The sequence below is a fragment of the Gastrolobium bilobum genome, unplaced genomic scaffold (genome assembly GCF_033153095.1).
Source record: "Gastrolobium bilobum isolate Gb01-03AN ecotype WA unplaced genomic scaffold, APGP_CSIRO_Gbil_v1 utg31211, whole genome shotgun sequence".
Classification (NCBI taxonomy): domain Eukaryota; kingdom Viridiplantae; phylum Streptophyta; class Magnoliopsida; order Fabales; family Fabaceae; genus Gastrolobium; species Gastrolobium bilobum.
Window position 1 is genome coordinate 134,457 of NW_026897142.1, and position 72,089 is coordinate 206,545.

Genomic DNA, 72,089 nt, shown 5'->3' on the forward strand with positions numbered 1-72,089 from the left:
TTTATGAGGGACCACGGTTTCAACTAAATAGATTCATTTTAAATTTTTTAGGGACACGATGGACCTTTTTATTTGCTAGGGACTAAAACAGACATCGTAAAATTTGCTGAGGACCAAAAATGATATTTACTCTATAATAAAATAGTTAATAAAACCTCATCCTATGAAATCACACATGAAGATACCTATTCCGGTAAAAAATAACGGACACAGACAATGACTCTCAAGCTAAAATTATTAAGAGGTTGAGATAAAATACGTAAATTGAAAAAAAAAAACATATTGACTTAAACATTATATTTATAAGAGAAGTATCGCTGACATAATATTAGGGCATGAAGCATGCCATAAAACACGAGCATGGTAGTCAAGTGTCGAATTGTAAAACACTAAATAACCACTAGCGTGGGCATACTAATTATTTTAATGGAGATATTTGCTGATAAGTAGTCAAGTGTCGAATTGTAAAACACCAAGGTGGTGTTTGATTGGGAGCTTTTCAGCGGATATCTATATTTCTCAAGTATGTCTTTTAGAAACACCATGTTTGTTTCAACGTATTTTCACCAAAAACCCATCTATCCAATTTGTATGGATTTATGAGAAACATAGATATCCGCACTGTTTAGAAACCCAATTTGAAGGTGAGATTTTTCGGAAAATCGGTTATCTGGCTTTTAATACACTGTTGATTTCATAAAGTTACCTAATTTTCTCAGTAAAATTTTTCCCCACCAAACAACTTTTTTTTTATATTTTTTTACCTATCTTTCCAATCATTTCTCTATTTATTACATTTTCATACTATTCCAAAAAAATTTCGTCAAACAAACGCCCCTAAATAACAACTAGCGTGGGCATACTAATTAATTTAATGGAGATATTTGCTGATAAGTACCCAACAATCAATCAGGTAATAAGAAGGTTTGATTAGCAAAATATGTGTCTGGTAGAATAGAAAAAAGGGAAGACACATTAACAAAAAGGGGTTGAAGTGGGGGCCATATTGCTCTCAAAAGGAAGATACCAATTGCGTAAACAATGGGCGCCGCGCATGCTCATTCATTCATTCCCCACAAACACAAACCCTATCTCCGTTACATTGAGTTACAATTCAACTCATAACAACTGTTACAAATCCATGTCAACACCTTCGACCTTATCCAAAGTCCTTGGGAACTTCACTCTCCACGCGCTCTTCTTATGAGTTATGTCCCCTTCCCTCCCACAATTGTTCTTTTATTTAATATAAATTATCCAATTTGCTATTTTACTTGTTCAAACTTATCAAATTATATAATTTGATAAGATAAGAATGTTAAAACTAATTCTAACATTTTAATCCTTTTCTGTCTTGTTCTTGACTGAGATATTAGGCCTCATACATTACCCAAATTTTTAGGTATCATCTTAAGATTATTATGCATTAAATTAAATTTTCTAGAAGATGTCCATTACTTTCGGATTATAACAACGATAATTTTCCTTAATTTGTTATAATTATACGATATTCACTCTCAGATTCGAATCTAATTAAATATAATCAAATTTCAATTATGTTGTTTTAGGTATGAGAACATTTATATATACACACACTTAATATCGTCATTAATCATCAAATAAGTAAATCGTCAACATAACAGATTATTGGATATCTATACCAAACATGTTAATAATTATTTTCCCATAATTTTGCTGCTTTTAGTTTTCTACAAGAACTTTATTAAATCATTTTATTTCAATGGATTTGTACAAACTATTAGAGAAAAGGTAAATTTTCCAAAACTAAAAAATATTCTATAGTGAAGAATTTTCAAATTAAATTTATGATTTTGATATGAATGCTGATAAGTCACGCGTTAAAGAGACGCGTTGAGTTTTGCATACATAATATAAGGCATAAAGGGAGTGCCATATTTAGCTAGGTAGAAGGATGATAGGGTGGGTGTCGAGGGGGACACGCGAGATCGTATTCGGATAAAGCCGAATCTTACTATTTCTTTCCAAAGAAGAATATTAACAATAAACTATAGGATAAAAGTGAATGCAAAAAAATAAAAAAAATAAAAAAACATTAATCTTATCCACCATCCTATACATTTTCTTATAAATAATCTAATATCTTCCATATCTTCCATTCCATTTGTGGTTCTTAGAAAAAGGTTATTGCTCATAGTTGTCAAAGTGCTAGCCAGGTATAAATTGTTGTATGGTGGTTGCTCCATTGAGAAGGGTAAAGGGTTGAGGAAATAAAACACGTAAAAGGGTATCTGAAAAACAAATTAGAAATGGAGCAGCTTATGAACAAAGCCATGATTGATGCTCATAAGATAGGAACAGTTCATGAGTTTGATATTGTTGGTTCTTTTTCTTCTTCTTCATCTTCTTCTGTTTCTGGAATTTCAAGTGGGTCATCATTGGAATCTGATTCTTTTGAAGAAGTAACATCCCCAGCTTCTTCTTCTTCTTCTTCCTCATCAGATCATCAGCTTTCAGCTGATCCATTGAGTGACATGTCTTCTCTCTTTGAACAACTTCCCATAAAGTAAGCATCTTTATTTATCTCTCTTTATGTGTTTTGATTTTCTCTTCTTTTTTTGTGAGATTTGTGTTTCTGGGGTGTTTGTTTTTCCTTTCTGAATTTGCTAAAGTTTGTTTCTTTTGATAATGATAAAGGAGGGGGCTTTCGAAGCACTACCAGGGAAAGTCACAATCTTTCACTTCATTAGCAAATGTGAAGAGCTTGGAGGATCTTGCAAAGGCAGAGAACCCTTACAATAAGAGGTTGAAATCTTGTAAAAGTTATGGAGGAAGGTTGGCTGAGAGCCACAAAACAAAGTGCACTCATAGTAATACTATGTCAAGACATGGTTCTAAGAGAGGATTGCATTCAGCATGTTCAAGGGGTTCAAGGGGTAGTGCTAACTTCATGAGGCCACCAATACCCACTCATAGATCTACAAGTACCACCAACATCACTAATCAAACAGCCTTGTTTGCTTGAAAGGGGATTATGTGATGTTTTTGTTGAATTGAGTTTTTTCTTTTTTTGTTGTGATTTGCGGAGGATCATTTGATGTATATGAATTAGTTTCATTCAATGAAAACTTTTTGAGAGAAAAAAGAAAGAAAAGAGTACCATCCATACACCTAATATTGATTATTTTTTTAAGAAAATTTGCAATTGTTATTCACATGTGCAATTTCAACGCAATTGGTTTCTTTTTTTTCCCCTTTTATCAGAGTTCCACCAAAAATGTTATTTAGAGGTTGAACACATGTCAAAATGAACTCGGCCTCATAAACCAAAAGGGAAAAATGAACTAATGTATGACCGGAAGAGTCGGGTCGGGCTAAACCGAATTTTTGTCGGGACATTGACCAGTGTCACCTTTTTAACTTTCAAAAAGTAACAATACGGTCATTGTCCCATATTTGTCTTCCTACTTAAATATGAAATCAATTCGGGCCCAAGTTCACAGGCCCGATTATATATCCCGGATCTACTTTTCTTTTTCCTCGCTTCCAATGTCATTTTTTTGTTGGTGATAATTTTACTTCTTATATATAAAAAGGAAAATCAAATCATACGCTTATGTTGCTTAAGATAGATCTCTCATCTCACTTTTTCTTTGAAAAATGTGCTTTTTTTTTTAAAAAAAAAAGTTAATAGAATTCATTTTATTTATCTCTTAACATGAGACAACTTCTCTCATATTACATTAGAGAAATAATCCCCATATAAAAGTAGGGATTTAGTTTTTTTGTGTGAAAATTGGTAAGTGAATTTTCCTACATACCTAAATATTAGTGAACCCCATTACTTTATAAAATAGTAAAAAAAAGGAAAAAAAACTCAATTTTTAATGTTTTAGCAGGAAATACTATTCATTAGGAATGTTCATCAACCGAACCAAACCGATTCAAACCGCAATAACCGAACCCAAAAACCGATAACCGAATAACTCGAAAACCGAAAAATCGAAAACCGAAAAATCGAAAACTGAAAAAAAACCGCAAATTTTAATTGAATTAGATCGGTTTTCGGATTGAGTGATGAAAACCGATCCAATCCAAACCGATCCAATATATTAATTCTTCTCTACCTACTTGGGTCTTTCCCCAATCATATCCCACAAATTTTTAAACTTAAGACCCATTAACCCATCAACTAAATCTAAGAAAAAATCTAGTCACATCTTATCAACAAAGTTTTATCTGTGTAGAGCTTCATATCTCATTGCCGAAAAAATTATATATATATTATTGTTTACTAATGTTTTTGTATTTCAAAAGAAAAAAATTTACAAAGTCAATATATACAAAAGATGTTATTTGCACAATAATTATGAAACAAATTTAGGAATTTCAAAAAACCGAAAACCGATCCAATCCAAACCGAAAAAAATTGGATTGGATCGGATTTGATTTGAAAAAAAATCCAAACCGAATGGATGATTACATGATCAAACCGAAGGGATTGGATCGGATGATTTTTGCTCCCAAAATCGATCCAATCCAGACCGCAAACACCTCTACTATTCATTCTTTCTGTGCAAGAAGAATAGTATTTTCTATAAAAATATGTAAGGTTACGTGAGAAAAAATATGATTTATACGTGTTTAGAAAATAAAATTAGTTTTTAAGAAATATTAAAGGTTTAATATTTTTATTTTTGTTGCAGAAATTTTTTTTTATCATATTTATAAAAGTTAATGAATTTTATTATAAAAAAAAAAAGAAATTAATGGGAACCAATGACTTTTATATTAGTTGAAAAAAAAAACAATTCGGCAGAAATATTTTTTCCAAATACTAATTACTTATTAATATGTGATTGAAATAACATATGTCCATATAACTGTATATGTCAACCACAAGCCCCGCGGTGGCCACGCACTGTATAAGGGAGGAAGTGGATAAATAAACTACACGAAACTTCCGAGACACAACTGGTCCGGATTTTGATAAGATAAATGATGGTTGTTATTATTGGTGTTGATCGATTGGTGTTGATCGATTAATACATACCATTTCAAACTGTGAGGATAGAATAAAAAATTGATAATCGAATTATTTAAAAAATAAAAAATTGAAAAAAATCACAAATTTTAATTGAATTAGATGAATTTTTTATTTGCTTGATCAAAATCGATCTAATATATTAATTTTTTCTATTTACTTGACTTATTCCTCAACCGTAGTCTAAAAAATTTCAAACCCAAGACTCATTAATCCATTAGCTAAATCCAAAAAAATTTATTGGTTCATTCTAGTAAGTTTTCTTTACTATTTATCATTGTGATTTCAACCTTTGGATATGATACCACAAAAGTATGAAATTTTTGCTACATAAATATAGAATTTAAATTGAGATAAGGATTTATTTTTATTTGTTTTATAATTTTCACGTTAATGTGCTACTACTATAAAACTTACATGTTAAAATCTGAAATAAAAAATTGTTTTAAGATTTCTCTATATTAGTAATTGAGGGAGTAATTTTTCTTACTTTGTTATTATCTAATTTTCCTTCTTATTCAAGAGGTGATAGATGCTTAAAATCGAGTTTACCCAGTTTTAACTTTTTGTTGTACTATATTGAAAATTAGATTATCCTTTACTGATACTTCTAGATTGCACAGTAATTAATTATACAAATTTTACAAAATAAATACATACAAAAAATATGTTATTTGCACAATAATCGTCACACAAATTTTAGCCTTTCGAAAAATCAAAAATCGATATAATTCAAACCAAATAAAATTGGATTGAATCGGATCAATCTTGAAAAAACAAAATCCAAACCAAATGAAAGATAATTACATGATCTAATCGAAGGGATTGAATCAGATGATTTTTACTTTCAAAATCGATCCAATCCAGACCTCGAACTCCACTAGTTTTTATAAAAGTACAAGATCGAAATATTAATAAATAAAAATGATTTTTCTTACCAATTTTTTTTATATAATATACTTATATATGATTTTGTAAAATCAATTATTAATTTTTTTACATATTAATATATTATTTTTTATTTCAAATTATAAAAAGAATCTAAAAGTCATAAAAATATATTACATTTCGTAAATTACTTATAAAATTTTTCAAAATAAAAAATTATATCATTATTAAAAAGATTAAAAAAATTAATTTAATTTTCAATATGTATATATGTAACACAGTAAAAAAGATTTAACTAATATCAATATAAAAAAATCATTTCACATTCACATGCAATACAAAATCGCTCACATCCATAAGAGTTTCAATGATTTTAAAGAGAATTGGGGAAATGATGGATATGAGTGATTTGAGAAGGAGGGAAATAAGAGGTGTTAGTGAGTGATGATTAGAATGAGGGGTATTTATAGGCATAACAGCGCCTATAAGACACAGTATAAAAGGTGCTACAAGAGGAGAAGGGATAAAAGAAAAAGTGAAAATGTGCGAAGGGAATGGTGTTAATATATTGACCACCTCTCAAAACTCAATTACGTCCATCATTGACCTAAACTCATTTATTGGGTGAAATAACACTAGTTGGGTCAAACAACCCTTTAAGTTAGTTTATTTAGTGAATGAAATAATTGTCAACTATGTCATGCACATTGTGCACAATATTTGGATATAGTTTGAGATTTGTTGCTTATGGAAAGTTAATAAGAAAAATTTAAATACAGATTTCACATAGGTGATGGTTAGCCGGTGACGATGGTAATGGAGGCTAGTGCTAGCAACGATAATGGGGGCCAATAATGATGTGCTAGTTCGTACTGTGAAGGGTCCAGTCCTTGGTCGATTGTGGGACCACATTGAACTTTATTCGGTGGGTGAGCAGCTTGCACTCAGGTTGAGCTTTCCACGAAGGAAAAGGAGGTTGGAGGTGGGGTCGTTGGCTTTTAATCGGTGGGTTGACTCCTCCTTTTGGTTATCCATCTGCCACGTCCAACATCTCCTAACTTGGTAATAAATCTGCTGGTGGGGTTACTTATTTCTTACTTCGAACATTTACTTCGGTTGGTGACTATTTATTGCATCCTTGGTGGTCTGTATTTATTTGTTCTTTTGTTCTCCCTGAAATGGGGAAGAACAAAAAGAAAAAGCTAAGTCCCATTGTGCAGGGTGTCGTTACAGCTGCTGAGGATGTGGTGGTTAGCCCCACATTACAGGTACCAAGCTCTTCGAATGTCTTGCCAGTTGCAGCCCAAGTGTTCGATGAAAGTCCCAAGCTAGAAGACTGTTTTAAATCTGATGCTTCTTCAAAGGATTTGAACTCCAATGATGTGAGTCCTAGCCCCCAACAAGCAGTAGCTTCTGAGCCTTCTGTGACGCTAGGAGTGGAGGATTCCATTACTGAAGAAATGGAGGGCAACTTTAATGGAACTGGTGAATCCGAAATTCAGCAACCAGTTCTACCAGCAGCTCCATGGGCCAATCTGTTCAAAGATAATAGATCAGAGGAGAAAGGCCACCAGTGGAGCGATGACATTGGACCTTCAACTGCAGATGACAAGGTCATACTCGAATTTGGAGATGTCCAGGCCATTGATGTACCATCGGCTTCTGTTTGATTGGATATATAGCTGGAAAATTTCCAGGCCTTAAAGCGTTGCTCAATGTCTGTAGGAGATGGGGAGTCAAGTATTCTTATTCTCCTCACTCTAGTGGCTGGTTAATATTCAGATTTACAACCGAAGAGGATTTGAACAAGGTTCTTCAAGCTGGGCCTTATTTTGTGTTTAAGAGCCCTTTACTACTTAAATCAATGCCCCCTTTCTTCCATTTTGGTGATGAGGAGCTTAGTAGAATTCCCATTTGGATCAAGCTTAGGAACCTACCTTTGGAGCTTTGGAGCAAAAAGGCGCTTGGCAAGATCCTTTGCAAGATAGGGAAGCCCTTGAGAACTGACCATCTCACTGCCACTAGAGGTTCAATTTCTTTTGCTCGTGCCTTAGTGGAGGTTGATGCTTCCAAAGATTTAACTCATGTGGTGCTAATCCAACTGCCAGATGGTAATGAGCTTAAACAACCGGTGGAGTTTTGAGAATGAACCAACTTTCTGTTCCTACTGCAAGACTATATGACATGAAGTGGGTTCTTGTACTTATGCACCCAAAACAAAAAATTCGGTGGAGGCACCTATTGAAACATAACACGCAGTAGCTTCTCAGTTAGATGTCTAGCAACCTGAAGGCATTTTGGACCATTCAAAATCAGATGCTCTGAAGGTGGGGGATGGCTTTACTGTAGTCTCTTCTAAATCAAAAAGGAAGAAGCTAAGAACCAACCTGAGGAAGCTGTACACATCCAAGCTATCGGGTAGGCCCTTCAAGACAACTAAAAAGGTGATGCAGGTCCTCTCTTTGCCTAGTACTACTGACATTCCCTCTGCTACGCTTACTGGTACATCTGGGAATTTGAAATCATCAATAGCACCTTCGAACATTGCTGATTGATCATCTAGCAGAAATATGGCAGCAGCTCCTAATGACTCCGTTTCCAAGTCAAAGCTGTCTGGGAGTATTGCGCTTACTGAGAAGTTAAAGCTACCTGTATCTCTTGCGAAGAGTGCTACCACCTCCCCTCATGCTAATAAAACCCACCATTTGGGTGCAGCTCTTGACAGTGGACATGCTGTAAAGGCGCATGCTTCTAAGGTGAAGAAGCTTAAGCCAAAGATTTTTGGCAGCAACAAGGATAGCAACAGCAGCTCTCATGCCTTCATGATAGTGAACAGAGGACCTAAAACCAATACTTTTTCTGGTGTGGGGGATCCGTTCCCTTCTCCATCTTTATGATCATCTCTTCTTGGAACATTAGGGGCTTCAATATGCCCCTAAAGCATCGTATGATGCAGAATTTTATTACTTCCAAAGGGATAGATATCATGGCCATCTTGGAATCTAAGCTTGATATTGCTGCTGTAAATAACATTATGCATAGGAAATTCGAAGATTGGAAATTTGCTCATAATCTGGGTTCCCACAATGCTGGCAGAATTGTTTTACTATGGAATGCTAACAAGTCCAAGTTAGTTGTGTTATCTTGTACAGCACATACCATCCATTGCTCTTGTGTATGCAATGATTCCAACATAGAGTTTCTTGTCACCTTTACATACGGTCTTCATTCAATCTCTGCCCGTAAAGCTATGTGGGCTACATTGGTGAGTCTAGCTCCTTCAAGTGACATCCCGTGGCTAATAATGGGGGACTTCAACAACATCACCTCTCCTCTTGATCGGATTCATGGTGCGGATGTGTCGGCCTATGAGATTAAGGATTTTAATGATTGCTGTACTGAGCTGGCCTTGTCCAACCTCAATGCTCATGGATCATTTTTCACTTGGTCTAATGGGAGGATTTGGAGCAAAATAGACATAGCTGTGTGCAATCTTAGCTGGAACGCTAATTTCATCAACTCTACCTGTGAGATTACGGGGTTCCAATCCGTGTCTGACCATGCGGCCTTGATCATTAATACCAATGCTAATTGTGGGAAAGCCAAGCAGCCCTTCCGTTTCAACAATGCCATTGCGGCACTCCCCCAATTTTTGGAGGTTGTTTCATCAGGTTGGGACAAGCAATTCAGGGGCTGTAAAATGTGGATGGTGTGTAAGAAGCTTAAAGAGCTTAAGGGTCCTATTAAGTCTCTTGCAAACTTGGAGATTAAAGGGTTGTCTTTAAGGATTGACAAAGCTGAGTTGGAGTATAATAATGTTCTCCTTGCTCTCCAACAGGTCCCCAATGACCCGAACCTATTATGCTTGGCAGATACAAGCAGGCATCAGATCATGAATTTGCGCAAGGCTGAGCATTTCCAAACTGCTCAAATTATGAAAAATAGGTATCTTATCCAGGCTGACCGTTGCACAGCCTTCTTCCATGCGTACATTAAGAGGACTAGCCATGCTCGGTTCATTGCAGCCATTACTCTTCAGAATGGCCAGTCCACGTCTTCTCAGCCTCAAATAGTCGAGGCTTTTGTTAGCTACTTCAGTGAGTTGTTCCATGTTATTGATACTGATTGTCTCCTTTTTCAGCCATTTGTGAAGCAGGTCCAAAGGTTCCAAGCTCTTGTTATAACAGCCTACTAGCTCCGGTTTCTAAAGTGGATGTGTGGAATATTTTATCTTCTATGGATGATAATAAGTCTCCTGGTCCAGATGGCTACAGCTCCAGGTTCTTCAAAAAAGCTTGAAGCATTGTGGGGGATGATATTTATGATGTTGTGAATGAATTCTTTGTGTCTGGGAAGTTACTCAAGCAAATTAACCATGCTTTCATTGTTCTCATTCCCAAGACTGACCAGGCTAGTCAGGTGAAGCATTTTAGGCCGATATCTTGCTGCAATATCTTGTATAAGATTATTTCCAAGATTCTTGCCTCCCGTATTGCTCCTGTTCTAGGATTGATTATTGGCCCTTTTCAGTCTGCTTTTTTGAAGAACAGGAACATGATTGATAATATCTTCCTCATCCAGGAGCTGTTGAGAAAGTATTCCAGGAAAAGGATTTCTCCCTGTTGCCTTCTGAAAGTTGATCTCCATAAAGCATATGACTTCGTTTCTTGGAAATTCCTCAATTGGATGCTCATATCAATTGGGTTTCCTCCTAGATTCAGCGATTGGATAATAGAGTGTGTAACTACTACTTCGTTCAGTGTGGTAGTTAACGGGGCAATCCATGGTCACTTTAAAGGTGGTAGGGGGCTGAGACAGGGTGATCCCCTCTCACCTTATCTGTTTGTTCTTTGTCTGGAGTACTTATCTAGAGATCTCAGTGGCCTTAGAGATAATATAATCTTTCAGTTTCATCCTGCCTGTTGTGATCTGAATATTTCCCACTTAGCTTTTGCGGATGATATTATGCTATTATCCAGGGGAGATGTGCCTTCTATTACCACTTTATACTCTAGGCTTTCTCACTTTTGTGCTGTATCGGGTCTTTCTATCAGTTCTGATAAGTCAGCTATTTACTCTGCCGGCATGGATCTTGATTCTTTATCGGAGGTGCAGCGTCTCACTGGGTTTGAGTTGGGAGCTTTCCCGTTCAGGTATCTTGGCGTGCCTCTGCTCTCTTCTAGATTAAATGTCATTCACTATGATCCACTTTTATCTCGGATTTTGGGCCTTGTGCAAAGTTGGAATAGGAAGACTCTGTCTTATGCTGGGAAGCTTGAGCTCATCAGAGCCGTCATCCAGGGCATTACTAATTTTTGGATGGGTATTTTTCCTCTCCCAGTCTCTGTTATAAATCGGATCAATGCTATCTGCCGGAATTTCTTGTGGGGAAAACCGAACAATTGTATGTCTAAGCTGCTGGTTGCCTGGGTGGATATTTGTTCTCCTAAGCATGGAGGAGGCCTTGGTCTCTTCAGCCTTAAGGAGTGGAATCTTGCATTGCTTACTAGGACTTTATGGGACATCCATACCCAAAAAAGATTCTTTATGGATTAAATGGGTACACAACCAGTATCTTCAGGGGGGAAATATCTGGGACCACGCTCCATCTTCTGCGGATTCACCTTTGTTCAAGAAAATAATTCTGATTAGGAATATTATCTTGGACCGTGAGCAACATAAGGATGGGGCGCTGCATGTTCTCGGGTCCTGGGCGCATAACAGTACCATTGATGCTAGTAAAGCTTATGCATATTTCAGATTGCCTAAGCCGAATGTTTATTGGCATAAGGTAGTTTGGAACACAGCTCTCCCCCCCAAAGCTGCGTTCATCTTTTGGTTAGCCATGAAGGGCAAGCTACTTACTTTGGACATAGCTCCTTTCTTGGAGATGGATCCGGTTTGCCCCCTGTGCAGCACGGTTGAGGAATCACATGCTCACTTGTTTTTTCTTTGCCCCACAGTCATCCGCGTTTGGAAGGAGGTGCGCGATTGGTCTCCTATTACGCGGAGCTTTGTCTCTCTTCAGGGGAGTGTCAGCCATCTTGTTCGCGCGAGAGCTCTCTCTGGCACCTTGGGGAAGACTCGTTGCCTTGTGATAGCACTGACAGTTTATTGTGTCTGGTTGGCTAGAAATAAGCTAATTTTTGATTATGTTCCCTTTTTGGTTGATGATGTTACTAACAAGATTAAATTTCTTGTTTATAGACACGCTCATCTTTCTCATTTGTATTAGGCACATGCTCATAGTGGACTAGCTTTGGCTCTTGCACTGAGTGCATATGTCTTATTTTGATTTTGAGGGGTATGCCCCGTCTATTTTGTATATCTCTTTGGGTTAATATATATTTACATTTTTCCCAAAAAAAATAATGATGTGCTAGTTGGTGGTGGTTGTTGGGTGGCGGCTAGTGGCAATAGTGAGGTTAACTCTCACATTCTGAGGGCTTTAAGATGCAAATGACTATGTCTAGGAGAAGAGTTTCTTATCATATCCATTTGAATCCTAACCTAAGGTTCTCCTATTATAGTTTATCAAGCAACATGTAGGAAAAATGAATCAACAAATTAAGTTTGTCATATCTTGTTGGATAACCATATAATGAAAATAGGAGTTGAACATAGATCACATAATATGAAATAAGAGACAACAACCACTACATCAATGACCCATTTGAGATACTTTTTTTTGGTATATTGGTCAGGGTAAAAACCCCAGCAGGCTAAGGAGAAGAAAAACAACGAGTGTTACCAACACCACCTATATCAGCTAAGTACAATAATAAAATACCCGAGGGGATGGGGGAGACAGAAAAGAGCAGAAGTCTTCATGTGCCAGATTAACCAAAGGTAAATTTGATAGCCAATCCGCACAGCAGTTTCCTTCTCTATACATATGCTTTATCTTCACTGACCACTTCCTGTTTATCCATGCCCATATGCGAGTAACAAAATTGTTGGGAACTTGGTTCCCTTAAACTCGGCTAAGAAGCCTTTGTAAAAGTCAAACGTCGAGCTAGGAGCTCGGCTCTTCAATTAGGCGTCAGCTTGAATCACCAGGGTGGCCAATGCAGCGAGAAAATGAAAAAACACATAGGAGAGAGAAAGAGAAGAACACAACAAAATTTAACGTTGAAAAACCTTCTCCACTGAGAAGAAGTGAAAACTCACGGGACACTAGTCCATAATCAAACTTCCACTATGAAAATAATGAGTTAAAAAAAAATCAAGCATCATCAACAATGGTGGTAGACTCAAACTTCACCTACAATGGTGTTTTTTCTCAAACTTCCCTAAGGAGTTATAACACTCAAGCTTCTCCCTCGAGGTGCTCTCAAAATCAAATCTTTGAGTTTTTCACTCAAAACCCTCAAATCTCACAAGTTAACCTTTTTCTTTCTTTTTGTCTAACCTACCTCCATTCCAAAACTAATGTATTTATAGGGAAATAAAAAGGTTTAGGATTTTAGGATTTCTTAGATCCTCATGGGCTTTGAGCTTAGCATTAAGGAGGAAGCCCAAGAAAAATGATACTCACAGGATAGCTCGCCCCTTTTGGGGAGCCATGTGACTGCCGTTGTCGAGTCACTTTCTATAATCACCTTCCTCCAACCTTCTTCTCGAGCCAATTGAATTTCCTGTAATATACCACACAATTCCCTTTAAAATACCTTTTAAATAATTTTTTATTCATTTATTTTAATCCTTATTGAAGGTGCATTGCACTTGAAATCTTTGATTAAAAAAATATTTTTTATTATTTCAACCAATAATTACGGTTTCATTTGAATAATCTCAAATGAATTATAATTTATAAATTTTAATATATTGTAGGTTGCAAAATAGGTCTAATATGTCGGTTTGGCCTGTTTAACCCGTCATTTATCCCTTAACTCACTTTAACCCACCTTGCTTAAGTACGGGTCAAAATAGATACAACCCGCGACAGGTAATGGTGTAAATAGGTTAGGTCGGCCTTCAGCCTAACCTATATTAGGTCAGACTTGGCCTATTACAAATAATCAAATAGAATAGGTCAAGACTTTTAAAAAAACTTATTTAGAAAGCAGGTCATAGACCTTTTTGTACATCTTGGGCTTATAAGCCTAATGACTGACCTATATCATATTATTTGTTTGAAATAAAAAAAAATATTATTTTTATAATTTTGAATAGTTAAGTAATATTATTTTAGTTTATTTTTTAATTATTGAATGTTTATTAGGCTTAAACAAGCTGACAAGCCTAGGCTAAGACTTTTATTTTTTAAATATAGGCCAGACTTGTAATTTGAGCCTATATAGGCTAACCAGTCAAGACAGGTCTAAGGTTTTTTACACAAATTTGACCTATTTAAGTCAAAGTCTAACTTAGCCTAACCTATTTACATCCCTAGCGGTAGGACAAGTTAACCACCCAAGTTGATTTTTTTTTTTTTAAATATTAATTAATATTTTTTTTATATATTTTTTATCTTCATTTGATACCTTTTACATGTATCAGAAGTATGACTTTTGAAAAAAAATTCACTTTATTATTATGTTGGCGGGGTGGGATGGGGTAGGTTGAAAATTTTAACCCACTTTTAAAAGCAGGACGGGTCGGGTCGTGTTTCCCGCTTTGCCACCTCTATGTAAAGTAATGTATAAAAATTCTATAATATTTAAAATTAACTTTCAATTATAAAATTCTTTTTCCCCTTAATCTTTAAACCTACTTTAGAAAAAATGGTTTATATTATTATATAGGACTTAATATTTCTCCCGTTATTGAAAATAACTTATCTTTAGTGAATATAAATTGATGTCGTTTTAAGATTTAAAAAAGATAATTTTATAATTCTAATTCATTATGGTGTTATATTAGTCTTTATTATTAATTTTTTTATTTTAAGTTCATAAAAAATATTAAACCCTATTTTATATATGAGGTCGCATTTTCTCCTACTATAGAAATGGAAAATTTTCTACGAATGATACAACCAAGTGGGATCCATTGAATAAAGTGGTTGGCAGGTATTTCGATCTTTATAGAGGAGAAAATTTGGTTTTCCTATAATACCAGACTTATGTGTATTTGTGACATATATATTAGATGAAAAGTTAGATAAATTTTTGAGTTATTACGTTTAATATTCTAACAAACACTTTTATAGTTGAATTTGAATGTGGCAATATCAAAAGACCATTCATTAGCTTAATAGTATAAATATAAATAATTATTCACAAAATTAACACACACACATATATAAACATATATTTAATGCATCGTATTTTTTTTTTTTGTAATAATGCATCGTATTTAATCTCAATAATACTATAACTATACCAACAATAATTTGGTAAAGAATACGAAAAGCCAACTACTCACTGGGTTGGAAACAACTAATCATAAACAACACTAAAATGATGATATATTGCGAAATATTGAATGATTATTTCTTTTAATAGAATAATTAATAAGAATAAAGATTTTTTTTTTTTTGGTAAATAATAAAGAATTTTTTTTAGTTCAATCGAAACTCTACTTCAGATATAAAGTTTTGTACGTGTGGGCGTAGTGAGTACTTGACTGTCCTAAAAGTAAATATAAGAAGATGAGTTTGTTATATAAAGACGAGTTTGTTAGATAGTAAATATAAGAAGAAAAAAGTTTAATATAAAAATTAAAATTGAAAGTGATTAAAATTTATTTATTTTTTAAATAAAAAAAGAGGTGCTAATTAACGGTGAAATATTTTGTATTAACGAAAAAGAAATACAATAAAAAATCGTGGCTAGCCAAATTAGCCACGTTCACACTATAATTAATCATAGCATTGCAATAACTTGGCCACGTTAATTATCTCATTTGGCTACTGCTTTCATGAACGTCGAAATTTTTTTTCAGCCACAATATATCCTTATTTAGAAACTAAAATGACGTCGCTATTTGTGTGTATTATATTTGAAAAGAATAAAAGAATATGCCTACTAAAATTCATATATGAGAACATTGGGTTCCTTCTGATAACCGTAGTGACTTTTTCTCTATGGATCTTCACCTATGAATTCAGACAAATCTAGGATTAAAAGGTCCGTTTCAAACTGATCGAACTTGGCCTTTGTATTTTGGGGTGATAGCTTGGTGTTTGTGAGGAGAAAGAAATAAGGCGATCTTTGATCAAACTAGTACCTCAAAGTATGGTCTCATTAGGCGCATTACCTACACTTGTGATAATATTCAATTGGCTAATGAAACCCTTATTAAGATTGGTCATCAGGAACTTAGAAGAGAGGAACGTCTTATTACTGGAATTTCCCCTTTTGAGGGTTATGTTAAACTTAATATGGATGGTTCCAGCATAGACAACGGGCAAATGACTCCATGTGGTGGAGTCATAAGGGATGCTGCTGGGAACTGGTTAACTGGTTTTACAAAATTCCTTGGGAGTGGTACTTCTACTTTAGCGGAAATTTGGGGGTTCTTGACAGGTATGGATCTGGCTTGGCATAAGGGATTTAGGAGAGTCTTTGTGGAGGGTGACTCCAAAGTGGCTTTGTAATTTATAAGAAAAGGGTGTGACGTAAGTCATCCTCTTTCTGCTTTAATCATCCGAGCTCGTAGCATGCTTCAAAGAGACTGGATTATTCAGCTTAGTCATACTTATACAGAAGACAATTTTGTTGCTGATTGGCTTGCTACTCATGCACCTCATCAGGATGGACAGCTGATTGTGTTGGATGTCCCTCCAACGGTTTGTTTGGAATTGCTTCGTAATGACTTGAGAGGAGTTAGTCTCCCAAGATTGTGCTCAATATAGGGCTTTTTTTTATGTTGTTTTAGTTTTCATTGTATTTCCAAAAAAAAATCATATATGATAATATGAATTATTAGGATATTATATTTGTTCTAATAAATTTTTGAAAAATGTTGACATGATCACTTAACTTGAATGATCCAATTATAATTGAACTGGATATGTTAAGATTTGATTTACCCGACACAACATAACCTAATTCAATTTCTAATTTTATCCAAAGCTAGCCGAACCTAATCCTTGTGAGTTGTGACCCCTAAATAGGTTTAGTGGTTCTTTAGGTTTTATTTAGCGAGATGTCTTGACTTATTTAATTGTAAAGATAAGCACAAGAACGTAAGGAACTTACTTTTGTACACAACAAAACATTCCTTTTAAATTTTAAAAGATGAAAAAATCTTTAATAAATTTTAAAATTAGATTGATAATGTGCTAATAACATGGGACCTAACAAATACTTTTTTTTTTTTTTTTTAATAAGGAACAATTTGAGCAATAACAAACTCTATATCAATTGTTCCCCAAAGAAGCTGGTTATCGGTCAACTATAGTTGACAAGATTTTCATTGGACGATACGTAAATTCAGATTTTGAATTTGACAATGTTTTCCTTAAAATTGGTCACCTCTTATTTTAGTATTATTATTATTATTTTTGATACAATATTATTCGGTCTTATAGTTCTTCAATTCTTAACAATAGAAACTAGTTGGGGATGATTGATTACAAAGGAACACAAAATTAAAAGAAAGAAAGGATAGAATAATTGGACTTGTGAGCATTTATATATGCAAATATCACAAGCACAACTTGTTAATTGGTCAAAGACAGATGCACGAATAAACGAATATGAGAAATTGTACCAAAAAGAGACAAAGCAAAATCAAAAGCAGCCTCAAGCTGGACCAGCTGTGGCGGTGGTGGGGTCAGCACTACACACAAAGAACACAGAATACTTATCTGTACCACTCACTACACACAAAGAAGAAAGAACACAGAATACTTATCTGTACTAGCCATGTGCAAGGGTTTAGCACACAGGTTGTACTAAAAAAAAGACATCACAAAAACCTAACACTACAAAGGGAAACTGGGTCCCAAAGCATGTTCCTACAATTATTTTTTTATGGTTAATATTATCCTTGTTTAGTTTGGTTAGGTCGGCTAATTGTTCTTGCTAAATTGATATAGTTGGTGGCAAGGAAAAAGATATAAAATGGGAAGTTGCTGACAATATCTTAGTTGGGAATTCATATATATATATATATATATATTTTTTTTTTTTTTGTAAATTGGGAATTCATATTTTAGGTGGTAAAGAAAAGTCGTGTTTTTATTCTTAGAATTGGTTTAATTTATAGGAACCCAAATGATTTTTTTCATGTGAGGTTTAAGTTCTATTTTTGTTAGAAACAATTTCCTTTAAAAATTGTTGATATAACGTCAATGATTGAAGGCGTCTTTTTTTTTTCTTTTTTCTTGTTGGTAGAAGGCGTCTTTTAAATTAAAATAATTGAAGGCGTCTTCAACTGGTGTTTCCATTATTCAGGCAACTGAAATTTAATTAGTTTGATTGAGTTGGTTTATTTTTATTTTAGTGTAAATTAATTGAATTAATAATGTTTTTTTATTAATTTATACATTTTATATTATATATTGGGGTAGTAAAGTAAAATAATTAATTCTAAGTAAAGTTAAAACTCCTATAATGTATTATGTTAAAAACCAATTTAATCAATAATAAATTGACAATATCATATATTATTTAAAGAGCATTAAACCAAGCTATTTGACAGATTAATTTCCTTTTATAATATACTAAAATAACAATATCAAACTGTCAATATATTCGAATTCAACTTAATATGACAAAAAGTAAAAAATTATCACGAAAAATTTATATAGTACAAAACAAAGGGAGTGGATTCACTTACTACCAAAAAAGTTTACAATTTTTACAACCAATTTAATCATCGTTAATTTTCATTTATTTAACGGTTATAATTTATTGGAAATTAATAAATGTGACACAATAAATGTTATTAATTTATAATCGTTAGATTGACAGAAATCAACGGTAATTAAATTGACTGTAAGAGTTGTAAACTTTTTCGGTGATAAGTGGATCTGTTCCCCAAAAGAGAAAACAAAGATAAAATTATTATTATTCACACTTTTTTTTAGTACATTATTATTAACACTTAGCATATAAAGAACCAATGAAACAAAAAGAGGAATATCCCTTTTCTAAATTCCGAAACTGTTCCTACAACGTGCAAGGCAACTGAAAAGAGAAAAAGCCAGTTTTGTTACGTTACTGTCTCTATCATAAATGACGAAATCCTCCTCTAAAATTAATTTCATGAAATTAACTTACATCAATATAACTCTAATAAGTAATAATCATATCTATTATTACTTTTTGTAATTAATTTTAAATTATTAAATAGAAGTTAATCAATGATAAATAATGAATATAACATTAAAAATTAATCATTTTCCTTGAGATATTAGTATCCAATATTCACTATTTAATAACATACTTAAAATACAAATATGAAAAATTTGATATTAGGTGAAACTGTGAAAGTAAAATAGGTGGTGAATAAATATAAAGAAATAATGTTTGTCATTTTATATTACGTGAGACTCATATTTTTTTCTTACTATTTTATTCATATAGTTCCATACATTTTTGTATGTGGAGAAAATATGAGAAATATCAATCCCTACCCTAAATATAAATGAGTAAAGTTTATGTCTTTTGCTTATAAAAAAAAAAGTCTGCGTCTTTTAAAAAAGATGATGATTTTAAAAAAGAGAAAAGATATTATTCTCTTTTCTTATAATTTATCTCTTTCTCTTATTTAAAATATAATTTTATATTTTTAAACTTTTTTTAATATAAGGAAAAAAATATTTCTACAATCACTTTAGATAAGGTTATCTACAACTATCTCAAAAACTACGTCGTTTTGATTAATGAAGGGTGTTTCTATAATTTTAGATGAGTTAATGAAGGGTGTTTCGATAAAATGCATATAATAAAAAAATAAATAAAATTACAAAAATATCCTTCATTAATTCATCTAAAATTACAAAAACACCGTTCATTAATCAAAATGACGTAATAGCTTTAGATAATTTTATTGGCGATAGAAATATTTATCCTATAATTTATCTCTTTTCTCTTATTTAAAATACAATTTTATATTTTTAAACTTTCCCCAATATAAATATCTAAACGAAGAATCTCCGTGAACTTGAAGTATAAATAGAGTGTTCTGCGTGTATTTCGCATCTATTCTCAAATCAAAGTGGCGGTGGAGAAATAAGAGAGAGAAAGCGTGCGTCAGTTGTGTGTGTGATAGCGAGAGAGAGAGAGAGAAAGAGAGAGAGAGTGCATTACCGATTAGCCGTCGATCTTATGCAAGAATCGTCGTGTTTCCGGCGATATTTGGTGGAAAGTGTTTGATATTTTTGGTTTTGATTGAAAGAACGAAGAACATAACCTTATGATCTGTTTTGAGAAGCTGCGTTTCTCTTCCTATCTGAGCCGCTTCATTGCCGGCATTCTTCTCTTGATCTTTTGCAATTCATTCCAATTAATCTCCAATTTCCCCAATCCTATACACCCTTAAACAATTCGTTACCATTCAATTCCTCTTTGTTTCTATATCTCTCTCTCTGTCTCTCTCATTCCATTGGTTCCTCTCGAGTCTTCACATTTGAATTGCCTCTTTATGGATCCTAAACACTTATTCTCCACCGCTTTGCTTGATGGTTAGTGTTTTCAACTTTTTTTCATTTCTTTCATTTTTTACACGTTTATGCGGGAATGGATCCGTGAAAATTTTATGTATATCTCTCTATTATACATTGAATAGCGAGATTGTATTAAAATTCATGACGTTTTGTTAAAATTCATAAATATTTATGAAAAGAGATACGAGAGGATCTATTCCCGTCTTTATTTGCTTTATTGGTTTTATTAGCTCTCCGTTTGCTTGTTTTACGTTTTTCTTATTTTTATTGAATGTTTATATTTTGGTTGAAAAATTTTGGAATTTTTTTTCTTTCTCATTTTCTTTGTTGATGTTCAGGAATTTGCTAGTTTGTTTGTGTGTTAATATGACTGTAATGTTGTGTATGAATAATAGCCTTTCTTAATAATGGTTGTGATGTTTGGGTGGCGATATGACCTGTCTACAAAATGGTTTTGGAATAATTAAGATCGTAATCATGCTACTAATAGATGGTTACTGCATAAAGAATCCATTTGTAATTTAATTGCACTTGGTTGTGTAGGGTTTGCTGTGGCTTTTCAATAATTTTCATGGCATAAATACCTTTGACTAGTGTATATTTCATAGATTGAATGAAAATTATTGAAAAAGCAGGAGAGAGTTTTTCATTATATGGTTTATCTAGTTCATTCTCATTATGTACTAGGATTTTGCCCCTTCTGATTTTTGTGTTCGATGACCAGACACTCTTTCCTCACACTTTGAGAGGCAACAACACAGAACTCTCCCGTCAGTTATTGTAATCGGTGCTGGAATATCAGGGATTGCTGCAGCACGTAGTCTCTATGACGCATCTTTTAAGGTTCATATCGTTATGATCAGACTTCCACTTTATTTGTTCTTTCTATTTTCCTTAATTAGGACGAAAGATTTTTTCTTGCTTTTCTGCTATGGCTTATTTTCATCATTTGGTTAGGTGACTGTACTGGAGTCACGGGATAGGCTTGGTGGTCGCATTCATACTGACTACTCATTTGGTTGTCCAGTTGACATGGGAGCCTCATGGTAAGTTCAACATGTTCCACTTAAATTGTTTTTGTTGTTCACACTGTTACGGTTTTATTTATGTTATTTGATTATTTTCTGAATTATTGGGTTGTTTAAGTAGTGGTAGTTATTTTTCTTGTTTTGTTATTAGTGGAGTCTATTTGATGTTAGTAGGTAGTTACTTTTATGGTTGACTCATATTCCTCACTAAAGCCATTTGAGGACAGACTTCCTCAATAAAGCCACATTCCCATTTTTATTTATTTTTGTACGTAACAATTGGTATCAGATCAGAGCTCATGTATGGAAAGAGCTCAGGTATGGAAAGACGCGGTCTAGTCTTTGTCGATGAGGCCCAACACCCTCTCATCTGCAATTGGGCTGGCAAAACTATATGAGGCCTGCAATTAGAAGATATCTTTCCTGCTTAGAATGTGTGATGGACCATAAACAATCAGCAACACCAAGGGTTCATCTTTATCCACTCCCACCAGCGGTGCTGCATCTTCCGGCAGTAGCGCATCCTCCACCGGTTCAACTCTCGTTCGTTGTTTGACCTTCGAAGAGATATCTGAGCGTCACTCCAGGCCATCACTGCAAACAATTGTTGACCATCCAAGTAGTGACAAAAGAAAGCGACTACGAGGCGGTGATGGACGAAAGTGAAGGAGAAGCGGATATTGAAGATGATTCAATTACTTGATATTGAACTTACTCTTGAGGACAAGAGTAATTTTAGGGAGAGGGAATGTTACAGTTTTATTTATGTTATTTGATTATTTTCTGAATTATTGGGTTGTTTAAGTAGCGGGTAGTTATTTTTCTTGTTTTGTTATTAGTGGAGACTATTTTATGTTAGTGGGTAGTTACTTTTATGGTTGACTCATATTCCTCATTAAAGCCATTTGAGGCCAGACTTCCTCAATAAAGTCACATTCCCATTTTTATTTATTTTTGTACGTAACAATTGGTATCAGATCAGAGCTCAGGTATGGAAAGACGCGGTCTAGTCTTTGTCGCAGCAATTCAAGGAGATGTTCACCCAATTCTCTAACCAGTTGGACGTCTTGGTGGCTAATAGGCCCAACAGTGGCGCCTCCTCCACCGGTTCGACTCTCGTTCGCTGTTTGACCTTCGAAGAGATATCTGAGCGGCGACAGAAGGGGCTTTCGCTGTAATGACGCATTCACTCCAGGCCATCACTGCAAACAATTGTTCACCATCCAAGTAGTGACAAAAGAGAGCGACGACGAGGCGGTGATGGACGAAAGTGAAGGAGAAGCGGATATTGAAGATGATTCATTTACTTGATATCGAACTTACTCTTTAGGACAAGAGTAATTTTAGGGAGAGGGAATGTTACGGTTTTATTTATGTTATTTGATTATTTTATGAATTATAGGGTTGTTTAAGTAACGGGTAGTTATTTTTCTTGTTTTGTTATTAGTGGAGTCTATTTGATGTTAGTGGGTAGTTACTTTTATGGTTGACTCATATTATCTATTTAAACCTTGAAATATTGAAATAAAAATTATCATATCAGACTAGAAAAGTTATCCAAAAGACAATAAAGTTATCCCAAGACACTGTGTGCAAGGGGTCAGGCTTCCTCAGTAAAGCCATTTGAGGTCAGGCTTCCTCAATAAAGTCACATTCCCATTTTTATTTATTTTTGTACGTAAACACACGCACACACACATTCCTGTTTTGTAGATGAAAGATGAACAGAAATTTTACATTGTATTCATTAAAACAGAAATTGTACATTGTATTCATTAACTTCTAAATTGTCTTTAATATGGTGTGCATCGTGCTGTGTTTTCTAAAAAAATTAATCTTACCATGGTATATTGTTAGTTGGTAGCTTGCCTATTCTTCTTTCCTTACTTCTGGGTTAGGTAATGTTTAAAACAGGGATGTGCCCACGACACTTAGAGCACAATGTATTTGAATTTGTTAAATATAGACTTTTAAGCAAAATTTAAACCTTTCTCACACCATAAAGCTGTGCTTACATATTTGCTGTCACACTTAAGCTGCCATTGGATCCCCCATGACAATAGCTCCCTTCCAAGTCTTGAATCAGATCATCATATATGGCATTGCCCAGATTGACCAAAAAAGAGACGTCAAAATCTCTTAGGGACTTTATTAAACCAAAGAGTACAGGTCCCCAAAGATGGCTCTCTTTATGTCCCTGGCCCTGTTTATTAACATCAATGATATCCTTTTTTTATTTGTTTTATTTTTTATGTTTGGTTCATGTTTTTCGTTTTTGTCAAACTATTGCCAATGCTTTCTACCTTTTTAAGCTAATTGTCGTCTCCAGTTTTGGCTGGTGACTTAAATTGCAGTTTTAGATTGATTGGCGTGGTCCATAAAGCCTAATATCCCTTTGATTTTCTTCCCACACTCATAAGGCTTAAAATTCAGTACAATGAGAGAAACTTAAAACGGTCATCACCTCTTTCATTTATTGACTTTTTTGTTTAAATATTTCTTTTCAACTTTTAATGTTTCTTCTACGAAGCTAGCTGTCTTTTATATGCTGAGTTAGGCCACTGAAGTTCGTTTATCAGTGTAAAAAAGCCAAAAGAGTTAGTTGTAGAGAAGGCCACATGGCAAGCAGTGAATGGAGGGGGTGAGTTGGGAGATAGTGGGACAAACAAGAAGTTGGTTATAGGAGAAGAAGAGAGAAGGGGGATGGGGGGAGGTCATGCTAGACTTGAGTAAGGCAAGGAAGGTTGAGGGAACTCTGGGAGTGGAATATCTGCACCTAGAGGGAGCTTGGAGGTTCTCGGTTGGCTGCTATGCTGTTCTTCTGTGACCTGTGTTTTTTGCCGTATCAATAGTCTGAGAGTGTCTCTGTTTTTCTTCTCTCTGTTTTAATTTCTACTCTTCTTGTAAATTGTAGTGTGAGAAGTCTGTAAGGAGCTAGACTCCATATGTTTTTGGTTTAATTGAATTGCTGGTACCGACATGCTGAAAGAGACTTTTTTAGCACATAATACATATTCTGGAAGATATTCCTTAGAAGTATGATGTTTGAGATTGTAGCAAGATACATTGTTTTTGGATAAGTAAGATGCGCCCCTTCTAGTTATTTGTACTCATCATGCTCTATTCTTTAAATGTAAAGAACCGTGAATGGAATGAGTAAGAAATTGATGAATTTTTAATATTATTAGTTCTTTCTTGATAATTTTCTAGGCTGCATGGAGTCTGTAATGAGAATCCCTTGGCTCCATTGATAAGAGGCCTGGGGCTTACGTTATATCGTACCAGTGGTGACAACTCTGTCTTATATGACCATGATTTGGAAAGGTAAATAATCTGCCATGTTTGTGCTATTCTGTTAAGGTTGATGCATTTGAAGGTTTATGATGTAATTTTTAGAATTAGGAGAAGTAGTATTTCAACTGACCTACATGGTTAGATGCAAATTTACCAATTTGGTAACTCTTTGTGACCCATAACCTTTCCTTTATGCACGGAGTGCTCATGAATAACATTGTCTCGTGAAAATGAAGCATACGTATATGATTTACTAATATTTAAAACAATAAAACATCTGGATCTTTTGCAAGTCTACTAGTAGTGTTTGATAATAACCGTAGTTTGTCTTTCCAGTTGTATGCTTTTTAACATAGACGGTCATCAAGTTCCACAACAGATGGTCATTGAAGTTGGAGACACTTTTAAGAGAATTCTGGAAGAGGTAAGATCTTTTTACTTTGCAGCATATCGCTTGTTGTGTTTTTCAAACATCAACACGATTATGATTATCTTAATCTTGAATCTAACGGCCACTTGGTGACTACAGACAGAAAAGGTGAGGGATGAGCATCCTGAGGACATTTCAGTTTCCCAAGCGATTTCAATTGTGCTAGATAGGAATCCAGAACTAAGGTACTTGATTGAATTTGAGGACAAGCATTAAGACTTGAAGTTCCAATCTATCTATCAGTGTAATTGACTAAGTTTTCTGCAGGCAACAAGGACTTGCCCATGAAGTGCTGCAATGGTATATATGCAGAATGGAAGCTTGGTTTGCTGCTGACGCAGATATGATTTCACTGAAAACCTGGGATCAGGCAAGTGCCATTGTATTAGTTGAAGGATATAAAATATCCTTTTGCCTCTAACCTTCAACATATCGTTTTTCTGTGTTTTATTCATGATTTCATTCATAAACCTTAATTTGCCACCATATTCTTAGGTTAAATTATTGTTGATATAAAGGATGAAATTATGTGAAGTGGAGTATAATCAGCAAAAATCTATAAGTTACTCATTTTTATGAAACGGACAAAGTATTTTTCCTTTCTAATTATTATATAATTTGAATGTTGAGAACTTCATGAAAAAAATGGATATAATGTAGGAGATAAATAATTAATGATCATTAATTAATCAACTAAAAAAATTGTGTTTTGTCTCGTTAGAGTTAAGTTACTTTTGACATTTTTAATTTGACATATAAGCTTCCCATGATAACTTTTTTGACTTATGTCATTAGATTATTGGGAGAAGGCTTTTGTTGCTGTTGTTTTTTGTTTATCATTTGGTTATTCCCTCTGGTTTAAGCTGATAAAATGAGATCAAAATTTTTCACTTGCCAATGTGGTTGTTGTTGTTGCATTCTATCTATATGTGGACGATCAATGTAGCATTATTTAATTTCGAATTTTATACTTAGTACTTACATTGTTGAGGTTCCTAATTATAGGAACATGTCCTCACTGGTGGTCATGGACTCATGGTGCAAGGATATGATCCTGTTATAAAAGCTCTTGCAAAAGATATTGATATACGATTGAACCACAGGTATACCTGCAAAATCTAATACATGGTTTAACTGCATGGTCATTTTTCATGATTTGTGACAAAACATGCAATAAGTAGAGAAAGAAAAAAAAATGTTTATGCCAAGTTTGGAAAGTCTAAATATGATGATTCTTTTTTATTTATTTATTTTATTTGGTTTGAAAGGTTGATTTTCTGTTAATTATAAATATGTTGTTTTTAAAACCCATATCACTTGTTCTTGTTGAAATTATAGGGGGATTTAGATAGGGAAGGAGAAAAGAAGAGAAATAAGACTCAGTAATATTCTATGATGTGATAAGAGGATATGATGATGACAAAGCATGAAGCCCTATTCACATTAATAGAAGACTCCTAATCCTAATTAAATAAGGAAACAAATCATGAAATATGAAAACTACTCTTAAGAAATCATCTAAGAAGATACTCTAAACTACTTAATAATGATATTATTATAATTTTCTAATATTCTAGCAGTCCTTTTGCCTTTTTTTTTTGAGATATGGGCAGACGCCTTTGCTTATGCTTAGGTGACTTAAATGATTGAATCTGAAACATTTGTTGGTACTTGGTGTGGTTCATTGATTCATTTACCATCAATGAATCTGTTCCAAATCAATTTCTAAGTTTATTTAAGCCAAACTCCTCTTAGTGTAACTTGTCTACCAATTGCACGTGGCACTAACTTCAAAATTTGAACCCATAGAAATGTGGATTCATTTAAATTATTTTGTTACTTTAATTATAAGATTACTTCCCTAATTTTTCCTTTATCCCCTTCCTCTAATGATGAATTAGGATGTAAGATGTTGATCCTTTTCTGATACCTCACCATGTAGGGTGACCAAGATATCCAGTGGTTACAATAAGGTTATGGTTACGGTTGAGGATGGCAGGAACTTTGTCGCCGATGCTGCTATCATAACTGTTCCTCTTGGAGTCCTAAAAGCCAATTTAATTGAATTTGAACCAAAACTGCCTGATTGGAAAGTTTCTGCAATTTCGGATCTTGGTGTGGGCAACGAAAATAAGATTGCCCTAAGATTTGACAAAGTGTTTTGGCCTAATGTAGAACTCCTGGGCATTGTTTCCTCGACCTCTTATTCCTGTGGCTATTTTCTCAATCTCCATAAAGCAACAGGCCATCCAATTCTTGTCTATATGGCAGCTGGCAGGTTTGCTTATGACCTTGAGAAGCTATCTAATGAGTCAGCTGCAAATTTTGTAATGCTACAGCTCAAGAAGATGTTCCCTGATGCTTCTGAGCCGGTGAGTTCACCTCTCATTTTGTCCTCATACTAACCATCTCTTAAATTATGCTTTCTCTAGTGTATACATCCTCTGACTTTTTGTTTTGTTGGATTATTGCAGGTTCAGTATCTTGTGTCACGTTGGGGAACAGATCCAAACACTCTTGGTTGTTACTCGTATGATTTAGTTGGAAAACCAAATGATGTGTATGACAAGCTTCGTGCACCCTTGGGTAATCTATTCTTTGGTGGAGAAGCTGTAAGCTTGGAGAACCAGGGATCTGTGCATGGAGCTTACTCTGCTGGGGTTATGGCTGCTGAAAATTGTCAGAGATATCTTTTGGAGAAACAAGGCCACATGCAAAACGTGCCTCTAGCTTCTGTTAGGCATGAAATACTTGAAACTACTATTCCTCTTCAGATCTCGAGGATGTGATTTGTCCTCTTTTTTTTTTTGTAAAAATAAATATTCATTTAAATTTGCATAACGTAGTGGCAAATTATTAGTTATTTGGATATAATAATGAATTAACTATTCTCGAGTGATAGTTATTATCTTACGTGTAACACCATTTCCTTAGTCTTATCCTAACAAGAGTCGATCATCTTTTGTTTAAGTTATCTTAAAGACCGACATAAATTGATTCTATAAGATCACTGACTGGATAGTGCGTACGTAAAATTTAGGTAATGATGTGACATGGCTTAGGACATAATGTGTGAATTTTAATTGGGTTGCGATTTACAAATTAGACCCGTCACTGGTCTGGTAGTTCTCTCAAAAGTACCTCACAGATGTATAAATGGTGGAGGTATCCTCCTACCCTTGTTCTGGGTGGCTTCTCAACATTTTCCTTAATCAACATCTTGGCAGACAACGGGCTTTCGTGTCCCTAGGCTATTTTGTTTGTCTCTGCTTATTATTGTTGTCCTTGCATTAAGCCGAAAAGAAGGCCAAAAGGAAACGATGTTCTTATTTGCTTTACTTTCCCTTTAAAATGTACGAAATCAAATTACTTTAGGGGAAGAAAGTGGAGCTACTAGAAGGGTGTGGGAACATCACATAAAATAAAATTCTAACGACCAAAAAGCGGGTTCGAATCCCAAAAAAGTCGTTTTGATTGCCCAAACGCCTATCTCGGTTTAACGGAGTGATTATTAGTATTTGTAACCACAAAACTCATAAATATTTCTCCCAAAACCCTGAGTTTTATGTTAATTTAAGAAGTAGTTTATAATTGATTAATTATGTTTATTTTTTTTTTCATATTACATGCTTGAAATGTAAGAAAATCAGTTGTTCTTTATAACGAATAATTATATGGGGAAATGTTTTCTGGATCACAGATAGAAAAAGGGGGATGAGGTCCATTAATTACCATGTTCTATTTCTTTATCAGTTTTTCTCTATTTATTTTTTATGTGGCAGATAAAAAATTTCTGTCACAAATGCAGAAAACATTTTTCATAATTATATATGACTTAATTTTTTCCAGGTGGTTTACACAGGCCAGAACTTGTTGTGTATGTTAAACCTGGCCCCTTCAATTTATTTATTTATTTTAAGAGTTAAAAATTTCTCATGTGACACTGTGAGTATAACAGTCTAGCTCTCACTCTATTTAGACGTTAAAAGATAAGACATAGCAATTTGACCAGTACATCAGATGTACCTTACTGGGTACATCTTCTTTTCAAAAAGAGAAAATTTTCTTCTCATTTAATTCATATCTTTTCACGAATTTTCTATCAATTCTTAATTTTTTTTCTTTTTTGAGACAGATGCAGCATAGATCCCATGCACCAAAGAAACACTCCTATTAAAGTAATTGTTAACCCCCTTGATTAGAAAGAAAAGACAAGAATCAGCAAATCACACAACTTACAGAGTTCAAGTCTCTTTCAATTTGCTTCCTCATATCAAATTTCTCACTCCGGTCCTGACAATCTACCCTTAAAGTTTTCTTGTAGATATAATCCAAACGTCTAACATATTATAAATATCGATATTGAGAAGGGAATACTATTAACTCCAAAAATTGATTTAAGAAAAAAATTGTCTAAATCATTATAAGAAGTATGTCAACAACAGTTATTGCAATGACTATAGACGGAGGAACCTCCCCTCTCTTTTCAGTAAAGCTGTGTCTCGATAATCTGACACCTTGAAACTTCCACTGATCATTATCATCTCATTCAGTAAAGTTAAGAAGACATGCGTTTTCGAAAGAGTGTTGGTATATTACAAATTTACAATGAGAGTAGACAATGATTGAACTCTTATTTATAAACTCATTTGTTCATATTCACTCAACAGAACATTGACAATATTTTGGTGTAATTAGTCTCTCACTTAGAATAAAGGGTTATTAGTACAATATCTTCTTAGCAACCTACGATCCAACCTATGTTAAGTCATAAATGATTTAATATATTTAGTATGACAAAATCGACTTAAGTTTAAAAAAAATATATTTAAAAAATAGGTCGTAGACGTATTTTTATGACCTATAATTGACTTATATTTAGTATTATTATTTTTAATTAAAATAAATATTTCAAAATTTTAATTAATAAAATAATGTAACTTTATTTATTTATTTTTTAATTCTTCATGGATATTGAAGACTTGATAAGCTTAAATGGTTAACAGATTTATGTTAGGTCTTTTGATTTTTTAATATAAATCAAATTAGACCTATAATTTAACTTACACCATCATAATAGATTAGATCAAACTCAAAATATTTTACATAAATTTGATTATTTACACCTTTTATTACAAGACTTAGCTATGTTCTTCACGGGCCAGCTAGACTATTTTTTTAACATAAAAATTGAAAATATAAATATCTAAAAAAATTCTAAACTTGGACCACAAAATTTTTGCATCTCATAAATTTGACATTTCAAAGCTAAATCTACTGAAAAAAAAGAAATTATAACTATAGATATATACTACCAATTACATTTTGAAAATTGTTATTTTTTTATAACTAATTAAACTTACTCGGTCACGAGCAAAATTAAAAATTGCATGTTTACCAAAATAAAAGAAAAAGTTACATAAGAGCTGGAATCACAAAATTTGTTTTTATGCTAATAATAAATTCTTAAAAAAAGCAAAATGTTACGACAACTTTTGTTTAAAAATGACATATCACGGTTTACCAAAATAAAAATAAAAATGACATATCACGATCACATCAAGAATTAAACTGAAACTAGAATTTTAGTATCATAGCAACATCCAATCTAACTTACCATCACATAAGAACCCTTGCATATATGGGCCTCATCAACATAGTGGAAAGGAATCAAATTTGGGAGCTTGTTTCTTTCTTGGAGAGTTGCCCAAGTTGTAAGCAAAAGCAATTTTGCATTTGCATGTCAAAGTCAAGCCACCTATAACAATAAGCACACGCACGTACCAAAAAATAAAAAATAAAATAAGATGAAGAGTAACGTATCTTTTTAGATCATCAACAAATATTATGAAACTTAATTTAATCTCTTACAAAAAAATTTGTGAATTCTTTAAAATTTAAAATAGATTCATATTAATCCTTTTAAAGAACTAACATAAGTTTTTTTTGAAAATTTTAGAGAAATTACGATTTTGATTAAGTTAATCTATTTTGAATTTCAAATGTATCATGAGAAAGTTTTTTTTTTTTTTTTTTTAATTTCTTCTAGAAGATTATAATGGACCAATAAAAACGACAATAAAAACAGATAAAACGAGCGCGTCTGAACGCAGACGCTAGCAAGGAAACCCACCGTAAGCGAAAAGCAATAGAATTCTCAATTCAGAGACAGAGACTCTCCCTCTCTCTCTCTCTCTCTCTCTCTGATTTGATCAATTCAATCTTCAATTCTTCACATACGCAAAGTGCAAAGTTCTAATCTTTTGGTTTTTGGGTTCTCGTTTATCTCTTCGATTCCGATCGATCCAATTCTCTTCCCATGGCTACGATCGGGCACAACAATCTCAATGCAAAATTGGTGGGTCCATCCTTCTCGGTTTCCTCTGTTTCTCGCTCCATCTTTTTTCGATTCCGATAATACCCCTGACTTTGTTTTTTTCCCATCAGGTTCTCCTCGGGGATATGGGTGCCGGAAAATCCAGCCTCGTTTTGCGCTTTGTTAAGGGTCAATTTCTTGAATTTCAGGTTTTTCCTATAACTTTTCATTTAACTATTTTTTTCCTTATTTCTTCGTTTTGATTGAGAAAATTTTCAAATTTAAAAGGACTCCTTCAAATTTTTATTTTGTTTTGTTATGTATGACGAAAATATTCCCTGAATTACACGTAGTTCATCACGGGCATGTATTGATTGAGTTTAGGTAATTTATGCTGATTTGGCAGTGAAATTCACCGATTAGAAATGGGATGATTATTTTGTTTCTAATAAATTTTTTCTTAAAAAGTATGGTGGAGAATGTTCAGCCTGATTTGGTCATGAAAGTTATGAAGGTAGTTACTTGTGAGAGTAAGTCATTAGAATTTTGGAGCTTTAAATGATGCAACAAAGAAAATTGTGGTATGGTGAGAAGAGAGTGTATCTAGTCTTTGAGGTTGTGTGCATGTTGATGGTTTTGGGTTCTGACTTCTCAGAGCTGTTATTTTGTGTGGGAGTTTTGAATGTAAGGAAACATGGAGGTTTTGTTACTGAATTTATGTGTCTTTTGTGGTGTCAGGAATCAACAATAGGGGCGGCATTCTTTTCGCAGACATTGGCAGTAAATGATGCAACAGTGAAATTCGAGATTTGGGACACAGCGGGACAAGAGAGATACCATAGCTTGGCTCCCATGTATTACAGAGGCGCTGCTGCTGCTATCATTGTCTATGACATCACTAGCTCAGTATGATATCTTTGCCTTTGTATATTTCTGAGTACTTTTTCGAATTGGTAATAATATTTGGTGTACATTAACTAGTTGTTTTTGTGACAAGTAATTTAATGCTGATATTTCTTTATTGCTCGTGCACTATATCTAAGATATGTATAACAATGGTTAGGTATGGAACATAGAAAAAAATTGCAGCCTGTTTGTACTGGCTGATAGGTCTCAAAATCATAAGGGGAATGATAAATCTCATTTGGTTGAGGTTGAGATTTGTTCTGTGAGTTATGTGGATGAGCAAGTGCTTCTTTTGCTGCATTTCTTAGTAGACTTCAGTGATTTGCCTAATTTCATTGTATCTTTGTAGTTTTTGAAAAATAATTAATGGGTTGAAATCTTTATGATTGAGTAAAATATTTGTATGTATGGAGTATACTTTAAAATGGAATAAAAGGAAACAAAACTCAAACCCGGAAGTTGATAAGTCCAGAGCCCAAAAAGTGTAGACTGTCGACCAAAATCAAACATTATTTATATGAACTGTGAGTAGTGTACAGAAGAAACCTTATTAAGGAATTATGTCCAACTTATAAGACATTATATGCATCTTATAAGTGAATATCTGATTGTTCCATTTTAGCCAATAACTTTGCACAAGATATTCCAGGACAATCTTCATTACTATTGTATGCTCAGGGCCCACTTATTCTAATCTATGCTATCATTTCTTGAAACTAATGAATGTAAGGAAGAAGTTTATTTTAAAGAATTTGTTAATGACCCAATCTCCCAAAAACTCAAGCTGTTACGTGAAGGCTCATAGATGATTTTATATCTGACATGCACCCTCACATAAGGTAGAAGTTTATTTGAAAGAATTTGTCAATTATCAAATCTCCCAAAAACTTAAGCTGTTGGGTGAAGTCTAACGAATGATTTTATATTTTAACTGCCCCTCACGCAATAGTCTTTTGGACTTAAAACATGGACAATGTACGGTGGGAGTGGCAAGGATCCAACTCCTAACCATTTAGTCAAGGAAGGTCTAATACCCAAAAGCTTAAATTGTTAGGTGAAGGCTCATAAATGGTTTTATGTTTAACAGAATTCATCCAAAGCCTTGTGAAATTTGGTGAAGTATTTGTAGATTGAGAGTTTTTATGGTGAACATTGAACCATTATTGGTGCAAATTTCGGAAAAATGTGTTATTTTGAATTCCTATGGAGAAAACTTTATATTTTTCCTAAAAGAGTTTGATTTGTATATTCTTTTGTCTTTGGGTGGGGCCAGTACTATGCATTTAACATTGCAATTGTCTATTTACTAAGGTTTAATATGATTTCTTCTCTTCTCTTCATAGGAGTCATTTACACGAGCTAAGAAGTGGGTCCAAGAGCTTCAAAAGCAAGGTATTAGCTGATTGGTTCTGAAGTTTCTTATGCTTCTTTTTTCTAAAGAGAAATAAAATTTATAGATAGCAAAAAGAGATCAAACTATTTATTAACCATTTAAAAACTTCTGGGTGCAACTTATTTGTAAAGCACTTTTGCCTAATCCTTCAATATTCCTTATATCATTTTTTATTTGTTAGATCTAAATAGTGTGACATGTTTTAAGGAAATTCTAAAGTCATGTTTTACAATAGAATGACACATATATGGATGGAATTATGCATGAGATGATGTGAGAATGATTGTGTGCATGAGAAGATTGTGAACAGTTAGGGAGATTCGAGATTCCATTTGCAGTGAGCCAGAGACGCACATAGTATTTTTTAGTTTATTTAACAAGTTACCTGTAGTATTTAATGGTTGAAATATGTTATATTTTTCCATGCATGTTACTAGAAGGACTAGCTATCAATGATGTACATTCCAGATCAACATATAATAGGTAATAAATATTTTGGTTGAAAAATAACGCTGGACTTGAGGGTTTGCTCTGAAGTATTATATCAAACATTGGCTACTTTTGGTTTTGCTCTCTCTAGTAATATAGGGTTTGTAGTAACTGTAGTTGCATAACTAGATTCTTCAACAATGCACTCATTTTGGTGTTGTTACAGGGAATCCTAACATGGTCATGGCTCTTGCTGGTAACAAAGCTGACTTGGAAGATAAGAGGAAAGTGACGGCTGAAGTAAGTGTTTTTTTCCACATTGCTTTTTATGCCATTTTAGTTATCAAGAATTATAGTCTTTAACAATAGTGTGTGTTGTGCGCTTAAATTATAGAAAGAAGAACAATGGTAGACTCTATGGATTCTGGTCCTAAAGAGTAGAAGACAGAGCACCTGGGAGTGATATGTCACTTGAATTTTTGGCAAAGAAAATAATCACAGACATAGCAGACAATGTTTCCATTGTCAGATTTAACTAGTTGATTAACAGTTCCATTGTTTTTGAATCTTCAAAGTGTTCAAGATGGAAGTGAATCTTTCTAAAACAAGAGGGCAGAGGATAAAATTCAAAGTTTTAAACTTGATGTAATTTGCCCAAAGTATTTTTATTGTTGATGCCTCTTTGCAACTAGTTTGGGATAAAAGTGTTGTTGATGCCTCTTTGCAAAGCGCAAATTGGATAAACTGTTTTCAGTGATTCTGGTTTTAGCCTATAGGATAGTTGTACCATTTTGCTAATTGTCCACTGTTTTGAAAAACTTCAATTTTGACACAAAAGTTGCTATAATTTTTAATCTATCATTGCAGCATTTTTGGATTCTTCTTTTATGATTGATAGCTTGCATACCCAATATACTGTAATGACATTTCTTGGATCGACCAGTTTATCAGTTTTGACTCATTGGTATTGCAGGAAGCACGTGTATATGCTGAGGAAAATGGTCTTTTTTTCATGGAGACCTCTGCCAAAACTGCAACCAACGTTAATGATATATTTTATGAAATAGGTGAGTCCATTCCTATTGTATAATACTCTAGGCTACTTGATTATGATTTCATTTTCTTTATTTTTTAATTGAATTGCTCTGAAAAACATGAAGTTAAGGGGGACATCAGTCCAAAGAGAGGGCAAGCTCTCTTTTAAAGGAGTTGAGGAAATATCTCTCCCTACTTTACTGGCCAAGAAATTGCTATTATATTAACTCCTGATTGAATTTTAAAATTCATAAAATCTTAGTAATTGGTTATAGACTATGACGTGGTTGTCTGAACTCACTCATCATGTACCCTGTTCGGGAAATTTGTGTTCAATCTATTATATGTCCACACTTTATGGTCTGGATTTATGGTCTGGATAATGTTACCATGTTTCTTGCCCTTTCTTTATTTCTTTTTACTATGTCTTCATCAAAGTTCATCGTAATATTTTGGATTATTTATCTTCGGTGCCTAGTGGTCTTCTACTTTATTTTTTTGGCATATGAAGTCATTTTCATCTACTCAGTTACTTTCCCCCCACCTGATTTCTGTTAAAACACATGTTCTGGAAGCATGCAAATTGTTCTGCATTTACTGGTTTATGATTATAATACCCTGCATTTGCATTTAAAGTGTGTTTCTTTTGCTATAAACTGCTGAACTTTGTTTATGTTGCTTGACTTACCATTGCTTATGGAAACAGCCAAGAGGTTACCAAGGGCTCAGCCAACTCAAAACCCAGCAGGGATGGTTCTTGTTGATAGACCTGCCGAGGGATCTAGAGCTGCATCATGTTGTTCATAAGTGCCTGGGCTGTATTTTCCCTCCCTTCATTAATCCTGTTTTCTGTGGTTTGTAAGTACTACCCACTTTGATGTCACTTTTATAAAGCAGAACTTGATGGTGCAAAATATATATCCCTTGGTTGTATACTTTGAGTCCCTTGATTTGTTTTGAGTATATGGGGTGAAAAGGCATGAATGTTAAGCTTCCAGTTATGTTTCCAGTCAAGATTAGTCATTATTTGCATTCCCCCTTGATCTGAGTTCTCTCACACCTTTCTTTTTGGAGATATATACATAGCTTTCACAATTTCAATCCGGGGTGCTTTGATGATCAAAAAATGCCCTTGTATCCCAGAATAGCCTTTTTAAACGATAAGTTACTTTAGTGTCTGTTTTGATCATTTTTTTAAGTAAAAGCTATAAGCATAAATTAGGCCAAACAGATTTTGAGAAAAACTTTTATAATGAAAAGTTCTATTTTTTATAATGAAGAAAAAAGCTAAAAACTTCTAAGAGGAGCTTTTTTTTAAGCTCTTATATACTTTTCTTGAATTGAGTGTTTTTTTGTTTAAAATAAAGAGCTATAAAGATAGAGAGTGATAGTTTTCTTGAAATATGTGCTTTTAAGTTAAAAAATTTATGTAATTAGCAAACAATTTTTAATTTTTTTTTTTTTTAAGTTTTTTTTTTTTTAACTTTAGCTTATAAGTAGTTTCTAATTTAAAAAAGAGAGGATCCAAACAGGCTCTTAGTTCATAACCTAAACGAATATATGTCAAACATTGATAACAAATCCGAGTTGAAGGAAATTCAAATTGAGTTTCCCCATAATCTGTTGCTGTTTGGTAGTTCAAAGTGAGTTTTACGTTGAGGTTTTGTGATAAATCTCATTTCGAAATTCTGCATTGAATCAACTGAGCTATTGATAGTAGCCCAATGAAGTTTTCTTGTCTGTCTACCTTGTCATAGAAAATATATAAAGGCAATTTGGTATACGAAGCAAGAGCAACACAATGTTATTATAAAAAATGAAATTTCAAAGATTTGATGATACTACGTAATTAAATAAGAGTATTATGTGTTTTTGTTTTTTAATATTAATAATGGATCAAACTTAAATCATTTAATTATACCGACTTAGTTTTTGTATAACTAGTTATTCAATTTCCGCAAAGAAGATTCATCATGGCTTGGTTCTTATGCAACCAATTTCTATACAAGACGCAAAACTCAAATTTCATCCCGCAATTCAAAGAATCAATTAAAATATTACGTCCATACAACAAAGAAGTGCATATTTTTGGAGATCATACCAGAAATCCTAATGATTTACAAGTTTATAACAACATATCATAAGAACTTTATGTATAATAATATTGGTTGATACATATCATACCTTCATTGGATTACGAAAAACGTTTTAAATATTTCTACACCCTGTTCTAGCATAAACGTTTTAAATCGTACGATGAACAATAAAAACATGGCATCTTTTTAGCAAAACTCGTACTAGAACAATTCAAGAAATCCCATGTTCTTGGGAGTCCATAATTTGAATATACTTTTTGTTTTTACACAAGAATTATATCAATAAATAAAGGTAGGATATTCATACTACTATTTTTTTTCTCCTACCACTTTAATATAACTATGTACTTCGGTGAGTATATTAAAAGATATTTTTCTTTTCTCTTTCTTAAGAAACTTTTCAGAGGTTATCGGTTGAAAAATGGGATTTAAAAGTGATTAAAGTAGTAATAAAATAGTAATTTAGTAGTAGAAATAATTAATAATAAAAATATCACACCTGCAATAAATATGTAGCTTTTTATTTGTGCACAAAAAGAGTAGTGTAAGTAAATGGAGAATCTCTAAGGCATCCCTAAAGTAATACTATAGCAAATATTGCAACTATTGAGTCTAATTTAACTCAAGGGTTTAGTGTTATTTTAGCCTTCCAAGTTTACAACATACATAAATATGCAATATCATAAATTATATTCTTACTTAAATAGTAGAATATTCTTACTAAAACAGTAGAATATTCTTAATGTACGTAAGAATCTTTTTAAATAAAGCTGACTCAGTTGTGTTTACAAAAAAAAAAAAAACTGACCCAGTTGCAGATTTATATTTTTTTAGATTCCAACAGCTTTAACAAAAGACATGTTGTGTGTTGAATAACTTGTCTACATAAAGATATTCATCATCTCAATAATGGTGTTAAAAAATATTTTTGAATGGAACTTAATAATGATCACTAGATCAATATTAGAAAAAATAGCAGTCATGTGACAATAAGTTTTTTTTTTAATATTATCAGTGGATCAAACTTAAATTGTTATTATTATTATGCCAGCTTAGTTTTTTAATATATATTTATTCAATTACAGTAGAGAAGATTTATGATATCTATAGGTAGAGGCGAACCTGAGATTTTTTTTATGATGGAGGGTAAAAATAAAATATTAAAGTTACAAATGTTGTTGAGAATAATAAGATGGACTACCATTATAAGTACTTTTTAAGGAGGGCTAACTATTAGTTGTAATAGTTTATTATTGTTAAACAAATATCATTTTATACATATAATAATAAAATAATCAAAGTTTTAGGAGAGACGAATACCAATACTTGCATCTCCTTCGGTTGATCCCTGTATATGGGTCTTATGTAGCAAATTTCTATAAAAGACGCTTGATCAGATCATTTGAAATTGAGTCTAATCATATATGGTTGAGTCTAATTCAAATTAGAGGGTTCTTGTGCATAAACTTGCCAATGTTGGAGGAGTTGGTATTCTGAGGTAGTGTTTGGAATCTACAAGTTAGATAAATCTTCCATTCGGTAGGGATAGATAGCTGTAAGACATTCTGACGCTCAAATCAGTATTTTTTTATTATACGAAAGATGAATATATCTTTTTCCTTTCTATTATAGTGTGCGACATGACTTGTTTGTAGGTACAACTAACCGACTGTCTTTGTGTAGCAAATGCGTTGATATGCATTCTGATCGGCTCATTTGTGTGTTCTTTACAACTTACTTTCAATTGAAGGATACCACTTGGAGTCTTGAAGAACTATATGACCGAGCCTTAGTCAGTGGCGGAGCCAGCATGACATGTTAGCAAGTGTCAAAAAATTCAGCCAGTGCCCAAAACGTAAGAACTTCAAAGTTGAACCTTGGGCGAAGCAATATCTATCCACGAAGCGGTGATTAGGCAGGAGTGCGTCTAATTTTCAAAAAAATTGAAACAAAATTTGCTACGTTTCAAGTGTAACTAAATGAGCGTGGCTAAATAAGCCAGTGACAAAGCAGCTACAGACCACAACGTGGCTCCGCCACTGGCCTTAGTTGAAAGTTCATCCATGCCATTCAGTCATTGGCTGAATAAGGTGGTGACTAGTCTTAAGTTGCTAGAGTAATGCTGCGGGATGACATGTACATGCATTCTATACGTTTCTTCCTTGCTAAGGATTGTTTTGGGTTTAATCGTGCAATATCACACAATGGACTTTTGCCTTAGTTCAATCTTTGTGACTCATATTTTTGGTCCAAATCAACTCTAAACTCAAATTTCATCTTGCAATTCAAATAATTTAAGATATTATATCCATACAACAAAGGAGTACATGTTTTTTAAGATCATATGATTACAAGTTTACAACATATCATAAGAACTTAAAATAAAAAAATATAGACGGATCTATATATCATAATTTCAATGAACTAGTTTATAGATAATATTTCTATTCCCTATTCTAGCGTAGACATTTTTCAAATTATTGGATGAACAGTAGAAATATCGCATCTTTTCTGCAGAATTCACCTTTGCTGTACAAAAACTCAAGATTCCACCCCATAAGCTTCCACACGCACCAAAATAATAAATAAAAAAATCCCATAGCATTTCTATAAATATCTCCCAAGAAAAAAGTGTGTTATTTTAAACGACGTAAAATTGTGTTATTTTAAATGAGAAAAAAAAATAAAAAAATGGGAGAGAAAATGGATTAAAAAAATAGAGGTGTGGGTGCCACCTTTTTATAAGAGTGAAATGATATAAATTATGTCATTTAAAAGCACAAACACTTTTCCCATATCTCAAATAATGGATAAGTAGAAAAGCTAACATTGAATGGACCACTAGACAAGCCAATGTGATAATGCTTAATTATGCAGCTCTGATGGCGAAATCTTACTTTGACAATAACCATTCTCCAAAAATAAGGCAAGGCAAAGGTCCAAACTCCAAATCCGTAGAGAGCTTCTCTATAATTGGTCGGTGTTTCAATTTAGGGAAAAGTGTCTATACATTTAAATTACACAACTTACATCCTTTCACTCTCACAAAGAGGTGGGACCCACAACTTTATTTTTTTTGTCAACTCTCTCTCCTCCTTTATCTATCTCTTTCTCTCTCTTAAAATGATACAACTTTACATCCTTCAAAATTATACACACTTTTCCCTTCAATTTATGCATTGATTAATAATGCCAAACTACTGAGAACCAGTTATAGTTCCTCCTATTCCCAAGGAAAATGACTAGATGAATGTGATCAAAGTCTGGTTTCAGAAATATATTTTCAAGTATCTCCTACCAAACCAAACCACAATATTTAGTATATAGTGGGATGAGCCTGCATCACTAATTTGTTTGTGGTTGTTATCTTCAACAATTGACAAAGATCCAAACTCATTGAGACTCATATATATACCATTACCATCTAAAAGATTTTGTTATCTTTTTTTTTGGTGGACTAAAAAGATTTTGTTATCTATCATAGTCAAGCAGTAAAAAACTTTTTGGCGAACAATCATGACAAAATTTTTGTTAGTATTCTTATAATATTGAAAACTCTGTGCATCATTAATTAAAATTAAAAAAAATTAACTTAATTAGATGTATTTCGCGCTTTTTTTATTATTAATGAAACATAAGTTTCTTAAGAATTGATTTTGGTTTTTATTTATTTTTAATTTTATTTCTAATTTAATTCTGCAATTTTTTTTAATTGGTACGATCAATTCATTTCATTAGTTTTCTTTTACCTAAATAAAACCTTCAACTATTTTGTTGTTGTGTGTGTTTTACACAATTTTCATATAAATCATTTTAAACCTTTTTTCACTAAAAACCTACTGATCAAAACATCAAATTTCACCTAAAATTAGAAAATTCCAATTTTTTTCTTCCAAACCATATTCTCACTTATTACAAAATTAATCGAATTTCAATAATTTTTCACTAAATTTTAATATTCTAAACAATTCAAATTCTTTTTATTTCAATTCTGTCCTAAAACCCCCTAATTATTTGAGTAAAAAAAATGTAAATCTAACCCTTGGTAATTGAGTGTCCAAGGGTTTGCTTTGATAAGGGATTCAAATCTTGGTTAAAGCAAATTCTTGGAATTCTTTGAGAGTCACTGAGAAACTGTCTCCCCGTTCTTTCAATGAGGAGCTAACCTTAGGGGGTGGTACTCCGAGAACAAGATGGTTAGAGGAGGTTGTGTGAGGATACTTCCAGGTTATTTATCAAAAATAATAATATAAATTTAGGTATTTTAGGTTAAGCTAGCCCTGCCGTAGCAATATGTTTGTTGTAACGCCCATTCTACCCCCGGTTCGTTAACATGACGTATAATATTAAAGGCGATTACAATCACTGTCCAATTAAAAGAAAAGGCAAAACTTTTTTTTTTTAAACATAGTGCATTTCTGATTAAATCAATAGTGTAATTTAAATGAAACCCAAAACTACAATTATAACAATGTGCCTCTTAATTAATTCTCTGTATGCATGATTAATTAATTAATTCAATGCAATTAGATATTTTACAAATTAGAGTTATTATATTAGAGTTATTATATTTGTTCCTCGTAATTGGAAGGTTATGGGTTCAAATCGAAGAAATAAACTCTTTGTAAAACTATAAAGGTAAACGGCTTATTAGTAAGGGAAATCCTTGTATTTTTATGAGGTAAGTAAAATAAGTGTACAAATAGCAAGTAATCATTCATAAGTGAAAATAGTATAGATTTGAAGTAACGCTCATTAATAGCATCATTATTTAAGAAACGACCAGAGGTAGGAGAAGGACGCTACAGCATTTGTCTTGTCCAAAGTAAAAAAACAAAACATGATTATGGCTTTTTCAGAATGAAAGTACCACCATATTGTAGTGGAATAAATCAGGGCCATGTCATAATACGAAGTGCACATGGATAAAGATAAAAAATAGTGTACTAAAAAAAAAAGATAAAAATAGGGCATAGACTTTCATTAAAATGGTCCTCAAACAAAATAATGTTAATGTTGTTCGTGTTCTGTGAAATTACTCTTATCTTTCGAGGACCATTCTTAGCACTAACATACACAAAATTGTAAAAATGGTCATTTACAATGCAACGACATGCTATTGTTAGAAAAATTAAACAGAATGATAAACAAAAGAGGAAACAAGAAGGTGGAAAAGTTATTTATATTTTGGCACTCTGCTACAAAACAAGTTCAAACTTGAAACTAATGCCTTTGGAGTTCGTAAAGTTTAAACTAATTAAATAAGCAAATAGCCAATTTCTCATTATTTACACACACTATTCTTTCTTTTTTGTCATTTTGAAATAAACAAAGACTTCAAACTTCAAAGACGAGACACAGCCAAAACCTGCTCATTACTATAACCACCAATATTATGATTGACTTGGCTAGACTTCTTGTTTTTGGATTGCAGATTCTCAGATACCACGAATGCTTTTGCCTTCACTCTTAATTCAAACTTCTGAATCTTCCCAGTTGAAGTCTTTGGCAGCTCCTCCATAAACTTCACCATCTTAGGAACCATAAAGGGTGACATGTTCTTCCTGCAATAGGCAATTATATCTGACTCGGTAACATCTTTTGCTGTTCCTGATGAGTTGTTCTTTTTCAATGACACAAAAGCACAAGGGCTTTCACCCCACCTTGGATGTGGCATTGCAACCACTGCAGCCTCCAACACACTTGGGTGCCTATACAGAACAGATTCAACTTCTACACTGCTTATGTTTTCTCCTCCTGAAATGATCACATCTTTGGACCTATCCTTGATTTCCAAATAACCATCTGGGTGTATAACCCCAACATCCCCAGTACTAAACCAACCATTGTTGAAAACTTTTGATGTTTCTTCAGGGTTTTTGTAGTACCCCATCATGATACCACTTCCTTTCAACACAATCTCCCCCATTGTCTTTCCATCTCTTGGCACACTTTCCATTGTGTCAAGGTTCTTCACATCAACATCAGCAAGAGTCAACACACTAACACCTTGACGTGCTTTCAGCTGTGCTTGTTCTTGCTTAGGAAGCTGGTTCCACTTCTGTTGCCACTCACACACAAGTGCTGGTCCTGTTGCCTCAGTGAGACCATATGCATGTGTGACATGGAAACCAAGTGACTCGATTTTCTCAAGAAGTGATGCAGGTGGTGGTGCTCCACCAGTGAGTATTTGAACCGGGGATTTGATCAAGCACCTCTCACTTGGCTTGGCTTCTAAAATGATGTTGAACACAATTGGTGCGCAACACATGTGTGTCACATTATGGAAAGCTATGTTCCTGTATATGTCACATGCTGCAGTGTTCCTAAGGCAAACATTGGTACCACCTCTTGCAGCAACTCCCCAAGTGAAGGTCCAACCATTGCAATGGAACATAGGAAGTGTCCAAAGGTAAACTGGTTCACTTCCCATTTCCCATCCAAGTATTAGGCTCAAAGTACTGAGGTATGCTCCTCTGTGGCTATAAACAACTCCTTTGGGTTCTGAAGTTGTACCTGATGTGTAATTCAAAGCAATTGGGGCCCATTCATCTTGGATTTCCTCAGGAACATAATTTGGATTACCATGGTGAACCATTTGCTCATATTCCAGCTCACCTAGCCGGATTCCAGTGGGAGAGTTTATGTCATCTATGACAATGACTAGTGGTAGAGATTTATAGTACTGTTCTGTTGGTTTTCCACCCTTTTGAAGATTATCTCCGATGAGCATCCTTAGAGCATCTCTTGCCTTGGAGACATACTCATAGTCCACAAAGAAGACTTTGGCTTCAGAGTGCCTAAGAATGGTGGCTATGTTCTTAGCATCCAAACGGGTGTTAATGGTGTTGAGCACAGCACCAGCCATAGGCACTGCAAAATGCATCTCATACATTGCTGGAATGTTAGGTGCCAGCACTGAAACCTGTTCCATTAACCACAAACAAATTATTAATTAGTACACAAACTTCATGCATGCATGATTATTGGAATTTAACTTCTCACTTTGTTGATGTTTTGTACTTTATACATACTATAAAAAATGGGATAAGTTATTCTACCTATCATTCTTTTGCCTACCTTTCCCTACTACTCTAAAACATCGTTAGATCAGAATCTCAAGAAGAGAGAGAAAGATAAATGTTAGTTAAGATTCTGATGTAAAGATGTTTTAAAGTAGTAGACAAAAGTAAGAAAAAAAATGATAGGTAGAATAAGTTATTCCATAAAAAATTTATGAGTACAAGAAAAGTTATGTATTACACTTACAACATCATTCTTAGCAATATTGAGGGAACGGAGAGAGGAAGCAAGGCGAAGGCAACGATGATGAGTTTGTGACCAAGTGAAACGGGTTCCATCATGGATGATTGAGGTACGGTTTGAGTAGCATGAAGCTGCTCTCATGAGAAAAGTTAAAGGGGTGAGTGTGGTGTAGTTTGCTTTGCATTTTGCAAGGTTGTCCATTTAGATATTGAAGCAAAGTAGGACGAAAACAGAGTTGTTGTGAGAACAGGGTTGTTGTTGTTATTGATGATGATGATGTTGTTGTTGTTGTGGTTAAGAGTGTGAGAATCCCATGGGGTTTGGGGGGTTTATTTATATAGGAAAAATAACATGCTTGGGAGGGTTACGTTTGTTGTGTTGAGGCCACGTTATATTGGAAAATGTGTGGGGGCCAGTGAGTAACTAAGAAGATGCTATGAAGCTTGGGTGTGGAAGTTAAATATATGGAAGTTGCTTTGATATTACTAAATGTGGGTGTGATCAGTTTGAACACATGATTGTTGACATCTGACCTTACTTTTTAATTTCTATGCTTTTTACATGTTGCATTATAATTTATGAAATGGAACTTTCACACTCAAATGAAGAACCATGAATTGAGCCCATCCACGAAATTTTCTTTACTATTCACCAAAGAAGAATAAATGCATTACTTATGAAATGTGAAAATAAAATAAAATAAATATATGATAAATATGTGGATCAATTAACGGGTTGTTTCGGCTTAATCAATCATTTCAAATTTAAATCCTTGTTATTCAATTTTAATAGGAAAATTTTAACGCTCTTGTGATTATAGTCAACTCTATTGGATTAATCATCAGGTGAAAAAATAAAAAATGATAAAAAAATATACTATTTAATTAATTTATTTTACCTAATATTTTATATTTAACATCATGTGACTCCCATTTATTTTTCCTTTAATAAAAGAATAAATATTGCAAATATGAAGATTTACTCGCATCCAAACAATCCATATTTCACTAACACATCAACTCTCCCGTGGCTAACATGGAGGCCTCTGATAATAATAATAATAATAATAATAATAATAATAATAATAATGAACAACCCCACTTTCTTCTTGTACCTAATAGCAATAAACTAAATAGGATTCATACTTTCGAACAAGATTCCAAATATGAAGTCTTTTTCATAGCTTTTTCTTTGAAGATTATTGAACTTCTAACTGATATGAGATGACCAGTGTAATTTCTTCTAACTTCTAACTTCTAACTTATTGGAGTAGCTAAAGCATCCATGAATAGTTATGGAGCATTCAATTATTTTATGATGACCCAGCAAAACCTGACAATATGCATATGCACAGGGCCCGGGGTGGGGTTTAATTACCCCAATTATTTTTACATGTATATTTTTTATTTAAAAGAATACAAACTAATTTAATGTAAGGTTTATATATGGCTTAACTTATTCACAAAATAGAAACTAATAATGAATTTATTTTATTGCCTCCTTACTATATATCTGTAATTTACCTCATTAATTAATTATTTGTAATTAGTAAGCACGGGGCTGCTTTAAATGAACTTTTACAGAACTTTGTTTATATATATATATATATATATATATATATATATATATATGTGATTTTTAAAAGATATTTTCAAATTAAAATTTATTAAACATTTAGATATAAAATTTGAAAAAAAATTAAGTTTGAACTTTTTTACTGTTGTGAAAATTCTTTTTTTTTCTAAAGTACAAAGTTATACATTAAATCGTACTTGAACTTTTTCTCCACCAAAATATACTAAAATATAACATTGCATGCGCACAAAAACTTTGTATAATTTAAGGATTCCAAATTTAGAGGTTTGAGTTTATAGGAAACTAGTTGTGGGGAGCAAATTCTCAGTAATCGAGGAAAGAATAGTCTTTCGTTAAATGATACATAAATATATAAGACAAAAGTACAAAATTATAATTTAAAGGACGTTTTTTGAAAAAAGTCTTTTTTATCAATAAAAGTTAATCCGAGCAAAGTATATATATATATATAAATAAATAAATATATATATATATATATATATACACGTCAGAATCATTTTACACTAGTGTAAATTACACTTTTAATCTTGTCTGTTGATCTCACTTATATCTAAGGGTTCAAATTTTATAATGATGTGAACCATTGGATACAAGTGGATCAATGGTCAAGATTGAGTGTAAGACTTCTAACTCTTATACAGGTATAAGAATATCCTGCCCTATATATATATATATATATATATATATATATATATATATATATATATATATATATAGAGGCAAGATCCTTTCACACCGGTGTCAAATTTGAAATTTGATACCTCATCTGAGAGTCGTTAGATCAAAAAACATCAATGGCTCTGATTTGTAAACATGTGACACCATTGATCTTTTTTGATCTAATGATTATCAGATGAGGTGTCAAATTTCAAATTTGACACCGGTGTCAAAGGATCCTACCTCGTATATATACATATATATATATATATATATATATATATATATATATATATATATATATATATGGGTGATAAAAGAATACAAGGGGCTTTTGGCTCATCTTGTAAAGCAACATGCTTAAAATTGGTTGTTTGAACCAGGCTTGGACTTGTATAAAAGTTCGTTTAATAAAAAAACTTCAGGCTTCAATTCAAAAGCTCGGTCTTAGAGCCTCTCAGGCATAGTTGTTAAAATCTCGATTTATCACTACGATTTTACATTTTTACGATTTTTTTTTCATCAAAACGATTTTACCAATATTCCAAACGCTTTTACGATTTCACGTTTTACGATTTTTTAGTTTCTTTTCGATTTTACTTAAAATCTCGATTTTAACAACATTGCTCTCAAGCTGACCTAATATATTAATTTTTATTTTATATAATTTTTTATACTACTTGTGCTAGCCCTCTTTCTCCTCAATCCATTTCATCTCATTTTATTGGTTAAACAGACTTTTTGAATGATTTTGTTCTATATTATGTTGTTTGGATATATATTGAATTTATGAATATTTATGAAATTACTAGTGTTGTTGATTGTACATTATGTTCGGATAAATTTTTGTTGTCTTATCTTTTTTAAACAGGCTAAATCAGGCTTTCATTTTTTGTAAATAAGTCAGGCCACATGCCAATAATTATATTCATAACAAATCGCAGGCTTAATTAAGCTGACACATTTAAACACAGACGTAACATTTTAAGGCTCAGCCTGTTAACATCCATATATATATATATATATATATATATATATATATATATATATATATATATATAGAGGTAGGATCCTTTGACACCTGTGTAAAATTTTAATTTTGACACTTCATCTGAGAGCCGTTAGATCAAAAAAGATCAACGACTCTGATTTGCAAGCATGTGACACCATTGATCTTTTTTTATCTGACGACTCTCAGATGAGGTGTCAAATTTTAAATTTGACACTAGTGTCAAAGGATCCTACCTCATATATATATATATATATATATATATATATATATATATATGAGCGCAAAGATTGATAGATCTGTCTGCATTATTAAATCCACATATACATTATCATATCAACACTTGGTAAGTTTTTTTTTCCTTTTTAGTACAAAGTTTGTTTTTATTTTAAACATATAGATATAAATGGTTTTAGGGTTTTATGTTTGTTATCACACATTGACCAAAAAAAAAAAAAGTGGATAGACGGTTGATTCAACTTTCAAGTCTAGATTTTTCGCGAGAATCATTTGAGCTTTCAAACATGGATGATGCACAGATATATTTATTTATTTTATGTGACCATGTAGTTAAATTTAATTTTGTTTTGTTTTTATCTGAAGAATATTGAAGGCAATAAAGATCGATCTATAAACTACTTGGTTATAGGTTCCAATTCAACCAACTCTTCTTAATGTTTAAGTTATTGAATCGAAGTATATAAATCATTTTATTATATCTCTTCACATACTATTAAAGCATGGATGATTAACACACCCACCACACAAGAATGTTTATCTAGACAAAGAGGTCAAGGATAATGACACCGCTTTAATCGATACTACAGGCTTGTTTGGATGAGTGTTTTTTTTAGCCAAAAATTGTTTTTTTAGGAGGAAAAAAACACTTCTATTACAAAGTCTATTTGAATGTTTGTTTGTTTTTTTTTTTTTAAATATAAGTTACAAAAAAGGTCAAAAACCTGTACTTTTTTGAAGTTAAAAATTTTAGCTTCTAAAAAAAAGTCAAACGTTAAATATTTTTTTCAAAATTCAAATATTTAAAAAAAAAATTAAATAGCTTTTGCTTTTGTAAAAAATACTTTTAAAATAAACAAGGCATAAAAAGTCCTTTTATACAAGCCCATCCAAACAGGCCCTATGACAAATAATCAATTGCCTCAAAAATTTAAGTTGTTAGGTGAGGGCATATTTATTATTTTATATTATATTATTCATTAATAATATATAACAAATTTAGATTTTATATATTATTAATAAATAATATATATATATATATATATTTATAAAAAATACTATTTTTCAATTTGTTTTATTCTTTTATACATGAATCATATTCTTGTATTAAGTATTTTACATTATATTTATGCTTTGTATGTACTAAGAAATTTTATTATAATTTAATTAAGTTTTTAAACTTTATTTGCACATACCTTAGCTAGAGTTGTTAACCCAAATAGCTACGTTTCTCGAAACTTTAATTCGAGACCATTTGATAAGCTAAAATAACCGTTTACTAATTGATCTATATGTTTGTCGTATTATTTAATATTATTTGTAACACATTTAATAGAAAATGCCTTCGCGCCATTTAGCATTTTCTAAAGTAGATTAATGACATGTAAGATATCGCATCACAATCATTTATATGGCAGCAATTTGGTATAAGTTTTATGGTAGATTAGCAATAAGTTAAAACTTTTGTATTTATGATAACGTCTTTCTATAGGCCAAAATAAGGTTGATGAGGAGATAAGTATCCTATTATAAATCATTAATCATTAATCATTAAGCATTTCTATTTACCATGAAGCATTTCAACTAAGTGGGAATCTATTTACCACGAGGTAGGTGATGCAGTAGCTCCATCATTCTTATATAATTGAAGAAGTTATTAACTTCTAAGTACGAGTTAGGACAAAGTCGTATTAGTTATTAGGGAACAATATAAATCACCGAAAAAGCCCTCATTCAACATCAGTTGCGGACCCAGGAATTTTTTTCTGTGGGAGCTAAAAATTAAACATTTGTTTCTTTCTTCAAATATAATATATGAGAGGCCAAAATACAAAAACATAAATATTTGTTCCTCTCTTCAACCACAATATGTGGGAGACCGCCGAAACACCAATCCAAAGAACATAACACATCAATAACTCTTTTAACTTGTTATAGAGAGAAAGATGGAGACAGAGAGAGAGGTGGAAGATGTCACAGTAAAATCTACTATCAACTTGAAAAAAACTACACATTTTCAACCCCTAAAATGAATATTTTTTATGCAAAGAAAAAGATAAGAGAACAAAGGTTTAGATTTCACAAGAAATATGTACTAATTACTATAATCTAAATAGATAATTCAAAGCAGACCCTCCTCATTTTTTAACCTCTTTTTCTATTTACTCACTGTTAGCTCAACAAGAAAAAAAGTCAAAGATAAATCAGAAGAGACAGATTGACAAGAAGCACAATCACCAAAACCCTCATGTCCCTCACTTCCCTCTCTGTCACGAATCATCAGAAAAGGAGAGGGATCGAAAGAATAAGGTTCAATCTTTCATAAGACTCTCGGACTTCTTATTTTTATTCATGGATGGGAAGATTTGTGCTAACTTCTAAGCATAATAAAAGTTGAAACTTTAAGTTTCAAGTCGAGGTTTAAACTATAATTTAAGGGGAGGTTATATTTACAAATTTTTTATTTAGAAACTCTTACAAACTACACTGTTTGACCGTCATACTATAATCAAGAGTGTATGACTGGTTATACTTAGTGTAATTTGTAAAAAAAAATTGTAAACATACCTTTTCCCATAATTTAATGCTAATTCCATATGCTAATTGTTACCACCAGGTCTGTGCCAACAAACAAGCGCCACGTAGCTAAAAAAATTTGAACTAAGAGAAACCATGTAGCTCTATTAGTGGTCACTGATACTCTCCCAACACTATGATGTAATCTTAAATAAACCTATTTTTTGTTAAGCAAAAAAAGACAAGAAAGCATTAAATCCTGGATTTGATAATCGTGACTTTCTTTTCTCTATCTCTTAACTCTCTCTAAAACCCCCAAACTAAACCCTGAGCTTACTTTTCAATTCGACAAGATCTAATCATGGTACTGCACTCTTTCTCATTCTTTTTTTGTTTTGTTTATTTCGTTAACTTTCTTGGAGGGAGAAAAAATGCACTTAGAATTAGAGGGGTTTCAATAGATATAGGACCTGAGAATATAAAGAAGTTGTATAAACTCTCTGCGGTGGGAGAAAACCACTTCACATTAATGGAGAGAAAAAATGGAGGTTTCTTGCATTATACTTATGTCAAAAAAATTCTTCAAATTTGGGGGGGGGGGAGGGGGGGCGCCAACCCTAGCACCCCCCTGGGTCCGCCCCTGCCCAACACCTTAAGATTTTGAGTTGAATTAGTTCTTTACATGGTAACAAAGTTTCAAGTCTAAAGGGCTCTTGCATGAGGGGGTGTATTATAAAATAATATAAACAATTAAAAAAGCTCTCACTCAACACCTTAATATTTTGAGTTAAATTGGTTCTTAACATTGTTTAAGTGTTATGATTTGAATAATAGTAGCATGTCAGCATGCATAATAACATATTTTGGTACCACATTTAATTTTCTTTCATTTTTTTTTTAATAATTAAAGTGTCTATCTATCTTTTTATTTTTCCAATCTGTCCTTCTAGGCACTAGAATGGCTACAACCATTCGATTGTTAAAAATGAGAACAAAGCATATAATATATAAATTTCCACCTAATTCAAATTTCATACTTTACCTTATTTAATAGTCATTCCAACTCAAGTCTTTAATATCTCGGTCTAGTCTTGTTGAATATTGATTCTTTTCCACAATTCAGCTACAAAAATTTGAATTCCAAAGTTCATACTGTAGATTTTCCAGGAAATTGTATTGATATGATATTGCAAATCAAGTGTGCCTTTGAATAATACTCAATTCTATAGCTTGTGATCTAGTCTTGTTGAATTTCCTACCAATACTATTCGTGATGCTAGGCATAAACCCCTAGTACATGGAAATTATCCTTGTCTTGTTCTGCTTAATGGGACAGCATCTCAGCAGGACCATGTGGAAAAGTTAACAAGAAAGCTATAAGTCGAGTATTTAAGAAGAATTGGGTTCATTATCTGGTAAAAGTAGTTAATTCTTCTTGGGTGAGAAAATTGTTTGTAATTTCCAAGATCTAGAAGGTGGACAAATTTTTCCATGGAAATTAATGTTGAGTACTTTTCTTTTGTTGTTTGCTTTTCTCTTTACTTTCTTTCATATTCTTTCTTTCTTTCTTTCTTCCCCACTATATTTTCACTCTTTTAATTCATTTCACCAAATTTCATTATATTCGTCTGGTAGCAGTTGGTTCTTACAAAAGTTCAAATATTTAAAAAAAAATTATGTAGGTGAATTTTATTTGTAATACAAGCTCAAATCTCATTAGAAGCACCTCTAAGGAGATTCACATTATTAAATGTCTAGATGGGATTATTATTTTTTACTAAAAATGTCTTGGTGGGATTTTTTTTTATTTTTTTTGGAGTTAACACAATGCTAATTACTTCTTTGAGATGAGTTGGCTCCTCTAGTATCCCCACAAGCTTTGACTCTTTAAGTCGGCTATAGAACTAATCTGGAGTGCGGGCGGATCAGGGATAAAAATATTTAAATTTCTCCCAAAAATAATATATAAGGATCGAACCAAAACCTTTTCCTTTCCATTTACTTAGCTCCTTTCCTATCACCAATTGAGTTATCACCATTTCATTTATTTCATTTGGTTGGGAATTAGTTTCACACATACAAAATGCAAAGACACCTACCAGAGAAAAGAAAAAGGTTCAAATTGTCAATTAGAAATTTTGCTTTTTTTTATAGATCAATTTGATGTGACTTTATCTCCTTTCGTTTATTCAATTATCATTTAAAGATAGTGCATCAATTTTGTATACAACATTCTAAATTATTGTTATATAAATACAAAGGGATTAATGTTTCTCGTATTATAAAAAATAATTTTATCTCATATATATGTATAAAAGTATGTGTGACTTATATGGGTTCATATGAAAAGAAGAGATAGAAAAGAAAAATATGGACTCATATACTTTTATGTATGTGTAGAAAATAAATTTATCTTCTACAACATGAGAAATAATAAACTCATATATAAAACCGTTAATTTAACGTAATCTCATCTAACATGTTAAGTTTTTGGATTGAATTGTTTATCTACATGGTAACAGAGCCGATCGACATGACTAAATGGTCATGGATTTGATTATTACTGTCCCTATTCTCTTAATAAAAATAATTAAATATTATGCAGTTTCTTAATGCTGGCAGATTAGATATATTGTATCATTCACCTTTTGAGCTCAATAAACTCTCGTGTGAGAGGGTATGTTAGAGAAATATAAAAGTATTAATGTAGTCAATAGTTTAAGCTATTGGGTTGAAATTATTCCTTACAATTACTTTAATATTTAATTCTTAGTTCTTAATTAATCCATTTTGATTTATGAAAAAAATTTAAATTTATCAGACTTAAATTATTGCAAGAAACTAAATCAATGGGATACATTTTTTTTTCTCTTTTACTATTTTATTTTGTGCCCTGTACTATTAAGAAGGATATTTGTGTCCTGTTTGAAGGTGGTTTATGTTGAATCTTTACCATGATGACAAAGTTACGATTACTGCAAATGATAATAAGGAAATTTTATAGCAAAGAGATTGTTGATTCTATATAGGTAGTATTATCTTTGAGTTTTATGATTTTTCTGTAACATTTTTAAATCCAAAAGCATATGTACACTATGAATCTACTGGTATGCTAGCAATAACCGGGAAAAGAAGAAGGAGAAGAAGAGAACAAGACTTTTGTTCTTATAATAAAAAACTGAGCTCGCAAGGAAAAATTGAGTGTCATTGTGTTAGACAAATAAGAAATAAAGGACAATTGATTGCTCACCAAAAAAAAACGGCAATTGATTAACAGCTCAAGTGGCAATCAAATATAAATAAGAGTAAATATCATTTTTGGTCCTCAGCAAATTTTACGATGCCCGTTTTAGTCCCTAGCAAATAAAAAGGTCCATCGTGATCTCTAAGAAATTGAAAATGGACCTATTTTAGTCATTTTAGGGACTAATATGGGTCTTTTTTGAATTTGTGAGAGACCTCGATTTCAACTAAATGGGTCCATTTTGAAATTTTTAGGGACCACGATGGGCCTTTTTATTTGCTAGGGACTAGAACGGACATCGTAAAATTTGATGAGGACCAAAAAAAGTATTTACTTTATAAATAAAACATTAAGTGTGGCTAAGGATTTCTCTTTCAAGGACAACGAATAAAAAAAAAACATATTGCATGAGGATTTCGGGATGCCTAGTCAAAAGTTTTATTTTATTTTTTTAAAATATGGATATAAAAGTATCGTGTTTAAAAAAAAAAGTTATACTTACAACCTATTTTCATTTATAACTTCTTACAACCATATTTTAATCATTGATTTTCGTCAATCAACAGTAAAGATTTTCGCAAATTAAATTATTAATTCGCAATAAACAATAACCGTTGATTGACGAAAATCAACGGTTAAGATATAGTTGTAAAAAAAAATAGACTGTAAGTATAACCTTAAAAGAAAAAATATTGTTCCCCAAACTTTGGGTTTACAATACTAGTTGATCAATATGTTAAAATATAAACTGAATTGCCTAGATGACTAAGTAACGAATTAATAATTCTGCCTCTTAATAAAAAAAAAAAGACTGATAGCAAGAATTAAATTATTTTTATAATTTTTCAAAATGAGTTGACATTGCTATTAATTCTTAGATTTTAATACATAAATGATCTAACTTATCCAAGAACTATCCTCAATTTTTGATAAATTCTGACTTAATTTTTATTAAAAAATAGATCAAACAATTTTTCATATGCCCATAAAGCAATAATTTGAAATGTAACAAATCACGACCAAATTCAAGTCTAAATAAAGTAACAAATATAGCTTACCAAAAAAAAAAGTAACAAATATAATTGTGATTTGTTTGATAAAAAAAGAAAAAACAATAAATTTGACATGATTTGATATTAGAGATTTGGAATATGTTTTGAATAATTCAATTGTATTATTTAATTATTTTAGAGGGTAGTTATCCTTATAATTATTTTTAGAATTTTAAATTTTAAATTGTTTTATTATTGGTCTATAAAATGGTGTTGAAGATCCTTAGTGTAGGAGTTGAATATTTTATTATTTTGATATAACAAATTAAAAACTAAGGGTTTTTCTTTTATCAAATCCCAACTTTTTGTTTAACATTTTTTCTACGAGCTTTCGGCATCATTTGGTATCAAAGCATTATGTTGCCTTCAACTAATAACTAAACAAAATCGTGGAGATCGTGAATGGAGGAATCGTGAAGGCAAGGGGCGTGGTTTTGTTCCTGAAGAAAATAGACAATCACACCAAATAAAACCACGAGACCTAGAAAATGAGGAGCTCGGAATGCAGATCCAAGATCTAAAGCGACAACTTGTACTTGTGTAAAGCAGCGAATTCAAGATTTGGAGTGATGGCTTGCCTAGACAAAGTTGAACATTCAATATGAAGAAGTAATGGAATCAGATGACGCATTTGGTAATGAAGAGGAGGATGTCAACCCTTTACCGATTCTAAACCAGAGATAGAATTGCGGAGAACAACCTGAAAATTAGTCTACTTTTCAAGATAGCTAGATGACGATCTAGATTCATGACATTTCAGTATATGTTGGTTGTCCCATACATGATGACTCCAATGAAGAACAAGATTGTGAGGTTGATCCAATCTATGATTATTTTGAAGAAGAACAAGATTGTGACAATGATCCAATATATGATGATTTTAATGGAGAGCAAGATTGCGACAATGATTCAATCTATGAACAGAAGATTAATTATATCCAAAATTAGTCTATAATTGTTGGCATATCAAAAGGAAAATTCAATTATTCAATCTAGTTAGAGTCTATGGACATTGCAGAAGAACCCATCCCCGAAGAAGCAGTAAACACAATTCAGATTTTTATAGTTATCATGGTGAAGCATAATTATGACAATTCTGAAATTCCTTCTCAAGTTCTACCTTTGTTCGATGTAGTAACAAAAATGGTTTCACATGGACATTTTGAGATAGTTGATATCAATGAAGTAAAAGCAGATTCTAAAACGAATCTTTTTTCTAACAGGGAAAAATGATGCACTTAGAGTTAACCCATTATACATAGCCAAACAATCTTTTTCTCACATGTCCAAAGAAGCAATAATTTGAAATATAATAAATTATAATCAAATTAAAATCCAAATTAAATAACATATATGATTGTGATTTGTTCGGGGGAAAAAGGAAAAGTAATAGATTTGACGTGATTTGAGATCTGAGATTTATGTTGTGTTTTGAATGATTTAATTTTATTTATTTATTTATTTTTAGAAGGCAGTTGTGTTTGAGTGAGTGGATAAGTTTATTTGTTTTGAAATTTAATTAATCATTTTGTATCCTTATCATTATTTTATTTTTATTTTCAGCAACATAGTTAAATTATTAATATTTTGGGTCATGGTGTGACTTTCCATCAATTTAAATATACAAAGAAAACAAAGTAATCCTTACCTATAATTTGCAGAGTGCAACATGTCATTTTTTTCCTCGATAAACTCAATATGTCATTTTTAAATGCTTGATAGACTACATCAAACCTTATATTTTTTAAAATCAAGTTAGATCAAACCTATATAACTTGGCTTATGTCAGGCTAATAAATCAAGTCAATCTTAAAACATTTTATATAAGACTAACCTATTTAGGTTAAAGCATAGTTTTGTCTGACTCATTTACATCGATACAATCCATTATCTAGGGATGTAAATAAGTCATTTAACCTATCTGGGACATACGACCCTGCTTACACAAGGCTAAACTTAGCTTAATATATTAAATAAAATAAAACAAGCTTAAATTTTGAAAAAAAAAAGTATTTAAAAAATAAGCTATAGGTTTACTTTTATAAGGTCTGATCTCCAAGCTTATAGCTCAAGTTTTTAATAAAACAATATTATTTTATTTACTTTTTATAATTCTTGACAGGTCATAAAGGTTTGATAAGTTTAAATAAGCTTAGGCCAGATTTTTTGATTTTTTAATATAGACAAAAGCAAACGTATAATTTAGTTTACATCACGTTAACAGGTTAGATCAAGCAAAATACTTTATATGGAAAAAATATTTCTTCTGACATAAGAGATAAAATTATCTCCTGTGATTTCAAAATAACATTATTTAAAATTAAAATTAAAGAGAATTTTGAAAATTTTACATTCATCTTTGAATCATGAATTTGATTGAAATCTTACGAGTCCAACTCATTTACACCGGTAATCGCATCATCACCGAGGGACTATTAAAAACGGAAGTTAGTCCGTTTAATTATTCGTCCAAACCCACTTCCAGAAAACAATTTGTATACTATCGAGTATCGACTGAATGGTTTTCCGACGGACTTACGCACGGAGAAATATTCAACGCAATATTCTACCAATAAATCCGTCCATTTCAATAACTTCAAATCCATAAAAAATATTTCGTCACTGGCAGTGACTTGTCTAATAGTGGTTGTCCAAAGTATAAAACACTAGGGTTAACTCTGACAATGACATGAACCAAAAGTTTAAACTCGTATTAGTTGTAACGAAATTTGATTGTGATCCCAAATAAATTGTACTTGCATTTAGGAATGAAAATAGGTTAGGTTAGAGTAAGCTTTGATTTAAATAGATTAGGTTTGTGTAAAAAATATTAGGTCTGTCTGGTCTGTTAGTCTATATAGGTCCCAAATTATAAGTCTGACCTGATTTATATTTAAAAAATAAAAGTTCTGGCCTAAACTTGTTAGCGTGTTTAACCCTATTAAAAATTCAAAAATTAAAAGAATAACTAAAATAATATTACTTTATTATTCAACATTATTAAAATAATAATTTTATTTATTTTATTTAAAATAAATAGTATGATATAAGCTAGCCTATAAGCTTATAGGCTGACATGTACAAAAAATTTCATGTCTTATTTTTTAAATAGGTTTTTTTAAAGGGGTTTATTAGTCTTCTTTTGTAGGAAAATTTTTCTCTTATATCACACTCACAAATCAGCAATGGGACCCACCAAAATAAGAAAGAGAAAAAAAAATTTAAATGGACCCCACGTTATTTTTTAGTGTGCAGGAAAAGAATGCTATCAGTAAAACCCTTTTTTAAAAGCCTAGATCTGTTCTATTTTACTATTAGTAATAAGCAAAGTTTGGTCTAATATAGGCTAGGTCGTAGGCCTCTGTAAGCTGACCTAACCCATTTACACCCTTATTTGCATTGTCAGATGTAATTTTTATATAATGATAAAAATTTAACACATAAATTAATATAAAATACTCAAATCCCTTATTATTAGACCAAATCTAATAGCTTGTATTGTTAGATATTTAAATCTTGGAGTTGTCACTTCGAAAATACATTTTTTTTTTGGTAAGCGACAATAACTTTATTTTACCACTACCCAAATTAATAGGGTTAAAATTATTTTTATCGGTATAAGTTATAATATTAATTTTAGTTATTGATCTTATTTATATATAATAACTCTAATTTATTTTATATATATATGGGTTTGATGTTTGTCATTTTCAGCAACTTGAAATAAGTTTATCTCCGGCCACCTCAAAATGACGTCGTTTTATTTATTTATTTTCTTATATTAATTGATTCACTTTTGAATAGTTATGATTCTAATTTTCTCTCTTCCTTTATTACCACTGATCCATCTTTGTATGGTTATGATCTAGTAGCCGGAGATAAAATTATATCCGGCAGCTTGAGAAATTATGTCATTTTAGGATAGAGATAGACACAAAGAATGAAAATCATGAGGAGAAAGTGAGTGGTTTTTTTAATTTAATTTTTAAATAAAAAATATTATTTTGTGTATATCTTTTTTTTTTTAAATGACATAACTTTATGTCATTTAAAATGACAAACGCTTTTTCCACACACACACACACACATATATATATAGAGAGAGAGAGAGAAATATTTCAACAATTACTGCAGATAAGTTATCTGCATTTACTTTCAAAAAGATGTCATTTTGGGATTGAAAGATTAGAAAATTATAATTATAAAGACTATAATAATCCTCAAATAAATTAAAATTACAAAAATACCATGATTTCTGTCCCAAAACGACGTCGTATTGGATTTACTGCAGATAACTTATCTGCAGTATCTGCAAAAAAAGCGAATACATATATATATATATATATATATATATATATATATGAGAAAAAGAAGTATAATGTTGTAGGAAAGTGTTTAGGTTATGTTATAGAGATAGAAATTGTGGGACCCATACTTGTTTTCAAAAAATAAAAAAATAAAAAAGTGTGAGTGCCACAATCTCTATCTCTATAACATAACCTAAACACTTTCATACAACATTATACTTTTATTTCCCTATATATATGAGTCAAACCATTGTCATGTTGCACGACATCAGTCCCATCATGCTACACACGCAAAAACACAAATTTTGAAGTGTATGGAGGAAACTTTCCTGCTGCATAACACTTACTTTTCCATATATATATATATATATATATATATATATATATATATATATATATATATATATATATATATATATAGGGAAATGTTATATTTACAATCTATTTTCGTTTACAACTTCTTGCGATTATATCTTAACCGTTGATTTCCGTCAATCAACGGTTAAGATTTTCGCAAATCAAATTTTTTAATTAATTATTAATTCATAATAAATTATAATCGTTGATTGGCGGAAATAACGGTTAAGATATGGTTGTAAGAGTTTGTAAACTATTTAGGTTATAAATATAACCCCTCCCATATATATATATATATATATATATATATATATATATATAGAGAGAGAGAGAGAGAGAGAGAGAGAGAAATTATTCTCATGCTACGTGAAATAAGTTTTTCTTTCTACACACCCTTCGATAATTGTGCCACCTTTTTTTCAGATGGTGGAGCTCACAAGTTTGTCTATATGACATGAGATAACTTATCTCCTTTAATATGAGATTAATAAAATCAAAAAGCCATTAAATTTAGGTATTAATATTTCTCATTGTGTAAGGGATAATATATAAAAGTGTGTGGGGTTAATGTGGATCAATATGAGAAGAAGAGAAAGAATAAGAAAATATGGATGTCACGTATTTTTATGTGTATGTAAACAATAATATTTATTTCATTCAACATGAAAAACGTTAAACTCTTAAATTTAAGCAGATCAATTATCAAGATTGAATATAATTAATTATCAAAAATTGGTGTAAAACTTTTGTTCTTAAAAATAAAAATAAAAATAACATTCGCCATATTATAAGTTCATGCTGAAGTTAAAAGTCAATTGAAATATTTTACCAAAAAAAAAAAAGTCGATTGAAATATATTTATGTACAATCCATATCCATGTATCCTTTTTATATTCCCGAGCTTTTTCTATTCACGTTGTCCTGTGTTTCACACACTCAGTGCCACTTATAATAATTTATTGTTATGAATTACTAACCATATTATATTATAAATAAAATAATATTGAACCCGATATCAAGCATGTAGATGAAATCTTATCAACCGTATTTATGTATTTAAAATTAGGAAAAAAAAACATTTGTTATTTTAAATGACATAAAGTTATGTTATTTTAAATGACATAAAGTTATGTTATTTTAAAAGAGAAATAGACGTAAAGTAATATTTTTTTATTTAAAATTTAAATTAAATAAAAAACTACCCATTTTCTTCTCATGATTTTATTTTTTTGTGTCTATTTTTTTTTTTAAAATAACATAACTTATATCATTTAAAATGACAAACATTAAATCCTTAAAATTAAGGGAATAATGTTTCTTCTATAAATAGGATATAGTTTTATTTCTTGTACGTATATATAAGTGGGTGAGACCTTACGTAAAGAAGAGGAAAAAAAGAGAGGATTCATGCACTTACATATATATGGAAGAAATAAAATTATTTCTTATTTATAGAAAAACATTAAACCCCAAAACTAATGAATTTTTTGCATAGAATGATCACTTGGAGTCTTCTTCGACTGTACAGTGTTTCGAAAAGAGTAATTAATGCTAAATAACATAAATTAAAATAAAATAAAATAATTGAAAATACACCCACTTTAAGAATAAGTTTTAGACACATACATGTTTTAGTATTTTTTTTAAATACAAAGAAAAAGTCATTTAATTAGCGTTGTAAGTACCTTTGGCTCTTGCGTGTGGTCAAAATGACCCATCTTCGCAATCCTTTTCAGTTTTCGTAGGGTGATGCACCGACCTGTATCTCCCAATTGAAAATATTTTCGTATCAAGCAGTATTAAGTGTATCTTTTATTAAATATGAGAAAAATAATATATTTATACTATATTTTTCATAGTTATTTCCTTTCAGGGAGTACATACTCTTGTAACACAATATGTCCTGATTAATAATCAATTATAAATAGAAATTAAAATGCACCATCCTTTTCACTATATAATAATTGACTTTGCATATATCACCCTTATCTTCTTTTTATTTTTATTTTTATTTTTATTATTTCCCTCTCTCATTCTAAAACAACAAAAAATAATAAGGAAATTATAGGAATATACAATTTTCTTAACATAGACATTGCTTTCGCAATTCGATCTGGGTATGATAAAAATCAAAAGTCTCCAAAAATTGAACTTTTGATATTGAGATTCAAACATTCACTTTTAACCATTGCGACCAACTATGTTTCATCGACATCGATACGGGATATGATACAATACGCTAACAAGTTAATTTTAAAAAATACTAGATCACGTTAGGATATATTTTGATATTAAATAATATTTTAATATATATATATATTATAGTTTACATTTAATACATATAAGGACCGATAACAAGTTATATAATCAATCAAATATTCAAATTTCACAATATAAAAATAAAGAAAAACTAATTTTTCATGTCAAAATCTATAATAGAAAATATTTGATTTATAAATTAATTTTCCATATTTAGTTAAAAGGATAAAATAAAATAAAATTTGAGTCTAAAGAAAACGCGTGTCAAAAAATGTTGACCGTGTGTCAGAAAATGTTGACTGCGTGTCGAATACGTGTCGGAGTGTTGACCGCATGTCAGACGAGTGTCGAAATGTATCAGTGTTCACAATGTTAAATTTTCACAAAAATGTGTGTCGTTTCTTAGGCGCATAGTTGTAAAATTCGGCCTGACCCGGAACCAGGCGAACCGATCACTAGACTGGTTTGGGTCAACCTTTGGACCGGTCATGCATCGACCCGGTCAAATCCGGACAAATCCGGTCAAAATCGGAGACCCGTGACCCGGTCGAGTCATGCATTTAAAAAAAAAACTAAAAAACCAAAATTATTTCATCTTGTTAAAAAAAATTATAACTCATTTTAAAAAAAAATTGTAATTTTATTTGCTAGTATACTCTTCTACAACGACCTTAAATTTCAGCTTCCAATACTGAAACAATTTGCGGAATAATAAATTAAGAGAATGTTACATATGTCATTTTTAATGTAGTTGAATTTGAAAAATATGAGTTCAATGTCATTAAGAGGTATGTTTATGGGGATTCTGAGTTGCAATTTAAATTGACATAGTAATAACATGCATTTTTATTTATAGATGCTTCATGTTTTTGAACTTATTTAATGAACCTTGTTTTTTTTTTTGTATAACAAAGGAAAGTAAAGAACTACATATCAGTGACCAATCTAGGCTAAGCTACACCTCTGTGGTCTCTATTAAGGATCTCTATACAACCAGCAGGGAGAACTTCAAAAACATGAGTATTCCAACTAAAACTATGGGCTAAACCAGCAATGTAATCAGCAACTCCATTGCCCTCCCTATATACATGTATAAACTTCACTTGTCAATCAAGGTTTAACAAATGATTAATCCTCTGAACCTTGTTTTTTTATAACTAATGAACCTTGTTTAATTTATTTTAGATATGGAGAATATAATTGAATTTATATGCTCATATTTATATATATTTTTATATATCTATATATATTCGGGTCAACCAGTCCAACCAACAATCCACCGGTCCGACCAGCGACCAGTGACCCCATATCCCGACCGGATTGATGCCCGGATCGAGTTTAATAACACTGCTTAGGCGACCAGCAGAGTGGAATATACCATTTTTAAAGATGTACACAAAAGTATATTCATTAAATTTTTATAGGTATATATTAAGGGAAAACATTTTCTCTTTTTAAAGGAGAAAATTTTTCTCATGTTAGTGACTCATAACATAAGTGGGTCCCACCTTGAAACTTTTTCTCTCTCCACTATTTTGTAGGCCCCACTTATATTATGAGTCACTAACGTAAGAAAATTTTTCTCCTGAAAATGTTTTCCCATATATTAATACAATTTTGTACAAATTGAGAACGTCATATACATGAAGACACGTTTGAATAGCACGATTTAAGAAATAGACATATAATGATCCTCTAATGTTATCCCCCAAAGGGAGTCATATTTATTGAGAAAAAATATAAAAAAAAATTGATTAATTTTACATAAATGATGGAATTTATCTAGGGTCAGGATTTTTTACACCGATATAATTAGTTACACTTTAAATCTTAATTGCTAATCCTATTTATATCTAACAATCAATTCTGATTTATTATATATTTAAGTCATTAGATGCAAATAAATCAATTGTCAAGATTTGGTCCAAAATTTCTTATTTTTATGCTGATGTAAGAATAACACGCCCCATTTATCTATCTTTATGTATTAAATTATGAAGTTTTCTCTTGAAAATAACTTAATAAAATTATTGTTCATAAATAATTAATAGATTTTCTTTACTCATATATATTACTCTTTCTTAAAGAGCATGTCATTCTTAACTTTTTTACTTTTAAGTTAATTATATATGTCTTTATTATAATTTATAATTAATATTTTCATATTCTATATACCTAAATTAATTATGTATCCCCTATTATAATTTTATGTTTTACAAATATATTCTTAATTTATGTTTTATAATTTATCTAAGATTAAAAATACTGCTTGCAAAAGACTCGGAAATAGAAATAAGTAAATCAAATATGTCAGATCATGGTAGGTAGCTGTGATGATGAATCACATTTCCTTTTTTGTGTTTCTGGTTCTCTTCTTGTTTCCATTGCCATTTTTCCCCACATTGTCTAGTTTTATTTGGCATGCTGCATCCTTGTGCAGAGTTGTGTTACAAATGCCATTCTGGTGTATATTTCAACATTTCTTCTTACATGCCTTGCATATATTAATCACCCTGTATCTTTTGAATTTTGTTGTTAAAGTTTTGTTGGAATTTGTGCATATCGATCTGTCTTCGGCATAGGGGGACATTAATTTGACTTATATTTTCATATTCATTCCTTTATTATTATTATTATTTTTTACTTACTCATTATTCTTTTAAAATTTCTCACATGGAAAACAACAAATAAGAAAATAAATGAAAGAAAAATATGGAAAACATAGGAAATCAATTCTTTTACATAATATCATCATATTAAAGAACATATGAAATGATCTCCTTCCGAACGAATTTGTATATATAATGTTGAAAGAGTGACCATTTTGCCACTGTTCATCATACTATTTATCAGAATGTCACGCGCACAGTAAAATTTCTCAAAATGTCACACAGAATAATTCGCTACACAGTGTAGCGAATTATGTCTGCTGATGTGTCACCTCCCCAGTGGTCCACGTATTTCGCCACACAGTGTAGCGAAATACGTGGTCAAATGGTCAGAGCACAGTCACCAGCTTGGACACGTGTCACATTCATGTTGGACACATAATTCGCTACACAGAGTAGCGAATTATGTGTCAGAAGGGTCAGTTCATGTCCAATCAAAGTCAGGCCACGTGTCACAACCCCACATAATTCGCTGTACTATGTAGCGAATTATGAGGCTATATTTGCTATGAGTCATAGCGAAATATATACGTATCTGATTCGTCAGATCCAGGTGTCATCTCCCTAATAATTCGCTATGGGGCCTAGCGAATTATGAGCATTAATTTGCTACCCCCCGTAGCGAATTAAGTGCTATAAATTCTTCCATTTCAGGTGTGAACCACAGGTGCGACTATTTTCCTTTTATGTAAGCTTTACTACTTTTGTGTTGTTGTTGAATCTTAGTTTTTTTCTACTTTTGTAGGATGAGTGGGGGTAGGAATGATTTAATAGCTACTGTTTATTATAATGAGAGAAAATATTTTGGTCCAAACGGGCAAGTGTTTGAAGGTGATGTAAAAATGTTTCGCATGAGCCCAACATGCAATCTTCACGAGCTCAAGAAGTTAATATACAAAAAGTTGAGATTACAACGTGGTCAAACTCTTGCTCGGTTGACCGCAAGATGTGCCTCGGGTAACCCCGTGCAATGGGTTGGTGTGGAAATTGTCGACGATGAAGATGTAACGTTAGTAGTAGATGCAAGCACTTCTGAACACGGCGAGTCAAGATTTATTGAATTGTATGCAGAAGTCAACTACGGTGGTCAATCAAGCAGTCAACTTTCTCCACCATCCACTGACATCATCGACATAAACATGGTGCCAGTGGCTAATCCGGAAGATGAGGCCGCATCCCCCACGCTTGCACCACCAACTCAACAAATTTTTGATGAAGGCATTCCGGCCAACGACATGTACGATCCATCTTGGCGTACGGATAGTTCCGAGGAAGAGCTTGATGAAGGTCTTGTTCCGGATAGCGAGTCATCGGATACGGATGTCGATGGTGATTTTGATTGTTGTCTATCTACTGCAGTTGGACAACCAATTCCATCGCTAGGCATTGTCGGAATGCAAGATCCTCCAGTTGCAGGTACATAACCATTAATGCTATATAATAAAATATGTAATATTATATTAAAACTACATGAATATTGGGGTTTTGGATATGTTATTATGCAGGAAATGATAATGTACCATTTTGGTCTGGAATTAGCCATTTAACGAATGTTAATTGGGAATATCCAGATCAAGAATTGGATGATATGAATGGAGCACAAATACCTAGCTGGCAGATCGGCGACGAGCTATATAAGGACCAATTGTTTGACACCAAGCAAGATGTACAGATGGCAATTAAACAATATTGTATGGCAAATCATCGCACAACAGTCGTAGAGAAAAGTGATACGAAAAGGTTGATTATGGTTTGTCAAAATCATAACGCCGGTTGTCCAATGAGGATGAGAGCATACCAAAATAAAGGTGGCAGCGAATGGGTTATAGGCATATGGAACAACGAACACACATGTGTTAGTCAGACTCTTACCCAAGATCACAAGCAGTTGGACTCAAATCTCATTTGTTCATTGATCTTAGGGTGCAAAATCTGTCAGAGTGTGTTAATAAAGTTCTAAAAGGGGCATAAAACCTTCCAATTACCTCACTTGTGCGTATAACTTATAGTAGACTGGTGGCATATTTTTTAGAGCACGGACAGGAAGCCCGTGATTAGCTTGAGAGAGGTAATCGCTTCACCAAAGTCATGTGGCGAGCATATGTGGACAATCAACGTAAAGCTGCAACACATTATGTAACTTCTTATGACGCGCAAAGGACAAGATTTGAAGTGCAAGAGTCGTATAATGTACGGTCTCATCGCGATGGTAAAAAATGGTCGGTTTCATTATCTGAGCGTACATGTCAGTGTGGTGAGTTCACTGCTTTCAGGTTCCCGTGTAGCCATGTCATTGCGACATGTACATCGACGCATCACGATCCCACATAGTACATAGACCCTGCATACAGTGCCAAGAATCAATGTGAAGTTTATTCGGCTCAATGGTATCCAATTGGTAACGAGGATTTCTTACTGCCATTTGCACATGCAACAATTATACCAGATGTGTCTATGAGACGTCAATGGGGAAGGCCCATCACACGGATTCACAATGAAATGGATTCGTGGGAAGGCGCAATTACTCGAACAAGGTGCAGTTATTGTAGGGAGGTTGGGCATAATAAACGGCATTGTCCTTCGCGACAACAACCACAGCAGTGACCGTACAAAATTTTTATTATATGCAACCATATGTTATGTATTTCCTTATTCGCAAGTGTAGTGATGTATGTATTTCCTTATTCGCAAAAGTAGTGATGTATGTACAAAATGTGTACTTTGTTACAATTTTTAGTACCGCCATTTACATTTTTATTATACAATCAGTGTTGCTGGTAGGAACATAACCATAATTATAAAGTAAACATCATATGTGCCCATAATATTAGCAAAGTAAACAACGATAATGAAAGCAACAATCTAAGTACATAAGTCGCGCAAAACATATAGTCTCCAACATAGGTGCAAAATATACGTAAAGAAGAGTCCACAGTCCATAGACAATAAGCAAAGTCAACCTAAACACAGACAGACACAACAAAATAACACATCAGTGTTGTCGAGCATGATACCCCGCGCATTTAGACTGATCGTGGTGAAATGGTGACAACACGCAAGTAAACCTGGCCTGTCTGAGGGGGTTTCTCCTAATCCCCTGAGCATCAGCACCAGGAACGGCATCAGCACCGGGAACAGGTACGACACCATCATCACCAGGATCACCATCACCAGCAACTACAACATGGGGGTCATCATCCGCCTCCCCCATAGCCTCGGCCAAAAATATCTCGCAGGAACGAAGCTGGAGGCAGTGTCCACAAACAGTGTCCCCCCAAATATGTGTAAAATTAATGTGCGAGTATATCTCATACGGTCAACCTCAGTGGCAGCGTGGCCTGCATAATGCTGAAACTTCTCCCGTAGGAAGTGGAGACCCAACAAACCTCCAGACAGATCCCTATCAGCCTGTGGATTAACGCCTAAGTAGTCATTGACCATCTGCCTAAATGGATGTCGTCCGTGGTGCCCGGACACAACCTCACCATCAGTGGGCAATCCTAGTAGATGATGCACATCCTCCAGGGTAATAGTGACCTCGCCCATAGTCATATGAAATGTCTGTGTCTCTGGGCGCCATCGCTTGATAAGCGCAGACACAAGCGCATGGTCAAACTGAAATCATAAAAATATATGGTCAATCCGCAATAAAAATATTTATTATCACAATGCCATATTCCAAGGTCAGGATATAGTAATACAATAAAAAAATTACTAACATCATGGTTGTGCAAGCGCGCAATATGGTAGAAGCCAGCCAGCCTCAGCCATGGCTCAATCTCCTCAGGAATGTCACGGTGATTATGTGTCGCAGCATGTCGCACATTAATCACACGATCCTGGACATTCGGATCCTCACAGGTGTTCCACACATGTGTGGATATATGTTTCTCCTGTAAAGTTAGAAGAGTCTTGTCTGAAGGCCCAGGGTCAATCACACTGCGTGGAGACCTAGGACGAGGTGCCTCATCATGCTCCATAGATCTAAATAAATTAATACAAAACAATTAAATTAATATTCATCAACAAAGAATTCATAAATATTTAACTAAATTAATTAAATTAATAAAAGCACAATTCAATAGGTTAGAGCCAATTTAAGTTTATGCTTTAAATAAATTAAAAAATTTGCTAACCTATCGTTTCTAAAATCAACACTAACTAACATTGAAAAATGTATTAAAGCATAAATAATAATTAAATTAATTATTTCTACGATTTTATGCGTTAATAAATTCACATAATTACCAACTTAAGGTTGCAAATATCAAAATTAAAAAAATATTTATGCATTATAAAAGTATAAATAATTAATTACAAAATTATATTATTTACACATAACCATTTATACGTAAAAAAAATTAACACATTTACTAACGTAAGGTTTCAAAGATCAAAATTTAAAAATATTTATAAATTATTAAATTAAAAATTCATAGGTAATAAAAATTAAATTATTTAGACCTAATCAATCATGTGTAAAATAAATTAACCCATTTACTAACCTAAGGTTTTAAATACCAACATTAAATAATATTCAAAAAATATTAGAGCATAAATAAAAAATTAAATAAATTAGACCTAACCTTTTATGCGTTAATATAAATTCACATAATTACCAACCTAAGGTTTCAAATATCAAAATTAAAAAATATTTATAAATTATTAATGTTTAAAAATTAATTAAAAAATTTAATTATGTAGACCTAACCATCATTTATGCGTAAAATAAATTAACACATTTATTAACCTAATGGCTCAAATACCAACATTAAATAATATTAACACATTTTACTAGCCTAAGGTTTCAAAACCCTCAACCCAAAATAACATTACAAATGTATTAAAGCATAAATAATAAATTAAATATATTATACCTAAGCATTCAAGCGTGAGTAAAATATTAACACATTTTACTAGCCTAAGGTTTCAAAAACAAAAATTAAATAACATAAAAAATGTATAAAAGCATAAATAATAAATTAAAAATTAGATCTAACAATTTATGAATGAAATAAAATTACCATATTTACTAACCAAAGATTTCAAATATCAACATTAAATAATATAACATATTTACTAACCTAAAATTTCAAGTATTAATATAAAAGAATATAACACATTTATAAAAGCATAAATAATAAAACAAATATATTATAAAAGAAAAAAAAAAGCCTAACCTTGTAGAGTGAGAAACCACTTAGAGAGAGAGGGAATGAGGTAGAAATGATGGGGTGAGGGGTGGGGACCGTGGGGTTTAAATAGAAAACCAGATGCACATAATTCGCTACCCTGTGTAGTGAATTTGTGCATGGATGACATGTGTCCCACATGCGCAATGCAGCAGGTTACCGTTGCCACATATTTCGCTACACAGTGTAGCGAAATATTGGTGGCTTGACACGTGTCCAAGCTGGTGACTGTGCTCTGACATTTTGACCACGTATTTCGCTACACTGTGTAGCGAAATACGTGGACCACTGAGGAGGTGACACATTAGCAGGCATAATTCGCTACACTGTGTAGCGAATTATCCTGCGTGACATTTTGAAAATTTTTACTGTACGCGTGGTATTATGGTAAATAGTATGATGAACAGTGGCAAAATAGTCACTCTTCCTATAATGTTGATGGGTTGTCGAAAATATAAAATCAAGTTATATCAATTAAAGTCATAACATAAGTGGGCTCTTTGACCTATTTGTCTTTAATTTTTCAATATGGTATTTGATTTATGATATTTGTCAATGAGAGTCATCGAGTGACGCGAGGGGAACCTAACAGCACTGAGTGCCGTTACCTCCCCCCGCGTCACTCACATTTTTTTAATTTTTTATTTATTTTTTCAATTGAGTGACGCCCCCTCCCCTGGGGCACTCATAGGATTGAATCAAGTGACACAATCTCGTTAGTCCCATTACCGTAAAACTTCGGAAAGTCATAACTTTTGACTCGGGTATCCAAATTAGATAAAAAAAATTTGATTTCACACAACTTTTGAAGATCTAAGCAGTGATACCTCATTTGACATATTTTATCTTCCATTAACATAGTTCAAATTTGCAACACTTGTTCCACTTTTTTACCGATTTGAACTATGTTTGTGAGAGATAAAATATGTCAAATGAGGTGTCATTGCGTAGATCTCGAAAAATTATGTGAAATAAAAAAAATCATCTAATTTGGATACCAAAATCAAAAGTTATGACTTTTCGAAGTTTTACGGTAACGGGACTAATGAGATTGTGCTACTTGACACAATCCTATGAGTGCAAGGGGCATCACTCAATTGAAAAAATAAAAATAAAAATAAAAAATGTGAGTGACGCAAAGATAATAGCAACACTCGATGACATCAAATACCAAATACTAAATTGATAAATTAAAAGATCAAAAATTTCCAATTGGTCAAAGAGCCAACATAAGTGACATCAAGTTTTTTTTTAAAAAAATATTTTTTTATATGTGATATGACAACTGCTGAAATTCTATTCAAATTTATGCTGACTTGACTAAAACGAATGCAGAAAGAACTTTCCCGAAAAAAGAAAATTTAACACAGAAAAACATGCTCCACACACACACATATTTGTCAATGTCAACAGCTACTTTATTTCAAGGTGCCGTTTATTACTTTGTTTTATTGTTATCAACAACCAACCCTTATGTCCGTTCTCATTGAACGAAAACGAAAATTGAATATAATGAACTTTTTTTTTTTGTACCCTTCAGCCGTAATGAGAAGACCAAAATCAAGAAGTAGCGTTTTCAAGTTCAATGCTATTTTCTCAGTTATATACCAACATTTCAATACAAGTCCTCTTTCCTTACCAAAAATAAAATAAAATTTAATCGACAAAATGTAGCAACCAAAACAAAACAATTAAAGGATGACTCACTGGCTTCATTTTTGTTTTCATCATTATATAATTCTACAACTAGATTAAAATTAATGAAATTAAATTTTTAAATATGTTGACCGAGATTTGAGTAAAAATTATCGATGTAAATTGTTATTAAAATGATACATGTATATATGTCCTGGGTGGATGTCAAAAGACGAAGAGAAGGAACAAAATAAAATTATAGGATTGATTCATGATAAGATATTAAGTTGTTATTAAAAAAACTTTGAAATAAAATTTATTTTTAAGATGGTTAAATCTCTTAATTCAAAATGTCGCACGTTATTTTTAATTTTTTATTCTTTTAAACTAATTATGTGTATTTTTTATAATTTTAAATATATATTTTTTAGATTTTACTTGGACTAAAAATACGTATGTCATATATAATTCTCAATTTTTTATTTATGTTTTCATATTAGAGAAGGTTATACTTAGAATCTATTTTCGTTTACAACTTCTTATAACTATGTTTTAACTGTTGATTTCTGTCAATCAACAGTTATCATTTATTGTGAATTAATAATTAATTAATAAATTTCATTTGCGAAAATCTTAACCGTTGAATGACGGAAATCAACGGTTAAAATATGATTGTAAAAAATTGTAAACG

The 72,089-nt window shown here is 32.2% G+C and overlaps 4 protein-coding genes and 1 pseudogene across 4 annotated transcripts; 4 read left to right on the forward strand and 1 right to left on the reverse strand.

The window, feature by feature from the left end:
• Positions 1–2,161: 2,161 nt before the first annotated feature.
• LOC133304496 (protein OXIDATIVE STRESS 3-like) lies at positions 2,162–3,133 on the forward strand. The gene is made up of 2 exons (XM_061504541.1): positions 2,162–2,545; positions 2,677–3,133. Exons 1-2 carry the CDS (start codon positions 2,289–2,291, stop codon positions 3,002–3,004), a joined length of 585 nt encoding a protein of 194 aa, XP_061360525.1. The 5' UTR covers positions 2,162–2,288; the 3' UTR covers positions 3,005–3,133.
• Positions 3,134–8,897: 5,764 nt separating this feature from the next.
• On the forward strand, positions 8,898–16,454 carry LOC133304483 (uncharacterized). Its single transcript, XM_061504523.1, has 4 exons — positions 8,898–10,067; positions 10,268–11,407; positions 11,493–12,034; positions 16,106–16,454. The coding sequence occupies exons 1-4, from the start codon at positions 8,898–8,900 to the stop codon at positions 16,452–16,454; spliced, it is 3,201 nt and encodes a 1,066-aa protein (XP_061360507.1).
• A 3,583-nt stretch (positions 16,455–20,037) lies between these two features.
• LOC133304485 (probable polyamine oxidase 4) lies at positions 20,038–28,144 on the forward strand. The gene is made up of 10 exons (XM_061504524.1): positions 20,038–20,492; positions 21,199–21,317; positions 21,432–21,520; positions 24,713–24,826; positions 25,133–25,220; positions 25,326–25,411; positions 25,494–25,596; positions 26,232–26,329; positions 27,169–27,598; positions 27,701–28,144. Exons 1-10 carry the CDS (start codon positions 20,453–20,455, stop codon positions 28,013–28,015), a joined length of 1,482 nt encoding a protein of 493 aa, XP_061360508.1. The 5' UTR covers positions 20,038–20,452; the 3' UTR covers positions 28,016–28,144.
• Positions 28,145–31,338: 3,194 nt separating this feature from the next.
• LOC133304484 (ras-related protein RHN1-like) lies at positions 31,339–36,353 on the forward strand (annotated as a pseudogene).
• A 6,195-nt stretch (positions 36,354–42,548) lies between these two features.
• On the reverse strand, positions 42,549–45,089 carry LOC133304490 (trans-cinnamate:CoA ligase, peroxisomal-like). The gene is made up of 2 exons (XM_061504531.1): positions 44,671–45,089; positions 42,549–44,326 (listed from the first exon to the last, which is right to left on the reverse strand). The coding sequence occupies exons 1-2, from the start codon at positions 44,866–44,868 to the stop codon at positions 42,746–42,748; spliced, it is 1,779 nt and encodes a 592-aa protein (XP_061360515.1). The 5' UTR covers positions 44,869–45,089; the 3' UTR covers positions 42,549–42,745.
• Positions 45,090–72,089: the final 27,000 nt, after the last annotated feature.

Coding starts and splice junctions, on each gene's coding strand:
- LOC133304485 (XM_061504524.1), top strand. CDS start 20,453: ATGGATCCTAAACACTTATTCTCCACCGCTTTGCTTGATG. Junction 21,318..21,431: donor TCTATGACGCATCTTTTAAG/GTTCATATCGTT, acceptor TCATTTGGTTAG/GTGACTGTACTGGAGTCACG. Junction 25,597..26,231: donor CACTGAAAACCTGGGATCAG/GCAAGTGCCATT, acceptor TCCTAATTATAG/GAACATGTCCTCACTGGTGG.
- LOC133304490 (XM_061504531.1), bottom strand. CDS start 44,868: ATGGACAACCTTGCAAAATGCAAAGCAAACTACACCACACTCACCCCT. Junction 44,327..44,670: donor ATATTGCTAAGAATGATGTT/GTAAGTGTAATA, acceptor TTAATGGAACAG/GTTTCAGTGCTGGCACCTAA.
- LOC133304483 (XM_061504523.1), top strand. CDS start 8,898: ATGGCCATCTTGGAATCTAAGCTTGATATTGCTGCTGTAAATAACATT. Junction 10,068..10,267: donor TTCAGCCATTTGTGAAGCAG/GTCCAAAGGTTC, acceptor GTGTCTGGGAAG/TTACTCAAGCAAATTAACCA. Junction 12,035..16,105: donor CTGACAGTTTATTGTGTCTG/GTTGGCTAGAAA, acceptor TGGTCTCATTAG/GCGCATTACCTACACTTGTG.
- LOC133304496 (XM_061504541.1), top strand. CDS start 2,289: ATGGAGCAGCTTATGAACAAAGCCATGATTGATGCTCATAAGATAGGA. Junction 2,546..2,676: donor TTTGAACAACTTCCCATAAA/GTAAGCATCTTT, acceptor ATAATGATAAAG/GAGGGGGCTTTCGAAGCACT.